The sequence below is a fragment of the Petromyzon marinus genome (genome assembly GCF_048934315.1).
Source record: "Petromyzon marinus isolate PM22_M1 ecotype Great Lakes invasive population chromosome 76 unlocalized genomic scaffold, UKy_Petmar_22M1.pri1.0 chr76_unloc.1, whole genome shotgun sequence".
In the NCBI taxonomy this organism is placed as follows: Eukaryota; Metazoa; Chordata; class Hyperoartia; order Petromyzontiformes; family Petromyzontidae; genus Petromyzon; species Petromyzon marinus.
The window spans coordinates 378,718-450,806 of NW_027422618.1; the positions used below are offsets into that span (position 1 = coordinate 378,718).

Sequence of the window (72,089 nt, forward strand, 5' to 3'; positions counted from 1 at the left end):
TGGGACACTAAGACACTGGGACACTGAGACACTGGGACACTGGGACACTGAGACACTGATACACTGGGCCACTGAGACACTGGTACATTGAGACACTGGGACACTGAGACACTGGGACAGTGGGACACTAAGACACTGGGACACTGAGACACTGGGACACTGGGACACTGAGACACTGATACACTGGGCCACTGAGACACTGGGACACTGAGACACTGAGACACTGAGACACTGATACATTGAGACACTGAGACACTGGGACACTGAGACACTGAGACACTGGCACACTGGGACACTGAGACACTGAGACACTGAGACACTGGGTCACTGAGACACTGAGACATTGGGACACTGAAACACTGGGACACTTTTACACTGAGACACTGAGACACTGGGACACTGAGACAATGAGACACTGAGACACTGGGACACTGAGACACTGAGACACTGGGACACTGAGACACTGAGGCACTGGGACACTGAGACACTGAGACACTGAGACACTGGGACACTGAGACACTGAGACACTGAGACACTGGGACACTGAGACACTGAGACACTGGGACACTGAGACACTGAGACACTGAGACACTGGGACACTGAGACAATGAGACACTGGGACAATGAGACAATGAGACACTGGGACAATGAGACACTGAGACACTGGGACACTGAGACACTGAGACACTGGGACAATGAGACACCGAGACACAGAGACACTGAGAATCTGAGACACCGAGTCTCAGATACACTGAGACTCTGGGACACTGAGACACTGAGACACTGGGACACTGGGACAATGGGACAATGAGACACTGGGACACTGAGACACTGGGAAACTGAGACACTGAGATATTGGGACACTGAGACAATGGGGCACCGAGACACTGAGACACGGGGACACTGGGACACTGGGACACTGAGACGCTGGGAAACTGAGACACTGAGACACTAGGACGCTGGGACACGCGACACTGAGACACTGAGACCCTGGGACACTGAGACACTGAGACACTGGGACACTGAGACACTGCGCACTGAGACACTGGGACACTGAGACACTGAGACACTGAGACACTGGGACACTGGGACATTGGGACACTGGGACACTGAGACACTGGGACACTGAGACACCGAGACACAGAGACACTGAGAATCTGAGACACCGAGTCTCAGAGACACTGAGACACTGGAACTCTGAGACAATGAGACACTGGGACACTGAGACACTGAGACACTGGGACACTGAGACACTGAGACACTGGGACACTGAGACACTGAGACACTGGGACACTGGGACACTGAGACACTGGGACACTGAGACACTGAGACACTGAGACACTGGGACACTGAGACACTGAGACACTGGGACACTAAGACACTGAGACACTGAGACACTGGGCCACAGGGACACTGAGACACTGAGACACTGAGACACTGAGACACTGGGACACTGAGACACTGAGACACTGAGACACTAGGACACTGAGACACTGAGACACTGGGGCACTGAGACACCGGGACACTGAGACACTGAGACACTGAGACACTGGGACACTGAGACACTGAGACACTGATACACTGAGACACTGAGACACTGGGACACTGAGACACTGAGACACTGGGACACTGGGACACTGAGACACTGAGACACTGAGACACTGGGACACTGAGACACTGAGACACTGGGACACTGAGACACTGGGACACTGAAACACTGGGACACTTTGACACTGAGACACTGAGACACTGGGACACTGAGACAATGAGACACTGAGACACTGGGACACTGAGACACTGGGACACTGAGACACTGAGGCACTGGGACACTGAGACACTGAGACACTGAGACACTGAGACACTGAGACACTGGGACACTGAGACACTGAGACACTGGGACACTGAGACACTGGGACAATGAGACACTGAGACACTGGGACACTGAGACACTGAGACACTGGGACAATGAGACAATGAGACACTGGGACAATGAGACACTGAGACACTGAGACACTGGGACACTGAGACACTGGGACAATGAGACACCGAGACACAGAGACACTGAGAATCTGAGACACTGAGTCTCAGATACACTGAGACTCTGGGACACTGAGACACTGAGACACTGGGACACTGGGACAATGGGACACTGAGACACTGGGACAATGAGACACTGGGAAACTGAGACACTGAGACACTGGGACACTGAGACACTGAGACACTGGGACACTGAGACATTGGGACACTGAGACACTGAGACACTGGGACACTGAGACACTGAGACACTGGGACACTGGGACACTGAGACACTGGGACACCGAGACACTGAGACACGGGGACACCGAGACACTGGGACACTGGGACACTGAGACACTGAGACACTAGGACACTGAGACACTGAGACACTGAGACACAGGGACACTGAGACACTGAGACACTGGGACACTGAGACACTGAGACACTGGGACACTGAGACACTGAGACACTGGGACACTGACACACTGAGACATTGAGACACTAGGACACTGAGACACTGAGACACTGATACACTGGAGCACTGAGACACCGGGACACTAATAAACTGAGACACCGAGACACTGGGGCACTGGGACACTGAGACACTGGGACACTGGGACACTGAGACACTGGGACACTGAGACACTGATACACTGGGACACTGAGACACTGAGACTCTGAGACACTGAGACACTGAGACAATGAGACACTGAGACACTGAGACACTGAGAAACTGGGACATTGAGACACTGGGACACTGGGACACTGAAACACTGGGACACTGGGACACTGAGACACTGGGACACTGAGACACTGGGACACTGAGACACGGAGACACTGGGACACTGAGACACTGGGACACTGGGACACTGGGACACTGATACACTGGGAAACTGAGACACTGAGACTCTGAGACACTGAGACACTGAGACAATGAGACACTGAGACACTGAGACACTGGGACACTGGGACACTGAGACACTGGGACACTGGGACACTAAGACACTGGGACACTGGGACACTGGGACACTGAGACACTGAGACAATGAGACACTGAGACACTGGGACACTGAGACACTGAGACTCTGAGACACTGAGACACTAAGACACTGGGACACGGAGACACTGGGACACTGAGACAATGAGACACTGAGACACTGGGACACTGAGACACTGAGACACTGGAACACTGAGACACTGGGACATTGGGACACTGAGACACTGGGACACTGGGACACTGGGACACTGAGACAATGGGACACTGAGACACTGGGACACTGAGACACTGAGACACTGAGACACTGGGACACTGAGACACTGGGACACTGAGACGCTAAGACACTGAGACACTGAGACACTGGGACACTGGGACACTGAGACATTGGGACACTGGGACAGTGAGACACTGGGACACTGAGACACCGAGACACAGAGACACTGAGAATCTGAGACACCGAGTCTCAGAGACACTGTGACACTGGAACTCTGAGACAATGAGACACTGGGACACTGAGACACTGAGACACTGAAACACTGAGACACTGAGGCACTGGGACACTGAGACACTGAGACACTGGGACACTGGGACACTGAGACACTGTGACACTGAGACACTGAGACACTGGGACACTAAGACACTGAGACACTGAGACACTGAGACATTGAGACACTGGGCCACAGGGACACTGAGACACTGAGACACTGAGACACTGGGACACTGAGACACTGAGACACTGGGACACTGGGACACTGAGCCACTAGGACACTGAGACACTGAGACACTGGGGCACTGAGACACCGGGACACTGAGACACTGGGACACTGAGACACTGAGACACTGGGACACTGAGACACTGAGACACTGAGACACTAGGACACTGAGACACTGAGACACTGGGGCACTGAGACACCGGGACACTGAGACACTGAGACACTGAGACACTGGGACACTGAGACACTGAGACACTGATACACTGAGACACTGAGACACTGGAACACTGAGACACTGAGACACTGGGACACTGGGACACTGAGACACTGAGACACTGGGACACTGAGACACTGAGACACTGGGACACTGAGACACTGGGACACTGAAACACTGGGACACTTTGACACTGAGACACTGAGACACTGGGACACTGAGACAATGAGACACTGAGACACTGGGACACTGAGACACTGAGACACTGGGACACTGAGACACTGAGGCACTGGGACACTGAGACACTGAGACACTGGGACACTGAGACAATGGGACACTGAGACACTGAGACACTGGGACACTGAGACACTGAGACACTGGGACACTGGGACACTGAGACACTGGGACACCGAGACACTGAGACACGGGGACACCGAGACACTGGGACACTGGGACACTGAGACACTGAGACACTAGGACACTGAGACACTGAGACACTGAGACACAGGGACACTGAGACACTGAGACACTGGGACACTGAGACACTGAGACACTGGGACACTGAGACACTGAGACACTGGGACACTGACACACTGAGACATTGAGACACTAGGACACTGAGACACTGAGACACTGATACACTGGAGCACTGAGACACCGGGACACTAATAAACTGAGACACCGAGACACTGGGGCACTGGGACACTGAGACACTGGGACACTGGGACACTGAGACACTGGGACACTGAGACACTGATACACTGGGACACTGAGACACTGAGACTCTGAGACACTGAGACACTGAGACAATGAGACACTGAGACACTGAGACACTGAGACACTGGGACATTGAGACACTGGGACACTGGGACACTGAAACACTGGGACACTGGGACACTGAGACACTGGGACACTGAGACACTGGGACACTGACACACGGAGACACTGGGACACTGAGACACTGGGACACTGGGACACTGGGACACTGATACACTGGGAAACTGAGACACTGAGACTCTGAGACACTGAGACACTGAGACAATGAGACACTGAGACACTGAGACACTGGGACACTGGGACACTGAGACACTGGGACACTGGGACACTGAGACACTGGGACACTGGGACACTGGGACACTGAGACACTGAGACAATGAGACACTGAGACACTGGGACACTGAGACACTGAGACTCTGAGACACTGAGACACTAAGACACTGGGACACGGAGACACTGGGACACTGAGACAATGAGACACTGAGACACTGGGACACTGAGACACTGAGACACTGAGACACTGGAACACTGAGACACTGGGACACTGGGACACTGAGACACTGGGACACTGGGACACTGGGACACTGGGACACTGAGACAATGGGACACTGAGACACTGGGACACTGAGACACTGAGACACTGAGACACTGGGACACTGAGACACTGGGACACTGAGACGCTAAGACACTGAGACACTGAGACACTGGGACACTGGGACACTGAGACATTGGGACACTGGGACAGTGAGACACTGGGACACTGAGACACCGAGACACAGAGACATTGAGAATCTGAGACACCGAGTCTCAGAGACACTGTGACACTGGAACTCTGAGACAATGAGACACTGGGACACTGAGACACTGAGACACTGAAACACTGAGACACTGAGACACTGGGACACTGAGACACTGAGACACTGGGACACTGGGACACTGAGACACTGTGACACTGAGACACTGAGACACTGGGACACTAAGACACTGAGACACTGAGACACTGAGACACTGAGACAATGAGACACTGAGACACTGAGACACTGGGACACTGGGACACTGAGACACTGGGACACTGGGACACTGAGACACTGGGACACTGGGACACTGGGACACTGAGACACTGAGACAATGAGACACTGAGACACTGGGACACTGAGACACTGAGACTCTGAGACACTGAGACACTAAGACACTGGGACACGGAGACACTGGGACACTGAGACAATGAGACACTGAGACACTGGGACACTGAGACACTGAGACACTGAGACACTGGAACACTGAGACACTGGGACACTGGGACACTGAGACACTGGGACACTGGGACACTGGGACACTGGGACACTGAGACAATGGGACACTGAGACACTGGGACACTGAGACACTGAGACACTGAGACACTGGGACACTGAGACACTGGGACACTGAGACGCTAAGACACTGAGACACTGAGACACTGGGACACTGGGACACTGAGACATTGGGACACTGGGACAGTGAGACACTGGGACACTGAGACACCGAGACACAGAGACATTGAGAATCTGAGACACCGAGTCTCAGAGACACTGTGACACTGGAACTCTGAGACAATGAGACACTGGGACACTGAGACACTGAGACACTGAAACACTGAGACACTGAGACACTGGGACACTGAGACACTGAGACACTGGGACACTGGGACACTGAGACACTGTGACACTGAGACACTGAGACACTGGGACACTAAGACACTGAGACACTGAGACACTGAGACATTGAGACACTGGGCCACAGGGACACTGAGACACTGAGACACTGAGACACTGGGACACTGATACACTGAGACACTGGGACACTGGGACACTGAGACACTAGGACACTGAGACACTGAGACACTGGGGCACTGAGACACCGGGACACTGAGACACTGGGACACTGAGACACTGAGACACTGGGACACTGAGACACTGAGACACTAAGACACTAGGACACTGAGACACTGAGACACTGGGGCACTGAGACACCGGGACACTGAGACACTGAGACACTGAGACACTGGGACACTGAGACACTGAGACACTGATACACTGAGACACTGAGACACTGGAACACTGAGACACTGAGACACTGGGACACTGGGACACTGAGACACTGAGACACAGGGCCACTGAGACACTGAGACACTGGGACACTGAGACACTGGGACACTGAAACACTGGGACACTTTGACACTGAGACACTGAGACACTGGGACACTGAGACAATGAGACACTGAGACACTGGGACACTGAGACACTGAGACACTGGGACACTGAGACACTGAGGCACTGGGACACTGAGACACTGAGACACTGGGACACTGAGACACTGGGACACTGAGACACTGGGCTACAGGGACACTGAGACACTGAGACACTGAGACACTGGGACACTGAGACACTGAGACACTGGGACACTGAAACACTGAGACACTGAGACACTAGGACACTGAGACACTGAGACACTGGGGCACTGAGACACCGGGACACTGAGACAATGAGACACTGACACACTGAGACACTGGGACACTGGGACAATGAGACACCGAGACACAGAGACACTGAGAATCTGAGACACCGAGTCTCAGATACACTGAGACTCTGGGACACTGAGACACTGAGACTCTGGGACACTGAGACACTGAGACACTGGGACAATGAGACACTGGGACACTGAGACACTGGGACACTGAGACACTGAGACACTGGGACACTGAGACAATGGGACACTGAGACACTGAGACACTGGGACACTGAGACACTGGGACACTGGGACACTGAGACACTGGGACACCGAGACACTGAGACACGGGGACACCGAGACACTGGGACACTGGGACACTGAGACACTGAGACACTGAGACACTGGGACACTGAGACACTGAGACACTGGGACACTGAGACACTGAGACACTGAGACACTAGGACACTGAGACACTGAGACACTGGGGCACTGAGACACCGGGACACTGAGACACTGGGACACTGAGACACTGAGACACTGGGACACTGAGACACTGAGACACTGAGACACTGAGACACTAGGACACTGAGACACTGAGACACTGGGGCACTGAGACACCGGGACACTGAGACACTGAGACACTGAAACACTGGGACACTGGGACACTGAGACACTGAGACACTGGGACACTGAGACACTGAGACACTGGGACACTGAGACACTGAGACACTGTGACACTGGGACACTGAGACACTGAGACACTGGGACACTGAGACACTGGGACACTGAAACACTGGGACACTTTGACACTGAGACACTGAGACACTGGGAGACTGAGACAATGAGACACTGAGACATTGGGACACTGCGACACTGAGACACTGGGACACTGAGACACTGAGGCACTGGGACACTGAAACACTGAGACACTGAGACACTGAGACACTGGGTCACTGAGACACTGAGACACTGGGACACTGAGACACTGAGACACTGAGACACTGGGACACTGAGACACCGAGACACAGAGACACTGAGAATATGAGACACCGAGTCTCAGAGACACTGAGACACTGGAACTCTGAGACAATGAGACACTGGGACACTGAGACACTGAGACACTGGGACACTGAGACACTGAGCACTGGGACACTGAGACACTGGGACACTGAGACAATGAGACACTGAGACACTGGGACACTGAGACACTGAGACTCTGAGACACTGAGACACTGAGACAATGAGACACTGAGACACTGAGACACTGGAACACTGGGACACTGGGACACTGGGACACTGAGACACTGGGACACTGTGACACACACCACACCACACACACACCACACCACACACACACCACACCACATACACCACACCACACACACACCACACCACACACACACACCACGCCAAACACACACCACACGCACACCACACCACACACACCACACCACACACACACACACCACACCACACACACACCACACCACACACACACCATACCACACACACACCACACCACACACACACCACACCACACACACACCACACCACACACACACCATACCACACACACACCACACACCACATCACACACCACACCACACACACACCACACCACACACACACCACACCACACACACCACACCACACACACACCACACCACACACACACCACACCACACACACACCACACCACACACACACCACACCACACACACCGCACACACACCACACCGCACACACACCACACCGCACACACACCACACCGCACACACACCACACCACACACACACCACACACACCACACCGCACACACACCACACCACACACACACCACACCGCACACACACCACACCACACACACACCACACCACACACACACCACACCACACACACACCACACCACACACACACCACACCACACACACACCACACCACACACACACCACACCACACACACACCATACCACACACACACCATACCACACACACACCATACCACACACACACCACACACACACCACACACCACACCACACCACACACACACCACACACCACACCACACCACACACACACCATACCACACACACACCACACACACCACACACCACACCACACCACACACACACCACACACCACACCACACCACACACACACCACACCACACACACACCACACCACACACACACCACACGCACACCACACACACACACACCATACCACACACACACACCATGCCACACACACCACACACACCACACCACACCACACGCACACCACACACACACACACCATACCACACACACACACCATGCCACACACACACCATACCACACACACACCATACCACACACACACACCATACCACACACACACACCATACCACACACACACACCATACCACACACACACACACCATACCACACACACACACCATACCACACACACACACCATACCACACACACACACCATACCACACACACACACCATACCACACACACACACACCATACCACACACACACACCATACCACACACACACAACATACCACACACACACCATACCACACACACACCATACCACACACACACACACCATACCATACCACACACACACACCATACCACACACACACACACCATACCACACACACACACACCATACCACACACACACACCATACCACACACACACACACCATACCATACCATACCACACACACACACCACACCACACACACACCATACCACACACACACACCATACCACACACACACACCATACCACACACACACCATACCACACACACACACCATACCACACACACACACCATACCACACACACCATACCACACACACCATACCACACACACCATACCACACACACCATACCACACACACACACACCATACCATACCACACACACACACACCATACCATACCACACACACACACACACACCATACCACACACACCATACCACACACACCATACCACACACACACACACCATACCATACCACACACACACACCATACCACACACACACACACACCATGCCACACACACACACACACACCATACCACACACACACCACACCACACACACACCACACCACACACACACCACACCACACACACACCACACCACACACACACCACACCACACACACACCACACCACACACACACCACACCACACACTCACCACACCACACACACACCACACTACACACCACACCACACACTCACCACACCACACACACACCACACTACACACCACACCATACACCACACCACACACACACCACACACACACACACCATACCATACCACACACACACACACCATACCACACACACACACCATACCACACACACCATACCACACACACACACCATACCACACACACACACAAAGACAAAGACAAAGATCCCCCATATAGCCTTAACAGACTGTAGGGGCAAGTGCTGTTAGCGAGCACCTATGAAGGCCGGAACGGTACACGAGGGGGTGGGTTGCCAGCACCACGCCCGACCGCCTTTGTCTCCCTAGTGGCAATGTTTACACACCGCACCAGGTACTAATTTGAGGCTGAGTTGACCTAGGGGAGGCCCGGGACCGGTTCAGATAATCGTCACTGGTGTTGGCCGTGAGCCGGATTCGAACCCGAGTCGCCAGGTTCATAGCGCAGCGCGCTAACCGCTACACTATCGCTCCCCACCAATACCACACACACACACACCATACCACACACACACACCATACCACACAAAGATAAACAAAGATCCCCCATATAGCCTTAACAGACTCTAGGGGCAAGTGCTGTTAGCGAGCACCTATGAAGGCCGGAACGGTACACGAGGGGGTGGGTGGCCAGCCCGCACTAGGTACTCATTTGAGGCTGAGTCGACCTAGGGGAGGCCCAGGACCGGTTCAGATAATCGTCACTGGTGTTGGCCGTGAGCGAGAATCGAACCCGGGTGGCCAGGTTCATAGCGCAGCGTAGCGCTAACCGCTACACTACCGCTCCCCCACACACTCACTATCACACACTAACACACACTCACTAACACACACTCACTAACACACAATCACTTACACACACTCACACACACTCACTATCACACACTAACACACACTCACTAACACACACTCACTAACACACACTCACTTACACATACTCACTAACACACACTCACTAACACACACTCACTAACACACACTCACTTACACACACTCACACACACTCACACACAACAACAACAACAACCGCCATTCGCCACTAAGTGGCGGTGACGTCACCACGACGCTTGTGCCAGGCTATGTGCACCCTGAGGCCACGTGAAGTGTCGAACGCCCGCTGGCAGGAGGTCACGGGGCAGACCCAGGTGCCACGGGTCGACTGACTGAGATGACTGGCTGATGCACCACCTGTGCCCCCTACTGTGCCAACCTGCTGTGCTTTAGCCACCCGGCGCTCCGCTCGCTGTTGTGAGCGTCGCTCCTCCGCCCTCCGTTGTTGTTGGAGGGCGACTGCCTCCAACTGCCCAGTAGCATCCTTCACGAGCCTCCTCCACAGAGGCCGATCTTGACACCGCTGGTACCAGTCATCGGCAAGTCCACTCAGCTCCACGTCCTCCTGTACCACATCACTCCATCTCTTCTCTAGCCCGTGCCGCGCCCGCTTAGCCCCCTCAATCCGGCCAAACAAAAGCTGTTTCGGCATGCGGTGGCTGGGCATGCGGGCTACATGACCCAGCCATCGCAGCCTTGCCTGCCGGAGGAGCTCACCGATGGGACCCTGCCCAGATCTTTCAAGGATTTGTGAGCTCCTCACACAATCCAGTCTGGTTAAACCCAGGATGGATCGTAGGCAGGCCAGCCTAAATGTTTCTAACCGGCGAAGATGTTCCATTAGGGGGGTCCACGTTTCGCAAGCGTAGAGAAGGGAGGGAATGACCGTGGCCGAGAAGACCTGAAGCTTAGTGCGGAGCGACAGACCAGGTAGCTTCCACACAGCATTACGCAACCGATGAAAAGATATTGCCGCTCGACTGATTCGGAGTGAGACCTCTGCTGTTAAACTGGAGCCAGTCGTAAGCACACTGCCCAGGTATGGGAAACTCTCCACTCTCTCCACAACTGCCCCATCACCGATTGGGAGTTGTGGGGGTGGAGTGTCCGATGGTACAAAATACCCAGGCAGGTGCTTAGTTTTGGTGGGGCTGATGGTAAGGCCCCACCTCTTAGTGGCACGCTCAGCAGCAGCGTCTCCAACTCCTCCTCTGACTGAGCAGCTATTACCAAGTCATCAGCATACATAACGTGGTTGAGCAATAGGGAGCCATCCCTTGACCGCACCCGGGCATCGATTAGCCTCCCATTATATCTGTACCATATGGAGATTCCCCCGGTACAGCTATTGAAGGCTTCACGAACTACGTGGTCAAAATAGATGTTAAATAATGTGGGAGCCAGAGGACATCCCTGTCGCACCCCAAGGTGTACAGGGAATGGCTCTGACTCCCGGCCACGTAGTTTTACCCGGGCCCGCTCACCATCATGAAGGTTCTTAATGATCGTGAGCAGAGGGTCAGGTACTCCAAAAGCACGAAGAACGACCCAGAGCCCAGGCCTACTGATGGTATCATAGGCCTCGACCAGGTCAATAAAGCAGAGATGTAGGTCTTGTTGGAATTCCCTACACCTCTGCTGTAGCAGACGGACAGAAAATATGGCATCTGTGCAGGACCGCCCTTTCCTGAAACCGCATTGGGGCTCCGCAAGCCTCTCCTCAGCGTGCCTGGCAAGGCGATGCTGAATAATCCTTGCCAGGACCTTTCCCGGCACACTGAGGAGTGAGATGCCCCTGTAGTTGTTACAGTCTGTGCGGTCCCCCTTCTTAAAAAGGGGGACCACCAGGGCATCCTTCCAATCCTGCGGAACCCGTCCAGTGGTCCAGACTGTTGTTATGATGTCATATAGGGCAGTCTGTGCACAAACGCCACCCTCCCTCAGCATTTCGCTTGGGAGATCATCTCTGCCCGCTGCCTTTCCTGGTCTTAGACTCCGGATCGCCTTCAATACTTCATCAGCAGCTGGCACCTCAGCCAGCCACTCACAGGGGGTGACTTCATCCAATATTTGAGGCACCGCAGCCTCAGCAGGGTCATCCTCACTTTGTGCCACGATGTTTTCCTGGCTGAGGGATTTTCCCTCCCCCAGGACCTCACAGAAATGCTCAGCAAATCTGCGAACCTGTTCCTGGGGGTCGGAAATTGGATCACCGTTTTTTCCCCTAATGATGGTAATAGGTGTGGCGCTGCAGGTTACTTTTTTGATGGAGTTAAATAGAGATTTGTGATCACGGGCCACTGAGGCAGACTCCATCTCCTCAGCAACCCGCGACCACCACCCATCCTTGCAGCGCCTCACGGCTCTCCGAACCTCCGAGCGAAGGCTGCGGTAAGCCTCCTCATTCTCTGACGTGGGATTCTGTAGCCGATGACAGTGGGCCTGTCGCTTTTTCTCAACCATCTTGAACAACTCCTCTGTCATCCAGGGTGTCTGGGGAGGTCTGGACCGCGTACCCAAAGCAGCCATTGCAGCTGCATGAGTCACAGTCCTAAACCTCGCCCATTTACCCTCGACATCAGGAGGAGTCGGGGACGATGCCAATCCCAGCCGCAAGCGATGATGAAATTCTCGCTTGCAACTTTCATCAGATAACTGAGACCAGGCCACTTTAGGTTGGAATGGGGTCCTGGGTGTACACCCACCACCGGAGTGGAAGAATGGCAGGCGCATCTTACAGATGACTAGTCGATGGTCAGAGGGCAGATCAGCTCCACGGTAGGTCCTGGTGTCAAGGACATGGGCTCGCATTCGCTGGTCCGTCACTATGTAGTCCAGCAGATGTTCTTGCTTGGACCCGGCATGCATCCATGATGTTGTGTGGATGCGCCGATGCCGGAACAGCGTGTTGGTAATTACAAGCCCATGGGCTGCACAAAAATCTAGCAGCCTCCTACCGTTGTTGTTGAGCTGATCTGGCCCATGCCCTCCAATCACTCCAGACCAGGTGCCAGTATCATGACCAACTCGGGCATTGAAGTCACCCAACATGATGACTCTATCCCGAGGGGCCACTTTAGCCAGCACCTGTGACAGGAGGTCATAGAAGGCATCTGACTCATCGGCTTTGCCTGCATCCCTCCACGGATGTTCATCTTCGGTGGGGGCATAAGTAACCACGACCACCATTCCTTGCCTCCGGTTGATGGGAAGGCGAGCCCAAAGTAGCCTGGGGCTTACAGCTTCCCACACCTCACCGCCACGCTCCCACGCCCCCTTCATTCTTTTGTTCAAAAGAAGACCCACACCCTGTTGTTTGGCAGTCTGCTGCCCCGAGTAGAGGACTGTCCACCCCTCATGGTGGCAGGAGCCAGAGCCGGTCCACCGGACCTCCTGAATGCCGCATAGATCCAGGCGGTACCGGTCCAGCTCCCGACAGAGGAGTGGCAGCCTCTCCTCTGCAGTGAGCGTTCGAACATTCCACGTGGCCAACCGTAGTGGCTTTTCGTTGTTTCTGGAGTAGCCCCGAGGGTAGGTATTCAATCTCCTGGCTCCGCCAATTGGGGTTTGGCCAGGAGACGTCATAGACGCCTGGCCCCCCGGGGCCTCCGGCACAAGCTTAGTTGTTACATATTTCAGTTTAATTCGTAGTTTCGTGGTAATTAATTGAAGGTGGAGGGGTTACCAGCCCCTCGCACCCGTCCAGAGCCCCCGTTTAGCCCCTGTGGTGGACACATATGCCATGAGGGGAGGAGCCAATCAAAATTGGATCTCCCCCCACAGCGCTGTCCACGACAGAGTTGCCCGTCCGGCACCGCAAGGAGGTAGGGGGTTGTTTTGCCGGACTCACACACACACACTCACACACACTCACTATCACACACTAACACACACTCACTATCACACACTCAATTACACACACTCACACACACTCACTAACACACAATCACTTACACACACTCCCACACACTCACTATCACACACTAACACACACTCACTAACACACACTCACTATCACACACTCAATTACACACACTCACACACACTCACTAACACACAATCACTTACACACACTCACACACACTCACTATCACACACTAACACACACTCACTAACACACACTCACTAACACACACTCAATTACACACACTCACACACACTCACTATCACACACTAACACACACTCACTTACACACACTCACTAACACACAATCTGTTACACACACTCACTATCACACACTAACACACACTCACTATCACACACTAACACACACTCACTAACACACACTCACTATCACACACTCAATTACACACACTCACACACACTCACTAACACACAATCACTTACACACACTCACACACACTCACTATCACACACTAACACACACTCACTAACACACACTCACACACACTCACTAACACACACTCACTTACACACACTCACACACACTCACACACACTCACACACACTCACTAACACACACTAACACACACTCACTTACACACACTAACACACACTCACACACACTCACACACACTCACTATCACACACTAACACACACTCACTAACACACACTCACTTACACACACTCACACACACTCACTATCACACACTAACACACACTCACACACACTCACTAACTCACACACACTAACACACACTAACACACACTCACTAACACACACTAACACACAATCACTTACACACACTCACACACACTCACTATCACACACTCACACACACTCACTTACACACACTCACTAACACACACTCACTATCACACACTTACACACACTCACTTACACACACTCACACACACTCACTTACACACACTCACACACACTCACTAACACACACTCACTTACACACACTAACACACACTCACTATCACACACTCACACACACTCACACACACTCACTTACACACACTCACACACACTCACTTACACACACTCACACACACTCACTTACACACACTAACACACACACACTTACACACACTCACTTACACACACTCACACACACTCACTTACACACACTCACACACACTCACTTACACACACTCACTATCACACACTAACACACACTCACACACACTCACTATCACTCACTATCACACTCACACACACTCACACACACTCACTATCACTCACTAACACACACTCACACACACACACTCACTATCACACACACTCACTTACACACACTCACACACACTCACTTACACACACTCACACACACTCACTATCACACACTTACACACACTCACTCACACACACTCACTTACACACACACACTCACTTACACACACTCACACACATACACACATACAAGGAGGGGGTGGGTGGCCAGCACCACGCCCGCCCGGCCGCCTTTGTCTCTCCCACAGTGCTGGCGATGTTGACCACCGCGCACGTGGCACCGGCGTGCCCATTTGAGGCTGAGTCGACCTAGGGGGGGCGAGGAGGCGGAGACCTCGCGCCTGACAAACCGGAAGTAGCGGCGGGGGATGGGGGCGGGGCGGTAATTGGGGGCGTGGCGATGGGCGGTGGCTGTTGGTGGAGGCGATGCTGTTGGGAAGGGGGCGGTTGGATGGGGTGGTGGGGCGGGGCTGTTGGGCGGGACGGGGGCGGTTGGCTGTGGCGGTGGGCGGGGCTGGGGGGCGGGACGGGGGCGGTTGGCTGGGGTGGTGGGCGGGGCCGGTGGGCGTGGCGAGCATTGCGCCGTCATCGACTTGGGGGCGGGGTTACGTGACGTCGTGGGAAGTGTCGTCAGAGCCCTGGTCACGTGCGCAGCAAACGGCCGCTTCTTGAGATTGCTCCCCGTCGTGGTCGTCGTGATCCGAGCGTTACCACTCAGACAGGTGGGAACGTGAGTCCGTGATGTGAGTCCGAGATGTGAGTCCGTGATGTGAGTCTGTGTTGTGAGTCTGTGTTGTGAGTCTGTGATGTGAGTCTGTGATGTGAGTCCGTGATGTGAGTCTGTGATGTGAGTCTGTGTTGTGAGTCTGTGATGTGAGTCTGTGATGTGAGTCTGTGTTGTGAGTCCGTGATGTGAGTCTGTGATGTGAGTCTGTGTTGTGAGTCTGTGATGTGAGTCTGTGTTGTGAGTCCGTGATGTGAGTCCGTGATGTGAGTCTGTGATGTGAGTCTGTGTTGTGAGTCCGTGATGTGAGTCCGTGATGTGAGTCTGTGATGTGAGTCCGTGATGTGAGTCTGTGATGTGAGTCCGTGATGTGAGTCTGTGATGTGAGTCTGTGTAGATGATGTGAGTCTGTGGTTGGTGATGTGAGTCTGTGTTGATGATGTGAGTCTGTGTTGTGAGTCTGTGTTGATGATGTGAATCTGTGTTGATGATGTGAGTCTGTGTTGATGATGTGAGTCTGTGTTGATGATGTGAGTTTGTGTTGTCAGTCTGTGATGTCAGTCTGTGTTGATGATGTGAGTCTGTGTTGTCAGTCTGTGATGTCAGTCTGTGTTGATGATGTGAGTCTGTGTAGTGAGTCCGTGTTGATGATGTGAGTCTGTGTTGATGATGTGAGTCTGTGATGTGAGTCCGTGTTGATGATGTGAGTCTGTGATGTGAGTCTGTGTTGATGATGTGAGTCTGTGTTGATGATGTGAGTCTGTGTTGATGATGTGAGTCTGTGGTGTGAGTACGTGTTGATGATGTGAGTCTGTGTTGATGATGTGAGTCTGTGATGTGAGTACGTGTTGATACACACGTACTCACATCTGGTGTTGTGAGTCTGTGTTGTGAGTCTGTGATGTGAGTCTGTGATGTGAGTCCGTGATGTGAGTCTGTGATGTGAGTCTGTGTTGTGAGTCTGTGATGTGAGTCTGTGATGTGAGTCTGTGTTGTGAGTCCGTGATGTGAGTCTGTGATGTGAGTCTGTGTTGTGAGTCTGTGATGTGAGTCTGTGTTGTGAGTCCGTGATGTGAGTCCGTGATGTGAGTCTGTGATGTGAGTCTGTGTTGTGAGTCCGTAATGTGAGTCCGTGATGTGAGTCTGTGATGTGAGTCCGTGATGTGAGTCTGTGATGTGAGTCCGTGATGTGAGTCTGTGATGTGAGTCTGTGTAGATGATGTGAGTCTGTGGTTGGTGATGTGAGTCTGTGTTGATGATGTGAGTCTGTGTTGTGAGTCTGTGTTGATGATGTGAATCTGTGTTGATGATGTGAGTCTGTGTTGATGATGTGAGTCTGTGTTGATGATGTGAGTCTGTGTTGTCAGTCTGTGATGTCAGTCTGTGTTGATGATGTGAGTCTGTGTTGTCAGTCTGTGATGTCAGTCTGTGTTGATGATGTGAGTCTGTGTAGTGAGTCCGTGTTGATGATGTGAGTCTGTGTTGATGATGTGAGTCTGTGATGTGAGTCCGTGTTGATGATGTGAGTCTGTGATGTGAGTCTGTGTTGATGATGTGAGTCTGTGTTGATGATGTGAGTCTGTGTTGATGATGTGAGTCTGTGGTGTGAGTACGTGTTGATGATGTGAGTCTGTGTTGATGATGTGAGTCTGTGATGTGAGTACGTGTTGATACACACGTACTCACATCTGGTGTTGTGAGTCTGTGTTGTGAGTCTGTGTTGTGAGTCTGTGTTGTGAGTCTGTGTTGTGAGTCTGTGTTTGGTGATGTGAGTCTGTGTTGTGAGTCTGTGTTGTGAGTCTGTGATTGGTGATGTGAGTCTGTGATGTGAGTCTGTGATGTGAGTCTGTGATGTGAGTCTGTGTTGTGAGTCTATGTAGATGATGTGAGTCTGTGTAGATGATGTGAGTCTGTGTTGTGATTCTGTGTTGTGAGTCTGTGTTGTGATTCTGTGTTGTGAGTCCGTGTTGATGATCTTGAGTCCGTGATGTGAGTCTGTGGTTGGTGATGTGAGTCTGTGTTGTGAGTCTGTGGTTGGTGATGTGAGTCTGTGTTGTGACTCTGTGTTGTGAGTCCGTGATGTGAGTCTGTGGTTGGTGTTGTGAGTCTGTGTTGTGAGTCTGTGTTGTGAGTCTGTGTTGTGAGTCTGTGTTGTGAGTCCGTGATGTGAGTCTGTGGTTGGTGATGTGAGTCTGTGTTGTGAGTCTGTGGTTGGTGATGTGAGTCTGTGTTGTGAGTCTGTGTTGTGAGTCGTGATGTGAGTCCGTGATGTGAGTCTGTGGTTGGTGATGTGAGTCTGTGTTGTGAGTCTGTGGTTGGTGATGTGAGTCTGTGTTGTGAGTCTGTGTTGTGAGTCCGTGATGTGAGTCCGTGATGTGAGTCCGTGGTTGGTGATGTGAGTCTGTGTTGTGAGTCTGTGTTGATGATGTGAGTCCGTGATGTGAGTCTGTGGTTGGTGATGTGAGTCTGTGTTGTGAGTCTGTGTTGATGATGTGAGTCCGTGATGTGAGTCTGTGTAGATGATGTGAGTCTGTGTTGTGAATCTGTGGTTGGTGATGTGAGTCTGTGTTGTGAGTCTGTGTAGATGATGTGAGTCCGTGATGTGAGTCTGTGATGTGAGTCTGTAGTTGGTGATGTGAGTCTGTGTTGTGAGTCTGTGATGTGAGTCTGTGTTGTGAGTCTGTGGTTGGTGATGTGAGTCTGTGTTGTCAGTCTGTGTAGATGATGTGAGTCTGTGTTGTGAGTCTGTGGTTGGTGATGTGAGTCTGTGTTGTGAGTCTGTGTTGTGAGTCTGTATTGTGAGTCTGTGGTTGGTGATGTGAGTCTGTGTTGTGAGTCTGTGTTGTGAGTCTGTGGTTGGTGATGTGAGTCTGTGGTTGGTGATGTGAGTCTGTGTTGTGAGTCTGTGGTTGGTGATGTGAGTCTGTGGTTGGTGATGTGACTCTGTGTTGTGAGTCTGTGTTGTGAGTCTGTGTTGTGAGTCTGTGTAGATGATGTGAGTCTGTGGTTGGTGATGTGACTCTGTGTTGTGAGTCTGTGTTGTGAGTCTGTGGTTGGTGATGTGAGTCTGTGTCGTGAGTCTGTGGTTGGTGATGTGAGTCTGTGTAGATGATGTGAGTCTGTGGTTGGTGATGTGAGTCTGTGTTGTGAGTCTGTGTTGATGATGTGAGTCTGTGTTGATGATGTGAGTCTGTGTTGATGATGTGAGTCTGTGTTGTGAGTCTGTGGTTGGTGATGTGAGTCTGTGTTGTGAATTCGTGTTGTGAGTCTGTTGTGAGTTTGTGTAGATGATGTGAGTCTGTGGTTGGTGATGTGAGTCTGTGTTGTGAGTCTGTGTTGTGAGTCTGTGTTGTGAGTCTGTGGTTGGTGATGTGAGTCTGTGTTGTGAGTCTGTGGTTGGTGATGTGAGTCTGTGTTGTGAGTCTGTGTTGTGAGTCTGTGTAGATGATGTGAGTCTGTGGTTGGTGATGTGAGTCTGTGTTGTGAGTCTGTGTTGTGAGTCTGTGGTTGGTGATGTGAGTCTGTGGTTGGTGATGTGAGTCTGTGTTGTGAGTCTGTGGTTGGTGATGTGAGTCTGTGGTTGGTGATGTGAGTCTGTGTTGTGAGTCTGTGTTGTGAGTCTGTGTTGTGAGTCTGTGTAGATGATGTGAGTCTGTGGTTGGTGATGTGACTCTGTGTTGTGAGTCTGTGTTGTGAGTCTGTGGTTGGTGATGTGAGTCTGTTTCGTGAGTCTGTGGTTGGCGATGTGAGTCTGTATAGATGATGTGAGTCTGTGGTTGGTCATGTGAGTCTGTGTTGTGAGTCTGTGTTGATGATGTGAGTCTGTGTTGATGATGTGAGTCTGTGTTGTGAGTCTGTGGTTGGTGATGTGAGTCTGTGTTGTGAGTCCGTGTTGTGAGTCTGTGTTGTGAGTCTGTGTAGATGATGTGAGTCTGTGTTGATGATGTGAATCTGTGTTGATGATGTTAGTCTGTGTTGTGAGTCTGTGTTGTGAGTTTGCGTAGATGATGTGAGTCTGTGGTTGGTGATGTGAGTCTGTGTTGTGAGTCTGTGTTGTGAGTCTGTGTTGTGAGTCCGTGTTGATGATGTGAATCTGTGATGTGAGTCTGTGTTGTGAATCTGTGATGTGAGTCTGTGTTGTCAGTCTGTGTTGTCAGTCTGTGTTGATGATGTGAGTCTGTGTTGTGAGTCTGTGTTGTGAGTCTGTGTTGATGATGTGAGTCTGTGTTGTGAGTCTGTGTTGTGAGTCCGTGTTGATGATGTGAGTCTGTGTTGTGAGTCTGTGTTGTGAGTCCGTGTTGATGATGTGAGTCTGTGTTGTGAGTCTGTGTTGATGATGTGAGTCTGTGTTGTGAGTCTGTGTTGTGAGTCCGTGTTGTGAGTCTGTGTTGATGTTGTGAGTCTGTGTTGATGATGTGAGTCTGTGTTGATGATGTGATTCTGTGTTGTCAGTCTGTGTTGATGATGTGAATCTGTGTTGATGATGTGAGTCTGTGTTGATGATGTGAGTCTGTGTTGATGATGTGAGTCTGTGTTGATGATGTGATTCTGTGTTGTCAGTCTGTGTTGATGATGTGAATCTGTGTTGATGATGTGAGTCTGTGTTGATGATGTGAGTCTGTGTTGATGATGTGAGTCTGTGTTGTCAGTCTGTGATGTCAGTCTGTGTTGATGATGTGAGTCTGTGTTGTCAGTCTGTGATGTCAGTCTGTGTTGATGATGTGAGTCTGTGTAGTGAGTCCGTGTTGATGATGTGAGTCTGTGTTGATGATGTGAGTCTGTGATGTGAGTCCGTGTTGATGATGTGAGTCTGTGATGTGAGTCTGTGTTGATGATGTGAGTCTGTGTTGATGATGTGAGTCTGTGTTGATGATGTGAGTCTGTGGTGTGAGTACGTGTTGATGATGTGAGTCTGTGTTGATGATGTGAGTCTGTGATGTGAGTACGTGTTGATGATGTGAGTCTGTGTTGATGATGTGAGTCTGTGTTGTCAGTCTGTAATGTCAGTCTGTGTTGATGATGTGAGTCTGTGTTGATGATGTGAGTCTGTGATGTGAGTCCGTGTTGATTGTGTTAGTCTGTGTTGATGATGTTAGTCTGTGTTGATGATGTGAGTCTGTGATTTGAGTCTGTGTTGATGATGTGAGTCTGTGTTGATGATGTGAGTCTGTGGTTGACGATGTGAGTCTGTGTTGATGTGAGTCTGTGTTGATGTGAGTCTGTGTAGATGATGTGAGTCTGTGTAGATGATGTGAGTCTTTGTTGATGATGTGAGTCTGTGTTGATGATGTGACTCTGTGCTGTGAGTCTGTGTTGATGATGTGAGTCTGTGTTGATGCACAGTCCGTGTTGTGAGTTTGTGTAGATGATGTGAGTCTGTGGTTGGTGATGTGAGTCTGTGTTGTCAGTCTGTGTTGTCAGTCTGTGTTGATTATGTGAGTCTGTGTTGTGAGTCTGTGTTGTGAGTCCGTGTTGATGATGTGAGTCTGTGTTGTGAGTCTGTGTTGTGAGTCCGTGTTGATGATGTGAGTCTGTGTTGTGAGTCTGTGTTGTGAGTCCGTGATGGTGATGTGAGTCTGTGTTGTGAGTCTGTGTTGTGAGTTCGTGTTGATGATGTGAGTCTGTGTTGTGAGTCTGTGTTGTGAGTCTGTGTTGATGATGTGAGTCTGTGTTGTGAGTCTGTGTTGTGAGTCCGTGTTGTGAATCTGTGTTGTGAGTCTGTGTTGATGTTGTGAGTCTGTGTTGATGATGTGAGTCTGTGTTGATGATGTGATTCTGTGTTGTCAGTCTGTGTTGATGATGTGAATCTGTGTTGATGATGTGAGTCTGTGTTGATGATGTGAGTCTGTGTTGATGATGTGAGTCTGTGTTGATGATGTGATTCTGTGTTGTCAGTCTGTGTTGACGATGTGAATCTGTGTTGATGATGTGAGTCTGTGTTGATGATGTGAGTCTGTGTTGATGATGTGATTCTGTGTTGTCAGTCTGTGTTGATGATGTGAATCTGTGTTGATGATGTGAGCCTGTGTTGTGAGTCTGTGTTGATGATGTGAGTCTGTGATGTGAGTCCGTGTTGATGATGTGAGTCTGTTTTGTCAGTCTGTGATGTCAGTCTGTGTTGATGATGTGAGTCTGTGTTGATGTGAGTCTGTGTTGATGTGAGTTTGTGTTGATGATGTGAGTCTGTGTTGATGTGTCTGTGTAGATGATGTGAGTCTTTGTTGATGATGTGAGTCTGTGTTGATGATGTGACTTTGTGTTGTGTGTCTGTGTAGATGGTGTGAGTCTGTGTTGATGATGTGAGTCCGTGTTGTCAGTCTGTGTTGATGAGGTGAGTTTGTGTTGTGGGTTTGTGTTGATGAGGTGAGTTTGTGTTATGGGTTTGTGGTGATGAGGTGAGTTTGTGTTGTGGGTTTGTGGTGACGAGGTGAGTTTGTGTTGTGGGTTTGTCGTGACGAGGTGAGTCTGTGTTGTGGGTTTGTGGTGACGAGGTGAGTTTGTGTTGTGGGTTTGTGGTGACGAGGTGAGTTTGTGTTGTGGGTTTGTGGTGACGAGGTGAGTTTGTGTTGTGGGTTTGTGGTGACGAGGTGAGTTTGTGTTGTGACCCTCTCCCCCCCCCCACCGCTCTCCACACAGAGACCCTGTGGATTACAGCGAGAGACGCCATGAACGCCGCACAACACAACGACGCTGCTCTGGGCATTCATGTCATGGGTGGGTGGGTCGGTGGGTGGGTGGGTCGGTGGGTGGGTGGGTCGGTGGGTGGGTGGGTTGGTGGGTGGGTCGGTGGGTGGGTGGGTGGGTCGGTGAGTGGGTGGGTCGGTGGGTGGGTCGGTGGGTGGGTGGGTGGGTTGGTGGGTTGGTGGGTTGGTTTGTTGGTGAGTGAATGAGTGAGTGGGTTTTGTTGGTGAGTAAGTGAGTGGGTGAGTGGTTGGATTTGTGGGTGAGTGAATGAGTGAGTAGGTGATTGGGTAGTTGGGTGAGTGGGTGTGTGGGTTTGTGGGTTTGGTGGGTGTGTTGGTGAGTTGGTGGGTGGCTGGGCTAGTTGGTGGGTGGGTGGGTGGGCTTGTGGCTGGGCTTGTGGGTGGGTGAATGTGCGAGTGGGTCGGTACGTGGGTGGGTTGGTAGGTGGGTGAATGGGCGAGTGGGTCGGTACGTGGGCGGGTCGGTAGGTGGGTGAATGGGCGAGTGGGCCGGTACGTGGGTGGGTTGGTAGGTGGGTGAATGGGCAAGTGGGTCGGTACGTGGGTGGGTTGGTAGGTGGGTGAATGGGCGAGTGGGTAAGTACGTGGGTGGGTTGGTAGGTGGGTGAATGGGCGAGTGGGTCGGTACGTGGTTGGGTTGGTAGGTGGGTGAATGGGCGAGTGGGTCGGTACGTGGGTGGGTTGGTAGGTGGGTGAATGGGCGAGTGGGCCGGTACGTGGGTGGGTTGGTAGGTGGGTGAATGGGCAAGTGGGTCGGTACGTGGGTGGGTTGGTAGGTGGGTGAATGGGCGAGTGGGTAAGTACGTGGGTGGGTTGGTAGGTGGGTGAATGGGCGAGTGGGTCGGTACGTGGTTGGGTTGGTAGGTGGGTGAATGGGCGAGTGGGTCGGTACGTGGGTGGGTTGGTAGGTGGGTGAATGGGCGAGTGGGTCGGTACGTGGGTGGGTTGGTAGGTGGGTGAATGGGCGAGTGGGTCGGTACGTGGGTGGGTTGGTAGGTGGGTGAATGGGCGAGTGGGTCGGTACGTGTGTGGGTTGGTAGGTGGGTGAATGGGCGAGTGGGTCGGTACGTGGGTGGGTAAGTGGGTCGGTGTCTGAGTCTTTCTGTCTCTCTGTCTCTCTACAGATCATCAGGTCCGCCACTGCTGCCTGAACAAGAAGGAAAAACCGAGATGCTTCATCCTGAAGCGCCCCCCAATCGGCACGGGCACCTTCACAAGCCAAAGGCTCAACCCCATGACCACCACCACCACCACCGCCACCGCCGCTGCCGCCGGCACCTCCAGGGAAGCCAATGTCATCATCAGCACTGCTGGTGCTCTGCAGGCCTCTGGGGTTTCTGATCCACGGTGAGACTCCCTCTGTGTGCTCATAGGGCTGGGGGTGTTGGGGACGAGATGTCGACTCCCTTTCCCGGTACGCAGGAGTTCATGGGCTCGATCCCGACCGCTGACGACGCCTGCCGCTGCTGCTGTATATTTGAAGTCTGCGTCTGTCTGTCTCTCTGCCCGTGGTCGTACCTACGTGGGTTCTCTCCGGGTCCCTCCGGGTTTTCACCTCCACATTTAGAATCGACATCACCACGCGGTTAGAGTGTTTGGCTGCGATACATTTCTTACGTGGGGATGATGATCACGATGATATCAGCCACTGCCTTGAGCCATCATTTGCGATGGCGACGCTGCTTCTGATCAAGAGCTACAAAAATCAGTGGAAGCCTTAGACCTGGTGAAATAAAAAAAAGAGTTTAGTTTTTGCATGGGTCTCTGTGGGTCTCTGCGGGTCTCTGTGGGTGTCTATGGTTCTACACGAGTCTCTGCATCTCTATGGGTCTCTGTGCAGGCCTTCTGAAAGAGGGCTACACAGTAGCTCAGTTGAAGCCTTAGACCTGGTGAAATAAAAAAAAGAGTTTAGTTTTTGCATGGGTCTCTTCGGGTGTGTCTACATTTCCACGCGATGATGATGATGACCACGGTGATATCAGCCACTTGATCGAGCTGCTATCTCTCGTGGTGGCCAGGTCGCTTCTTACACCCAGTAAAATAGAGTGATAGTTTTAGATTTTGTTTTTAAATCCGCCACCGTGCGTTGAGTCCGTTAGTCCACCCACGGGAGGATCTGGTGGTGGTGGTGGTGGCGGTGGCGGTGATGATGCAGAGCGACTACGGCCTCTGGCTATTGTAGCGAGAGGCTAAAGTGGTGGCGCCGTGCTGCTGTGGTGCTGCTGCTACCTCCACAGAGCTGATCCGGAGGAGATGCCCCCATCAACATCATCCTCCTCCTCCTCCTCATCATCCTCATCGTTCTCACCGCTCATCTACACCAATGTGGAGTGGACGGAGTTTGTGGGGGCGGAAGAGGTGGCGGTGAAGGAGGTGGAAGGGAAGGCAGAGTTGGGTACGGAGGAGGTGGAGAAGATGGAGGAGATGGAGGAGGAGGAGGTGGTGGTGGTGGAGCCGGAGCAGGTGGTGGTGGAGTTGGACGAGGAGGTGAAGGAGCTTGAAGAGAAGGTGGAGGAGGTGGACGCGGAGGAGGTGCAGCATCCGCAGATCAAGAAGAAGCAAGGGGCGTGCCTGGCGCAGGTGGCCAGCGCGCTCCGCTCGCTCCTCCGCCGCCTGCTGATTTGTGGTGGCCGGCCCATGGCGCATTAGCGGGGTCGTGGTGGTGGTGGTGGTGGTGGCGTCGGTGCCAGCTGCCACCACAAGCAGCACCACCCAGCCACCCACCCACCCACCCCATTATGTATCGCGTTGTAAATAATTTCATAGCTTTGTAAATAATTATTGTAAATATTGTCATGGCAAATACAGACAGCAGGAAGTGAAATGACGTTGCAGACTTTGTGGTGTTTGGTGCCTTCGATTGTCAGTGCTGTGTGGGGTCTGGGATCATAATGGCCGTGTCAGGGGTGCACCTCCTCCACAACCTCTTCCACCTGCCGCCTCCTCCTCAGACTCATTCACCCACCCACTGATTCACTCACCAACCCACTGATTCTCTCACATACCCACTGTTTCACTCACCCACCCACTGATTCAATCACCCACCCACTGATTCACTCACCCACCCACTGATTCACTCACCAACCCACTGATTCTCTCACCCACCCACTGTTTCACTCACCAACCCACTGATTCTCTCACCCACCCACTGATTCACTCACCAACCCACTGATTCTCTCACCCACCCACTGTTTCACTCACCCACCCACTGATTCAATCACCAACCCACTGATTCTCTCACCCACCCACTGTTTCACTCACCCACCCACTGATTCAATCACCCACCCACTGATTCAATCACCCACCCACTGATTCTCTCACCCACCCACTGTTTCACTCACCCACCCACTGATTCAATCACCCACCCACTGATTCAATCACCCACCCACTCATTCACTCACCCACCCACTGATTCACTCACGTACCCACCGATTCACTCACCCCCCCCCCCCCCACCGATGCACTCACCTACCCACTGATTCACTCACAAACCCACTGATTCTCTCACCCACCCCCTGATTCACTCACCCACCCACTGATTCAATCACCCACCCACTGATTCACTTACCCACCCACTGATTCACTCACCCACCCACTAATTCACTCATCCACCCACTGATTCACTCACCCACCCACCGATTCACTCACCCCCCCCACCGATGCACTCACTCACCCACTGATTCACTAACCAACCCACTGATTCTCTCACCCACCCACTGATTCACTCACCCACCCACTGATTCAATCACCCACCCACGGATTCACTCACCCACCCACTGATTCAATCACCCACCCACTGTTTCACTCACCCACCCACTGATTCAATCACCAACCCACTGATTCTCTCACCCACCCACTGTTTCACTCACCCACCCACTGATTCAATCACCCACCCACTGATTCAATCACCCACCCACTGATTCTCTCACCCACCCACTGTTTCACTCACTCACCCACTGATTCAATCACCCACCCACTGATTCAATCACCCACCCACTGATTCACTCACCCACCCACTGATTCACTCACGTACCCACCGATTCACTCACCCCCCCCCCCCACCGATGCACTCACCCACCCACTGATTCACTCACGAACCCACTGATTCTCTCACACACCCCCTGATTCACTCACCCACCCACTGATTCACTCACCCACCCACTGATTCACTCATCCACCCACTGATTCACTCACCCACCCACTGATTCACTCACCCACCCACTGATTCACTCACCCACCCACTGATTCAATCACCCACCCACTGTTTCACTCACCCACCCACTAATTCACTCATCCACCCACTGATTCACTCACGCACCCACTGATTCACTCACCCACCCACTGATTCACTCACCCACCCACTGATTCACTCACCCACACACTGATTCACTCACCCACCCACTGTTTCACTCACCCACCCACTGATTCACTCACCCACCCACTGATTCACTCACGTACCCACCGATTCACTCACTCCCCCCCCCCCCCCCCCACCGATGCACTCACCCACCCACTGATTCACTCACCAACCCACTGATTCTCTCACCCACCCACTGATTCACTCACCCACCCACTGATTCAATCACCCACCCACTGATTCACTTACCCACCCACTGATTCACTCACCAACCCACTGATTCTCTCACCCACCCACTGTTTCACTCACCCACCCACTAATTCTCTCATCCACCCACTGATTCACTCACCCACCCACTGATTCACTCACCCACCCACTGATTCACTCACCCACCCACTGATTCACTCACCAACCCACTGATTCACTTACACACCCACTGATTCACTCACCCACCCACTGATTCACTCACTAACCCACTGATTCACTCACCCAGCCACTGATTCACTCACCCACCCACTGATTCACCCACCAACCCACTGATTCACTCACCCAGCCACTGATTCACTCACCAACCCATTGATTCTCTCACCAACCCACTGATTCACTCACCCACCCACTGATTCACTCACCCACCCACTGATTCACTTACCCACCCACTGATTCACTCACCCACCCACTAATTCACTCATCCACCCACTGATTCACTCATCCACCCACTGATTCACTCACCCACCCACTGATTCACTCACCCACCCACTGATTCACTCACCCACCCACTGATTCACTCACCCACCCACTGATTCACTCACCAACCCACTGATTCACTCACCCACCCACTGATTCACTCACCCACCCACTGATTCACTCACAAACCCACTGATTCACTCACCCACCCACTGATTTACTCACCCAGCCACTGATTCACTCATCCACCCACTGATTCACTCACCCACCCACTGATTCACTCACCCACCCACTGATTGACTCACCAACCCACTGATTCAATCACCCACCCACTGATTCAATCACCCACCCACTGATTCACTCACCCACCCACTGATTCACTCACCAACCCACTGATTCACTTACACACCCACTGATTCACTCACCCACCCACTGATTCACTCACCAACCCACTGATTCACTCACCCAGCCACTGATTCACTCACCCACCCACTGATTCACTCACCAACCCACTGATTCACTCACCCAGCCACTGATTCACTCACCAACCCATTGATTCTCTCACCAACCCACTGATTCACTCACCCACCCACTGATTCACTCACCCACCCACTGATTCACTTACCCACCCACTGATTCACTCACCCACCCATTAATTCACTCATCCACCCACTGATTCACTCACCCACCCACTGATTCACTCACCCACCCACTGATTCACTCACCCACCCACTGATTCACTCACCCACCCACTGATTCACTCACCAACCCACTGATTCACTCACTCACCCACTGATTCACTCACCCACCCACTGATTCACTCACCAACCCACTGATTCACTCACCCACCCACTGATTCACTCACCCACCCACTGATTCACTCATCCACCCACTGATTCACTCACCCACCCACTGATTCACTCACCCACCCACTGATTCACTCACCCACCCACTGATTCAATCACCCACCCACTGATTCAATCACCCACCCACTGATTCACTCACCCACCCACTGATTCACTCACGTACCCACCGATTCACTCACCCCCCCCACTGATTCACTCACCCACCCACTGATTCACGTAACACCGATGCACTCACCCACCAACTGATTCACTCACCCACCCACTGATTCACTCACCAACCCACCGATCCAATCACCCACCCACTCATGAATTCGTAGCGACTGAACCGGAGACACTTCAAGAGTTGGAGGCGCCCTGTTTATTAACACCAACGGGTTAACACTTTCTAAATAATCCGTCTATAGTCGACTACGGTTGCCAGTCAGGACAGCTGGTAGGCTGCCTGTGTGGCGACGCCGAGATGGTGAAGACGGAGACGACGGTGAGGACTTAGCAGCACGACGCGGATCCCATTTCAAACGACAGCCCGGACCGAGGTCCTCTCTCGAGGGCCCCTCTTATACCGTCAGCGTGGCCTGGCCCCGCCCCCGGCCACGCCCCCTTTCTTCAACCTACCCGAGGGTTCCTGGTGTGTCCCTACACTGGGACACTGAGACACTGAGACACTGGGACACTGAGACACTGAGACACTGGGACACTGGGACACTGAGACAGTGAGACACTGAGACACTGAGACACTGGGACACTGAGACACTGAGACACTGAGAAACTGGGACACTGAGACACTGGGACACTGGGACACTGGGACACTGAGACACTGGGACACTGAGACACTGAGACACTGGGACACTGTACACTCAGACACTGAGACACTGTGACACTGAGACACTGAGACACTGGGACACTGAGACACTGAGACACTGGGACACTGAGACACTAAGACACTGGGACACTGAGACACTGAGACAATGAAACACTGAGACACTGGGACACTGAGACACTGAGACACTGAGACAAGGAGACACTGAGACACTGGGACACTGAGACACTGAGACACTGAGACACTGATACACTGGGACACTGGGACACTGAGACACTGAGACACTGGGACACTGGGACACTGAGACACTGAGACACTGAGACACTGGGACACTGAGACACAGGGACACTGAGACACTGAGACACTGGGACACTGAGACACTGAGACACTGAGTCACTGAGACACTGGGACACTGGGACACTAAGACACTGAGACACTGGGACACTGAGACACTGAGACACTGGGACACTGAGACACTGAGACACTGAGACACTGGAACACTGGGACACTGAGACACTGGGACACTGGGACACTGAGACACTGGGACACTGAGACACTGGGACACTGGGACACTGAGACACTGGGACACTGAGACACTGAGACACTGGGACACTGAGACACTGGGACACTGGGACACTGAGACACTGGGACACTGGGACACTGGGACACTGAGACACTGGGACACTGGGACACTGAGACACTGGGACACTGAGACACTGGGACACTGGGACACTGAGACACTGGGACACTGAGACACTGAGACACTGGGACACTGAGACACTGGGACACTGAGACCCTGGGACACTGAGACACTGGGACACTGGGACACTGAGACACTGAGACACTGGGACACTGAGACACTGAGACACTGAGACACTGAGACACTGGGACACTGAGACCCTGGGGCACTGAGACACTGGGACACTGAGACACTGGGACACTGAGACACTGAGACACTGAGACACTGGGACACTGAGACACTGAGACACTGGGACACTGGGACACTGAGACACTGAGACACTGAGACACTGGGACACTGGGACACTGAGACACTGAGACACTGAGACCCTGGGGCACTGAGACACTGGGACACTGAGACACTGAGACACTGGGACACTGAGACACTGAGACACTGGGACACTGAGACACTGAGACACTGAGACACTGGAACACTGAGACACTGAGACACTGAGACACTGGGACACTGTACACTCCGACACTGAGACACTGAGACACTGTGACACTGAGACACTGAGACACTGGGACACTGAGACACTGAGACACTGGGACACTGAGACACTGAGACACTGGGACACTGAGACACTGAGACAATGAAACACTGAGACACTGGGACACTGAGACACTGAGACACTGAGACAAGGAGACACTGAGACACTGAGACACTGAGACACTGATACACTGGGACACTGAGACACTGAGACACTGGGACATTGAGACACTGAAACAATGAGACACTGAGACACTGAGACACTGGGACACTGAGACACTGAGACACTGAGACACTGGGACACTGAGACACTGGGACACTGAGACACTGGGACACTGAGACATTGAGACACTGGGACACTGAGACACTGGGGCAGTGGGACACTGAGACACTGAGACACTGGGACACTGAGACACTGAGACACTGGGACACTGAGACACTGAGACAATGAGACACTGAGACACTGGGACAATGAGACACTGAGACACTGAGACAATGAGACACTGAGACACTGAGACACTGGGACACTGGGACACTGAGACACTGGGACACTGAGACACTGAGACTCTGGGACACTGGGACACTGAGACACTGAGACACTGGGACATTGAGACACTGAAACAATGAGACACTGAGACACTGGGACACTGAGACACTGAGACACTGGGACACTGGGACACTGAGACACTGGGACACTGAGACACTGGGACACTGGGACACTGAGACACTGGGACACTGAGACACTGAGACACTGGGACACTGAGAAACTGGGACACTGAGACCCTGGGACACTGAGACACTGGGACACTGGGACACTGAGACACTGAGACACTGGGACACTGGGACACTGAGACACTGAGACACTGAGACACTGAGACACTGGGACACTGAGACCCTGGGGCACTGAGACACTGGGACACTGAGACACTGGGACACTGAGACACTGAGACACTGAGACACTGGGACACTGAGACACTGAGACACTGGGACACTGGGACACTGAGACACTGAGACACTGAGACACTGGGACACTGGGACACTGAGACACTGAGACCCTGGGGCACTGAGACACTGGGACACTGAGACACTGAGACACTGGGACACTGAGACACTGAGACACTGAGACACTGAGACACTGGAACACTGAGACACTGAGACACTGAGACACTGGGACACTGTACACTCGGACACTGAGACACTGAGACACTGTGACACTGAGACACTGAGACACTGGGACACTGAGATACTGAGACACTGGGACACTGAGACACTGAGACACTGGGACACTGAGACACTGAGACAATGAAACACTGAGACACTGGGACACTGAGACACTGAGATACTGAGACAAGGAGAAACTGAGACACTGAGACACTGAGACACTGATACACTGGGACACTGAGACACTGAGACACTGGGACATTGAGACACTGAAACAATGAGACACTGAGACACTGAGACACTGGGACACTGAGACACTGAGACACTGAGACACTGGGACACTGAGACACTGGGACACTGAGACACTGGGACACTGAGACATTGAGACACTGGGACACTGAGACACTGGGGCAGTGGGACACTGAGACACTGGGACACTGAGACATTGGGACACTGAGACACTGAGACACTGAGACAAGGAGACACTGAGACACTGGGACACTGAGACACTGGGACACTGGGACACTGGGACACTGAGACCCTGGGACACTGAGACACTGAGACACTGAGACACTGGGACACTGAGACGCTGGGACAATGAGACACTGGGACACTGAGACCCTGGGACACTGAGACACTGAGACACTGGGACACTGAGACACTGAGACACTGAGTCACTGAGACACTGGGACACTGGGACACTAAGACTCTGAGACACTGGGACACTGAGACACTGAGACACTGAGACACTGGGACACTGAGATACTGAGACACTGAGACACTGGAACACTGGGACACTGAGACACTGGGACACTGGGACACTGAGACACTGAGACACTGGGACACTGAGACACTGAGACACTGATACACTGGGACACTGAGACACTGGGACACTGGGACACTGAGACACTGCACACTGAGACATTGGGACAATGAGACACTGAGACACTGAGAAACTGGGACACTGAGACACTGGGACACTGAGACACTGAGACACTGATACACTGAGACACTGGGACACTGAGACACTGAGACACTGGGACACTGAGACACTGAGACACTGAGACACTGGGACACTGGGACACTGAGACACTGAGACACTGAGACCCTGGGGCACTGAGACACTGGGACACTGAGACACTGGGACACTGAGACACTGAGACACTGAGACACTGAGACACTGTACACTCGGACACTGAGACACTGAGACACTGAGACACTGAGACACTGGGACATTGAGACACTGAAACAATGAGACACTGAGACACTGAGACACTGGGACACTGAGACACTGAGACACTGAGACACTGGGACACTGAGACACTGGGACACTGAGACACTGGGACACTGAGACATTGAGACACTGGGACACTGAGACACTGGGGCAGTCGGACACTGAGACACTGGGACACTGAGACATTGGGACACTGAGACACTGAGACACTGAGACAAGGAGACACTGAGACACTGGGACACTGAGACACTGGGACACTGGGACACTGAGACCCTGGGACACTGAGACACTGAGACACTGAGACACTGGGACACTGAGACGCTGGGACAATGAGACACTGGGACACTGAGACACTGGGACACTGAGACACTGAGACCCTGGGACACTGAGACACTGAGACACTGGGACACTGAGACACTGAGACACTGAGTCACTGAGACACTGGGACACTGGGACACTAAGACTCTGAGACACTGGGACACTGAGACACTGAGACACTGAGACACTGGGACACTGAGATACTGAGACACTGAGACACTGGAACACTGGGACACTGAGACACTGGGACACTGGGACACTGAGACACTGAGACACTGGGACACTGAGACACTGAGACACTGATACACTGGGACACTGAAACACTGGGACACTGGGACACTGAGACACTGCACACTGAGACATTGGGACAATGAGACACTGAGACACTGAGAAACTGGGACACTGAGACACTGGGACACTGAGATACTGGGACACTGGGACACTGAGACACTGGGACACTGAGACACTGAGACACTGAGACACTGGGACAATGAGACACTGGGACACTGAGACACTGGGACACTGAGACACTGAGACCCTGGGACACTGAGACACTGAGACACTGGGACACTGAGACACTGAGACACTGAGTCACTGAGACACTGGGACACTGGGACACTAAGACTCTGAGACACTGGGACACTGAGACACTGAGACACTGAGACACTGGGACACTGAGATACTGAGACACTGAGACACTGGAACACTGGGACACTGAGACACTGGGACACTGGGACACTGAGACACTGAGACACTGGGACACTGAGACACTGAGACACTGATACACTGGGACACTGAGACACTGGGACACTGGGACACTGAGACACTGCACACTGAGACATTGGGACAATGAGACACTGAGACACTGAGAAACTGGGACACTGAGACACTGGGACACTGAGACACTGAGACACTGATACACTGAGACACTGGGACACTGAGACACTGAGACACTGGGACACTGAGACACTGAGACACTGAGACACTGGGACACTGGGACACTGAGACACTGAGACACTGAGACCCTGGGGCACTGAGACACTGGGACACTGAGACACTGGGACACTGAGACACTGAGACACTGAGACACTGAGACACTGAGACACTGTACACTCGGACACTGAGACACTGAGACACTGAGACACTGAGACACTGGGACATTGAGACACTGAAACAATGAGACACTGAGACACTGAGACACTGGGACACTGAGACACTGAGACACTGAGACACTGGGACACTGAGACACTGGGACACTGAGACACTGGGACACTGAGACATTGAGACACTGGGACACTGAGACACTGGGGCAGTCGGACACTGAGACACTGGGACACTGAGACATTGGGACACTGAGACACTGAGACACTGAGACAAGGAGACACTGAGACACTGGGACACTGAGACACTGGGACACTGGGACACTGAGACCCTGGGACACTGAGACACTGAGACACTGAGACACTGGGACACTGAGACGCTGGGACAATGAGACACTGGGACACTGAGACACTGGGACACTGAGACACTGAGACCCTGGGACACTGAGACACTGAGACACTGGGACACTGAGACACTGAGACACTGAGACACTGAGACACTGGGACACTGAGACACTGGGACACTGGGACACTGAGACACTGGGACACTGGGACACTGGGACACTGAGACACTGGGACACTGGGACACTGAGACACTGGGACACTGAGACACTGGGACACTGGGACACTGAGACACTGGGACACTGAGACACTGAGACACTGGGACACTGAGACACTGGGACACTGAGACCCTGGGACACTGAGACACTGGGACACTGGGACACTGAGACACTGAGACACTGGGACACTGAGACACTGAGACACTGAGACACTGAGACACTGGGACACTGAGACCCTGGGGCACTGAGACACTGGGACACTGAGACACTGGGACACTGAGACACTGAGACACTGAGACACTGGGACACTGAGACACTGAGACACTGGGACACTGGGACACTGAGACACTGAGACACTGAGACACTGGGACACTGGGACACTGAGACACTGAGACACTGAGACCCTGGGGCACTGAGACACTGGGACACTGAGACACTGAGACACTGGGACACTGAGACACTGAGACACTGGGACACTGAGACACTGAGACACTGAGACACTGGAACACTGAGACACTGAGACACTGAGACACTGGGACACTGTACACTCCGACACTGAGACACTGAGACACTGTGACACTGAGACACTGAGACACTGGGACACTGAGACACTGAGACACTGGGACACTGAGACACTGAGACACTGGGACACTGAGACACTGAGACAATGAAACACTGAGACACTGGGACACTGAGACACTTAGACACTGAGACAAGGAGACACTGAGACACTGAGACACTGAGACACTGATACACTGGGACACTGAGACACTGAGACACTGGGACATTGAGACACTGAAACAATGAGACACTGAGACACTGAGACACTGGGACACTGAGACACTGAGACACTGAGACACTGAGACACTGGGACACTGAGACACTGGGACACTGAGACACTGGGACACTGAGACATTGAGACACTGGGACACTGAGACACTGGGGCAGTGGGACACTGAGACACTGAGACACTGGGACACTGAGACACTGAGACACTGGGACACTGAGACACTGAGACAATGAGACACTGAGACACTGGGACAATGAGACACTGAGACACTGAGACAATGAGACACTGAGACACTGAGACACTGGGACACTGGGACACTGAGACACTGGGACACTGAGACACTGAGACTCTGGGACACTGGGACACTGAGACACTGAGACACTGGGACATTGAGACACTGAAACAATGAGACACTGAGACACTGGGACACTGAGACACTGAGACACTGGGACACTGGGACACTGAGACACTGGGACACTGAGACACTGGGACACTGGGACACTGAGACACTGGGACACTGAGACACTGAGACACTGGGACACTGAGAAACTGGGACACTGAGACCCTGGGACACTGAGACACTGGGACACTGGGACACTGAGACACTGAGACACTGGGACACTGGGACACTGAGACACTGAGACACTGAGACACTGAGACACTGGGACACTGAGACCCTGGGGCACTGAGACACTGGGACACTGAGACACTGGGACACTGAGACACTGAGACACTGAGACACTGGGACACTGAGACACTGAGACACTGGGACACTGGGACACTGAGACACTGAGACACTGAGACACTGGGACACTGGGACACTGAGACACTGAGACCCTGGGGCACTGAGACACTGGGACACTGAGACACTGAGACACTGGGACACTGAGACACTGAGACACTGAGACACTGAGACACTGGAACACTGAGACACTGAGACACTGAGACACTGGGACACTGTACACTCGGACACTGAGACACTGAGACACTGTGACACTGAGACACTGAGACACTGGGACACTGAGATACTGAGACACTGGGACACTGAGACACTGAGACACTGGGACACTGAGACACTGAGACAATGAAACACTGAGACACTGGGACACTGAGACACTGAGATACTGAGACAAGGAGAAACTGAGACACTGAGACACTGAGACACTGATACACTGGGACACTGAGACACTGAGACACTGGGACATTGAGACACTGAAACAATGAGACACTGAGACACTGAGACACTGGGACACTGAGACACTGAGACACTGAGACACTGGGACACTGAGACACTGGGACACTGAGACACTGGGACACTGAGACATTGAGACACTGGGACACTGAGACACTGGGGCAGTGGGACACTGAGACACTGGGACACTGAGACATTGGGACACTGAGACACTGAGACACTGAGACAAGGAGACACTGAGACACTGGGACACTGAGACACTGGGACACTGGGACACTGGGACACTGAGACCCTGGGACACTGAGACACTGAGACACTGAGACACTGGGACACTGAGACGCTGGGACAATGAGACACTGGGACACTGAGACCCTGGGACACTGAGACACTGAGACACTGGGACACTGAGACACTGAGACACTGAGTCACTGAGACACTGGGACACTGGGACACTAAGACTCTGAGACACTGGGACACTGAGACACTGAGACACTGAGACACTGGGACACTGAGATACTGAGACACTGAGACACTGGAACACTGGGACACTGAGACACTGGGACACTGGGACACTGAGACACTGAGACACTGGGACACTGAGACACTGAGACACTGATACACTGGGACACTGAGACACTGGGACACTGGGACACTGAGTCACTGCACACTGAGACATTGGGACAATGAGACACTGAGACACTGAGAAACTGGGACACTGAGACACTGGGACACTGAGACACTGAGACACTGATACACTGAGACACTGGGACACTGAGACACTGAGACACTGGGACACTGAGACACTGAGACACTGAGACACTGGGACACTGGGACACTGAGACACTGAGACACTGAGACCCTGGGGCACTGAGACACTGGGACACTGAGACACTGGGACACTGAGACACTGAGACACTGAGACACTGAGACACTGTACACTCGGACACTGAGACACTGAGACACTGAGACACTGAGACACTGGGACATTGAGACACTGAAACAATGAGACACTGAGACACTGAGACACTGGGACACTGAGACACTGAGACACTGAGACACTGGGACACTGAGACACTGGGGCAGTCGGACACTGAGACACTGGGACACTGAGACATTGGGACACTGAGACACTGAGACACTGAGACAAGGAGACACTGAGACACTGGGACACTGAGACACTGGGACACTGGGACACTGAGACCCTGGGACACTGAGACACTGAGACACTGAGACACTGGGACACTGAGACGCTGGGACAATGAGACACTGGGACACTGAGACACTGGGACACTGAGACACTGAGACCCTGGGACACTGAGACACTGAGACACTGGGACACTGAGACACTGAGACACTGAGTCACTGAGACACTGGGACACTGGGACACTAAGACTCTGAGACACTGGGACACTGAGACACTGAGACACTGAGACACTGGGACACTGAGATACTGAGACACTGAGACACTGGAACACTGGGACACTGAGACACTGGGACACTGGGACACTGAGACACTGAGACACTGGGACACTGAGACACTGAGACACTGATACACTGGGACACTGAAACACTGGGACACTGGGACACTGAGACACTGCACACTGAGACATTGGGACAATGAGACACTGAGACACTGAGAAACTGGGACACTGAGACACTGGGACACTGAGATACTGGGACACTGGGACACTGAGACACTGGGACACTGAGACACTGAGACACTGAGACACTGGGACAATGAGACACTGGGACACTGAGACACTGGGACACTGAGACACTGAGACCCTGGGACACTGAGACACTGAGACACTGGGACACTGAGACACTGAGACACTGAGTCACTGAGACACTGGGACACTGGGACACTAAGACTCTGAGACACTGGGACACTGAGACACTGAGACACTGAGACACTGGGACACTGAGATACTGAGACACTGAGACACTGGAACACTGGGACACTGAGACACTGGGACACTGGGACACTGAGACACTGAGACACTGGGACACTGAGACACTGAGACACTGATACACTGGGACACTGAGACACTGGGACACTGAGACACTGAGACACTGGAACACTGAGACACTGAGACACTGGGACACTGTACACTCCGACACTGAGACACTGAGACACTGTGACACTGAGACACTGAGACACTGGGACACTGAGACACTGAGACACTGGGACACTGAGACACTGAGACACTGGGACACTGAGACACTGAGACAATGAAACACTGAGACACTGGGACACTGAGACACTTAGACACTGAGACAAGGAGACACTGAGACACTGAGACACTGAGACACTGATACACTGGGACACTGAGACACTGAGACACTGGGACATTGAGACACTGAAACAATGAGACACTGAGACACTGAGACACTGGGACACTGAGACACTGAGACACTGAGACACTGAGACACTGGGACACTGAGACACTGGGACACTGAGACACTGGGACACTGAGACATTGAGACACTGGGACACTGAGACACTGGGGCAGTGGGACACTGAGACACTGAGACACTGGGACACTGAGACACTGAGACACTGGGACACTGAGACACTGAGACAATGAGACACTGAGACACTGGGACAATGAGACACTGAGACACTGAGACAATGAGACACTGAGACACTGAGACACTGGGACACTGGGACACTGAGACACTGGGACACTGAGACACTGAGACACTGGGACACTGAGAAACTGGGACACTGAGACCCTGGGACACTGAGACACTGGGACACTGGGACACTGAGACACTGAGACACTGGGACACTGGGACACTGAGACACTGAGACACTGAGACACTGAGACACTGGGACACTGAGACCCTGGGGCACTGAGACACTGGGACACTGAGACACTGGGACACTGAGACACTGAGACACTGAGACACTGGGACACTGAGACACTGAGACACTGGGACACTGGGACACTGAGACACTGAGACACTGAGACACTGGGACACTGGGACACTGAGACACTGAGACCCTGGGGCACTGAGACACTGGGACACTGAGACACTGAGACACTGGGACACTGAGACACTGAGACACTGAGACACTGAGACACTGGAACACTGAGACACTGAGACACTGAGACACTGGGACACTGTACACTCGGACACTGAGACACTGAGACACTGTGACACTGAGACACTGAGACACTGGGACACTGAGATACTGAGACACTGGGACACTGAGACACTGAGACACTGGGACACTGAGACACTGAGACAATGAAACACTGAGACACTGGGACACTGAGACACTGAGATACTGAGACAAGGAGAAACTGAGACACTGAGACACTGAGACACTGATACACTGGGACACTGAGACACTGAGACACTGGGACATTGAGACACTGAAACAATGAGACACTGAGACACTGAGACACTGGGACACTGAGACACTGAGACACTGAGACACTGGGACACTGAGACACTGGGACACTGAGACACTGGGACACTGAGACATTGAGACACTGGGACACTGAGACACTGGGGCAGTGGGACACTGAGACACTGGGACACTGAGACATTGGGACACTGAGACACTGAGACACTGAGACAAGGAGACACTGAGACACTGGGACACTGAGACACTGGGACACTGGGACACTGGGACACTGAGACCCTGGGACACTGAGACACTGAGACACTGAGACACTGGGACACTGAGACGCTGGGACAATGAGACACTGGGACACTGAGACCCTGGGACACTGAGACACTGAGACACTGGGACACTGAGACACTGAGACACTGAGTCACTGAGACACTGGGACACTGGGACACTAAGACTCTGAGACACTGGGACACTGAGACACTGAGACACTGAGACACTGGGACACTGAGATACTGAGACACTGAGACACTGGAACACTGGGACACTGAGACACTGGGACACTGGGACACTGAGACACTGAGACACTGGGACACTGAGACACTGAGCCACTGATACACTGGGACACTGAGACACTGGGACACTGGGACACTGAGTCACTGCACACTGAGACATTGGGACAATGAGACACTGAGACACTGAGAAACTGGGACACTGAGACACTGGGACACTGAGACACTGAGACACTGATACACTGAGACACTGGGACACTGAGACACTGAGACACTGGGACACTGAGACACTGAGACACTGAGACACTGGGACACTGGGACACTGAGACACTGAGACACTGAGACCCTGGGGCACTGAGACACTGGGACACTGAGACACTGGGACACTGAGACACTGAGACACTGAGACACTGAGACACTGTACACTCGGACACTGAGACACTGAGACACTGAGACACTGAGACACTGGGACATTGAGACACTGAAACAATGAGACACTGAGACACTGAGACACTGGGACACTGAGACACTGAGACACTGAGACACTGGGACACTGAGACACTGGGACACTGAGACACTGGGACACTGAGACATTGAGACACTGGGACACTGAGACACTGGGGCAGTCGGACACTGAGACACTGGGACACTGAGACATTGGGACACTGAGACACTGAGACACTGAGACAAGGAGACACTGAGACACTGGGACACTGAGACACTGGGACACTGGGACACTGAGACCCTGGGACACTGAGACACTGAGACACTGAGACACTGGGACACTGAGACGCTGGGACAATGAGACACTGGGACACTGAGACACTGGGACACTGAGACACTGAGACCCTGGGACACTGAGACACTGAGACACTGGGACACTGAGACACTGAGACACTGAGTCACTGAGACACTGGGACACTGGGACACTAAGACTCTGAGACACTGGGACACTGAGACACTGAGACACTGAGACACTGGGACACTGAGATACTGAGACACTGAGACACTGGAACACTGGGACACTGAGACACTGGGACACTGGGACACTGAGACACTGAGACACTGGGACACTGAGACACTGAGACACTGATACACTGGGACACTGAAACACTGGGACACTGGGACACTGAGACACTGCACACTGAGACATTGGGACAATGAGACACTGAGACACTGAGAAACTGGGACACTGAGACACTGGGACACTGAGATACTGGGACACTGGGACACTGAGACACTGGGACACTGAGACACTGAGACACTGAGACACTGGGACAATGAGACACTGGGACACTGAGACACTGGGACACTGAGACACTGAGACCCTGGGACACTGAGACACTGAGACACTGGGACACTGAGACACTGAGACACTGAGTCACTGAGACACTGGGACACTGGGACACTAAGACTCTGAGACACTGGGACACTGAGACACTGAGACACTGAGACACTGGGACACTGAGATACTGAGACACTGAGACACTGGAACACTGGGACACTGAGACACTGGGACACTGGGACACTGAGACACTGAGACACTGGGACACTGAGACACTGAGACACTGATACACTGGGACACTGAGACACTGGGACACTGAGACACTGAGACACTGGAACACTGAGACACTGAGACACTGAGACACTGGGACACTGTACACTCCGACACTGAGACACTGAGACACTGTGACACTGAGACACTGAGACACTGGGACACTGAGACACTGAGACACTGGGACACTGAGACACTGAGACACTGGGACACTGAGACACTGAGACAATGAAACACTGAGACACTGGGACACTGAGACACTTAGACACTGAGACAAGGAGACACTGAGACACTGAGACACTGAGACACTGATACACTGGGACACTGAGACACTGAGACACTGGGACATTGAGACACTGAAACAATGAGACACTGAGACACTGAGACACTGGGACACTGAGACACTGAGACACTGAGACACTGAGACACTGGGACACTGAGACACTGGGACACTGAGACACTGGGACACTGAGACATTGAGACACTGGGACACTGAGACACTGGGGCAGTGGGACACTGAGACACTGAGACACTGGGACACTGAGACACTGAGACACTGGGACACTGAGACACTGAGACAATGAGACACTGAGACACTGGGACAATGAGACACTGAGACACTGAGACAATGAGACACTGAGACACTGAGACACTGGGACACTGGGACACTGAGACACTGGGACACTGAGACACTGAGACTCTGGGACACTGGGACACTGAGACACTGAGACACTGGGACATTGAGACACTGAAACAATGAGACACTGAGACACTGGGACACTGAGACACTGAGACACTGGGACACTGGGACACTGAGACACTGGGACACTGAGACACTGGGACACTGGGACACTGAGACACTGGGACACTGAGACACTGAGACACTGGGACACTGAGAAACTGGGACACTGAGACCCTGGGACACTGAGACACTGGGACACTGGGACACTGAGACACTGAGACACTGGGACACTGGGACACTGAGACACTGAGACACTGAGACACTGAGACACTGAGACACTGGGACACTGAGACCCTGGGGCACTGAGACACTGGGACACTGAGACACTGGGACACTGAGACACTGAGACACTGAGACACTGGGACACTGAGACACTGAGACACTGGGACACTGGGACACTGAGACACTGAGACACTGAGACACTGGGACACTGGGACACTGAGACACTGAGACCCTGGGGCACTGAGACACTGGGACACTGAGACACTGGGACACTGTACACTCGGACACTGAGACACTGAGACACTGTGACACTGAGACACTGAGACACTGGGACACTGTACACTCGGACACTGAGACACTGAGACACTGTGACACTGAGACACTGAGACACTGGGACACTGAGATACTGAGACACTGGGACACTGAGACACTGAGACACTGGGACACTGAGACACTGAGACAATGAAACACTGAGACACTGGGACACTGAGACACTGAGATACTGAGACAAGGAGAAACTGAGACACTGAGACACTGAGACACTGATACACTGGGACACTGAGACACTGAGACACTGGGACATTGAGACACTGAAACAATGAGACACTGAGACACTGAGACACTGGGACACTGAGACACTGAGACACTGAGACACTGGGACACTGAGACACTGGGACACTGAGACACTGGGACACTGAGACATTGAGACACTGGGACACTGAGACACTGGGGCAGTGGGACACTGAGACACTGGGACACTGAGACATTGGGACACTGAGACACTGAGACACTGAGACAAGGAGACACTGAGACACTGGGACACTGAGACACTGGGACACTGGGACACTGGGACACTGAGACCCTGGGACACTGAGACACTGAGACACTGAGACACTGGGACACTGAGACGCTGGGACAATGAGACACTGGGACACTGAGACCCTGGGACACTGAGACACTGAGACACTGGGACACTGAGACACTGAGACACTGAGTCACTGAGACACTGGGACACTGGGACACTAAGACTCTGAGACACTGGGACACTGAGACACTGAGACACTGAGACACTGGGACACTGAGATACTGAGACACTGAGACACTGGAACACTGGGACACTGAGACACTGGGACACTGGGACACTGAGACACTGAGACACTGGGACACTGAGACACTGAGACACTGATACACTGGGACACTGAGACACTGGGACACTGGGACACTGAGTCACTGCACACTGAGACATTGGGACAATGAGACACTGAGACACTGAGAAACTGGGACACTGAGACACTGGGACACTGAGACACTGAGACACTGATACACTGAGACACTGGGACACTGAGACACTGAGACACTGGGACACTGAGACACTGAGACACTGAGACACTGGGACACTGGGACACTGAGACACTGAGACACTGAGACCCTGGGGCACTGAGACACTGGGACACTGAGACACTGGGACACTGAGACACTGAGACACTGAGACACTGAGACACTGTACACTCGGACACTGAGACACTGAGACACTGAGACACTGAGACACTGGGACATTGAGACACTGAAACAATGAGACACTGAGACACTGAGACACTGGGACACTGAGACACTGAGACACTGAGACACTGGGACACTGAGACACTGGGACACTGAGACACTGGGACACTGAGACATTGAGACACTGGGACACTGAGACACTGGGGCAGTCGGACACTGAGACACTGGGACACTGAGACATTGGGACACTGAGACACTGAGACACTGAGACAAGGAGACACTGAGACACTGGGACACTGAGACACTGGGACACTGGGACACTGAGACCCTGGGACACTGAGACACTGAGACACTGAGACACTGGGACACTGAGACGCTGGGACAATGAGACACTGGGACACTGAGACACTGGGACACTGAGACACTGAGACCCTGGGACACTGAGACACTGAGACACTGGGACACTGAGACACTGAGACACTGAGTCACTGAGACACTGGGACACTGGGACACTAAGACTCTGAGACACTGGGACACTGAGACACTGAGACACTGAGACACTGGGACACTGAGATACTGAGACACTGAGACACTGGAACACTGGGACACTGAGACACTGGGACACTGGGACACTGAGACACTGAGACACTGGGACACTGAGACACTGAGACACTGATACACTGGGACACTGAAACACTGGGACACTGGGACACTGAGACACTGCACACTGAGACATTGGGACAATGAGACACTGAGACACTGAGAAACTGGGACACTGAGACACTGGGACACTGAGATACTGGGACACTGGGACACTGAGACACTGGGACACTGAGACACTGAGACACTGAGACACTGGGACAATGAGACACTGGGACACTGAGACACTGGGACACTGAGACACTGAGACCCTGGGACACTGAGACACTGAGACACTGGGACACTGAGACACTGAGACACTGAGTCACTGAGACACTGGGACACTGGGACACTAAGACTCTGAGACACTGGGACACTGAGACACTGAGACACTGAGACACTGGGACACTGAGATACTGAGACACTGAGACACTGGAACACTGGGACACTGAGACACTGGGACACTGGGACACTGAGACACTGAGACACTGGGACACTGAGACACTGAGACACTGATACACTGGGACACTGAGACACTGGGACACTGGGACACTGAGACACTGCACACTGAGACATTGGGACAATGAGACACTGAGACACTGAGAAACTGGGACACTGAGACACTGGGACACTGAGACACTGAGACACTGATACACTGAGACACTGGGACACTGAGACACTGAGACACTGGGACACTGAGACACTGAGACACTGAGACACTGGGACACTGGGACACTGAGACACTGAGACACTGAGACCCTGGGGCACTGAGACACTGGGACACTGAGACACTGGGACACTGAGACACTGAGACACTGAGACACTGAGACACTGAGACACTGTACACTCGGACACTGAGACACTGAGACACTGAGACACTGAGACACTGGGACATTGAGACACTGAAACAATGAGACACTGAGACACTGAGACACTGGGACACTGAGACACTGAGACACTGAGACACTGGGACACTGAGACACTGGGACACTGAGACACTGGGACACTGAGACATTGAGACACTGGGACACTGAGACACTGGGGCAGTCGGACACTGAGACACTGGGACACTGAGACATTGGGACACTGAGACACTGAGACACTGAGACAAGGAGACACTGAGACACTGGGACACTGAGACACTGGGACACTGGGACACTGAGACCCTGGGACACTGAGACACTGAGACACTGAGACACTGGGACACTGAGACGCTGGGACAATGAGACACTGGGACACTGAGACACTGGGACACTGAGACACTGAGACCCTGGGACACTGAGACACTGAGACACTGGGACACTGAGACACTGAGACACTGAGTCACTGAGACACTGGGACACTGGGACACTAAGACTCTGAGACACTGGGACACTGAGACACTGAGACACTGAGACACTGGGACACTGAGATACTGAGACACTGAGACACTGGAACACTGGGACACTGAGACACTGGGACACTGGGACACTGAGACACCGAGACACTGGGACACTGAGACACTGAGACACTGATACACTGGGACACTGAAACACTGGGACACTGGGACACTGAGACACTGCACACTGAGACATTGGGACAATGAGACACTGAGACACTGAGAAACTGGGACACTGAGACACTGGGACACTGAGATACTGGGACACTGGGACACTGAGACACTGGGACACTGAGACACTGAGACACTGAGACACTGGGACACTGAGACACTGAGACACTGGGACACTGAGACACTGAGACACTGGGACACTGAGACACTGGGACACTGAGACACTGAGATACTGGGACACTGAGACGCTGGGACACTGAGACACTGAGACACTGGGACACTGGGACACGCGACACTGAGACACTGAGACCCTGGGACACTGAGACACTGAGACACTGGGACACTGAGACACTGCGCACTGAGACACTGGGACACTGAGACACTGAGACACTGAGAAAATGGGACACTGAGACACTGAGACACTGGGACACTAAGACTCTGAGACACTGGGACACTAAGACACTGAGAGACTGAGACACAGGGCCACAGGGACACTGAGACACTGAGAAACTGAGACACTGGGACACTGAGACACTGAGACACTGAGACACCGAGACACAGAGACACTGAGAATCTGAGACACCGAGTCTCAGACACACTGAGACACTGGGACACTGAGACACTGAGACACTGGGACACTGGGACACTGAGATACTGGGACACTGAACCACTGAGACACTGGGACACTGAGACACTGAGACACTGGGACACTGAGACACTGGGACACTGAGACACTAAGACACTGAGAGACTGAGACACAGGGCCACAGGGACACTGAGACACTGAGACACTGAGACACTGAGACACTGGGACACTGAGACACTGGGACACTGAGACACTGGGACACTGAGACATTGAGACACTGGGACACTGAGACACTGGGAAAGTGGGACACTGAGACACTGGGACACTGAGACATTGGGACACTGAGACACTGAGACACTGAAACAAGGAGACACTGAGACACTGGGACACTGAGACACTGGGACACTGGGACACTGGGACACTGAGACCCTGGGACACTGAGACACTGAGACACTGAGACACTGGGACACTGAGACACTGGGACAATGAGACACTGGGACACTGAGACACTGGGACACTGAGACACTGAGACCCTGGGACACTGAGACACTGAGACACTGGGACACTGAGACACTGAGACACTGAGTCACTGAGACACTGGGACACTGGGACACTAAGACACTGAGACACTGAGACACTGAGACACTGGGACACTGAGATACTGAGACACTGAGACACTGGAACACTGGGACACTGAGACACTGGGACACTGGGACACTGAGACACTGAGACACTGGGACACTGAGACACTGAGACACTGGGACACTGGGACACTGAGACACTGCACACTGAGACATTGGGACAATGAGACACTGAGACACTGAGAAACTGGGACACTGAGACACTGGGACACTGAGATACTGGGACACTGGGACACTGAGACACTGAGACACCGAGACACAGAGACACTGAGAATCTGAGACACCGAGTCTCAGACACACTGAGACACTGGGACACTGAGACACTGAGACACTGGGACACTGGGACACTGAGATACTGGGACACTGAACCACTGAGACACTGGGACACTGAGACACTGAGACACTGGGACACTGAGACACTGGGACACTGAGACACTAAGACACTGAGAGACTGAGACACAGGGCCACAGGGACACTGAGACACTGAGACAATGAAACACTGAGACACTGGGACACTGAGACACTGAGACACTGAGACAAGGAGACACTGAGACACTGGGACACTGAGACACTGAGACACTGAGACACTGGGACACTGGGACACTGAGACACTGAGACACTGGGACATTGAGACACTGAAACAATGAGACACTGAGACACTGAGACACTGGGACACTGAGACACTGAGACACTGAGACACTGGGACACTGAGACACTGGGACACTGAGACACTGGGACACTGAGACATTGAGACACAGGGACACTGAGACACTGGGACAGTGGGACACTGAGACACTGGGACACAGACATTGGGACACTGAGACACTGAGACACTGAAACAAGGAGACACTGAGACACTGGGACACTGAGACACTGGGACACTGGGACACTGGGACACTGAGACCCTGGGACACTGAGACACTGAGACACTGAGACACTGGGATACTGAGACACTGGGACAATGAGACACTGGGACACTGAGACACTGGGACACTGAGACACTGAGACCCTGGGACACTGAGACACTGAGACACTGGGACACTGAGACACTGAGACACTGAGTCACTGAGACACTGGGACACTGGGACACTAAGACACTGAGACACTGAGACACTGAGACACTGGGACACTGAGATACTGAGACACTGAAACACTGGAACACTGGGACACTGAGACACTGGGACACTGGGACACTGAGACACTGAGACACTGGGACACTGAGACACTGAGACACTGGGACACTGGGACACTGCACACTGAGACATTGGGACAATGAGACACTGAGACACTGAGAAACTGGGACACTGAGACACTGGGACACTGAGATACTGGGACACTGGGACACTGAGACACTGGGACACTGAGACACTGAGACAATGGGACACTGAGACACTGAGACACTGAGACACTGGAACACTGAGACACTGGGACACTGAGACACTGAGACACTGGGACACTGAGACGCTGCGACACTGAGACACTGAGACCCTGGGACACTGGGACACGCGACACTGAGACACTGAGACCCTGGGACACTGAGACACTGAGACACTGGGACACTGAGACACTGAGACACTGGGGCACTGAGACACTGAGACACTGGGACACTGAGACACTGAGACACTGGGACACTAAGACACTGAGACACTGGGACACTGAGACACTGGGACACTGAGACACTGAGACACTGGGACACTAAGACACTGAGACACTGGGACACTAAGACACTGAGAGACTGAGACACAGGGCCACAGGGACACTGAGACACCGAGACACTGAGACACTGGGACACTGAGACACTGAGACACTAGGACACTGAGACACTGCGACACTGAGACACTGAGACACTGGGACACTGGGACACTGAGACACTGGGACACTGAACTACTGAGACACTGGGACACTGAGACACTGAGACACTGGGACACTGAGACACTGGGACCCTGAGATACTGAGACACTGGGACACTGAGACACTGAGACACTGGGACAGTGGGACACTGAGACACTGGGACACCGAGACACTGAGACACGGGGACACTGAGACACTGGGACACTGAGACACTGAGACACTGAGACACTGGGACACTGAGACACTGAGACACTGGGGCACTGACACACTGAGACACTGGGACACTGAGACACTGAGACACTGGGACACTAAGACACTGAGTCACTGGGACACTAAGACACTGAGAGACTGAGACACAGGGCCACAGGAACACTGAGACACTGAGACACTGAGACACTGGGACACTGAGACACTGAGACACTAGGACACTGAGACACTGGGACACTGAGACACTGAGACACTGGGACACTGGGACACTGAGACACTGGGACACTGAACTACTGAGACACTGGGACACTGAGACACTGAGACACTGGGACACTGAGACACTGGGACCCTGAGACACTGAGACACTGGGACACTGAGACACTGAGACACTGGGACACTGGGACACTGAGGCACTGGGACACCGAGGCACTGAGACACTGGGACACTAAGACACTGAGACACAGGGACTCTGAGACACTGAGACACTGAGACACTAGGACACTGAGACACTGAGACACTGAGACACTGGGGCACTGAGACACTGGGACACTGAGACACTGAGACACTGGGACACTGTACACTCGGACACTGAGACACTGAGACACTGAGACACTGGGACACTGAGACACTGAGACACTGGGACACTGAGACACTGAGACACTGGGACACTGAGACACTGAGACACTGGGACACTGAGACACTGAGACACTGAGACACTGGGACACTGAGACACTGAGACACTGAGACAATGAGACACTGAGACACTGAGACACTGGGACACTGAGACACTGAGACACTGGGACACTGAGACACTGAGACTCTGGGACACTGGGACACTGAGACACTGAGACACTGGGACACTGAGACACTGGGACACTGAGACACTAAGACACTGAGAGACTGAGACACAGGGCCACAGGGACACTGAGACAATGAAACACTGAGACACTGGGACACTGAGACACTGAGACACTGAGACAAGGAGACACTGAGACACTGGGACACTGAGACACTGAGACACTGAGACACTGATACACTGGGACACTGGGACACTGAGACACTGAAACAATGAGACACTGAGACACTGATACACTGAGACACTGGGACATTGAGACACTGAAACAATGAGACACTGAGACACTGAGACACTGGGACACTGAGACACTGAGACACTGAGACACTGGGACACTGAGACACTGGGACACTGAGACACTGGGACACTGAGACCCTGGGACACTGAGACACTGAGACACTGGGACACTGAGACACTGGGACAATGAGACACTGGGACACTGAGACACTGGGACACTGAGACACTGAGACCCTGGGACACTGAGACACTGAGACACTGGGACACTGAGACACTGAGACACTGAGACACTGGGACACTGAGATACTGAGACACTGAGACACTGGAACACTGGGACACTGAGACACTGGGACACTGGGACACTGAGACACTGAGACACTGGGACACTGAGACACTGAGACACTGAGAGACTGAGACACAGGGCCACAGGGACACTGAAACACTGAGACAATTAAACACTGAGACACTGGGACACTGAGACACTGAGACACTGAGACAAGGAGACACTGAGACACTGGGACACTGAGACACTGAGACACTGAGACACTGATACACTGGGACACTGGGACACTGAGACACTGAGACACTGGGACATTGAGACACTGAAACAATGAGACACTGAGACACTGAGACACTGGGACACTGAGACACTGAGACACTGAGACACTGGGACACTGAGACACTGGGACACTGAGACACTGGGACACTGAGACATTGAGACACTGGGACACTGAGACACTGGGAAAGTGGGACACTGAGACACTGGGACACTGAGACATTGGGACACTGAGACACTGAGACACTGAAACAAGGAGACACTGCGACACTGGGACACTGAGACACTGGGACACTGGGACACTGGGACACTGAGACCCTGGGACACTGAGACACTGAGACACTGAGACACTGGGACACTGAGACACTGGGACAATGAGACACTGGGACACTGAGACACTGGGACACTGAGACACTGAGACCCTGGGACACTGAGACACTGAGACACTGGGACACTGAGACACTGAGACACTGAGTCACTGAGACACTGGGACACTGGGACACTAAGACACTGAGACACTGAGACACTGAGACACTGGGACACTGAGATACTGAGACACTGAGACACTGGAACACTGGGACACTGAGACACTGGGACACTGGGACACTGAGACACTGAGACACTGGGACACTGAGACACTGAGACACTGGGACACTGGGACACTGAGACACTGCACACTGAGACATTGGGACAATGAGACACTGAGACACTGAGAAACTGGGACACTGAGACACTGGGACACTGAGATACTGGGACACTGGGACACTGAGACACTGAGACACCGAGACACAGAGACACTGAGAATCTGAGACACCGAGTCTCAGACACACTGAGACACTGGGACACTGAGACACTGAGACACTGGGACACTGGGACACTGAGATACTGGGACACTGAACCACTGAGACACTGGGACACTGAGACACTGAGACACTGGGACACTGAGACACTGGGACACTGAGACACTAAGACACTGAGAGACTGAGACACAGGGCCACAGGGACACTGAGACACTGAGACAATGAAACACTGAGACACTGGGACACTGAGACACTGAGACACTGAGACAAGGAGACACTGAGACACTGGGACACTGAGACACTGAGACACTGAGACACTGATACACTGGGACACTGGGACACTGAGACACTGAGACACTGGGACATTGAGACACTGAAACAATGAGACACTGAGACACTGAGACACTGGGACACTGAGACACTGAGACACTGAGACACTGGGACACTGAGACACTGGGACACTGAGACACTGGGACACTGAGACATTGAGACACTGGGACACTGAGACACTGGGACAGTGGGACACTGAGACACTGGGACACTGAGACATTGGGACACTGAGACACTGAGACACTGAAACAAGGAGACACTGAGACACTGGGACACTGAGACACTGGGACACTGGGACACTGGGACACTGAGACCCTGGGACACTGAGACACTGAGACACTGGGACACTGAGACACTGGGACAATGAGACACTGGGACACTGAGACACTGGGACACTGAGACACTGAGACCTTGGGACACTGAGACACTGAGACACTGGGACACTGAGACACTGAGACACTGAGTCACTGAGACACTGGGACACTGGGACACTAAGACACTGAGACACTGAGACACTGAGACACTGGGACACTGAGATACTGAGACACTGAGACACTGGAACACTGGGACACTGAGACACTGGGACACTGGGACACTGAGACACTGAGACACTGGGACACTGAGACACTGAGACACTGGGACACTGGGACACTGCACACTGAGACATTGGGACAATGAGACACTGAGACACTGAGAAACAGGGACACTGAGACACTGGGACACTGAGATACTGGGACACTGGGACACTGAGACACTGGGACACTGAGACACTGAGACAATGGGACACTGAGACACTGAGACACTGAGACACTGGAACACTGAGACACTGGGACACTGAGACACTGAGACACTGGGACACTGAGACGCTGGGACACTGAGACACTGAGACACTGGGACACTGGGACACGCGACACTGAGACACTGAGACCCTGGGACACTGAGACACTGAGACACTGGGACACTGAGACACTGAGACACTGGGGCACTGAGACACTGAGACACTGGGACACTGAGACACTGAGACACTGGGACACTAAGACACTGAGACACTGGGACACTGAGACACTGGGACACTGAGACACTGAGACACTGGGACACTAAGACACTGAGACACTGGGACACTAAGACACTGAGAGACTGAGACACAGGGCCACAGGGACACTGAGACACCGAGACACTGAGACGCTGGGACACTGAGACACTGAGACACTAAGACACTGAGACACTGCGACACTGAGACACTGAGACACTGGGACACTGGGACACTGAGACACTGGGACACTGAACTACTGAGACACTGGGACACTGAGACACTGAGACACTGGGACACTGAGACACTGGGACCCTGAGATACTGAGACACTGGGACACTGAGACACTGAGACACTGGGACAGTGGGACACTGAGACACTGGGACACCGAGACACTGAGACACGGGGACACTGAGACACTGGGACACTGAGACACTGAGACACTGGGACACTGAGACACTGAGACACTGGGGCACTGACACACTGAGACACTGGGACACTGAGACACTGAGACACTGGGACACTAAGACACTGAGTCACTGGGACACTAAGACACTGAGAGACTGAGACACAGGGCCACAGGAACACTGAGACACTGAGACACTGAGACACTGGGACATTGAGACACTGAGACACTAGGAAACTGAGACACTGGGACACTGAGACACTGAGACACTGGGACACTGGGACACTGAGACCCTGGGACACTGAACTACTGAGACACTGGGACACTGAGACACTGAGACACTGGGACACTGAGACACTGGGACCCTGAGACACTGAGACACTGGGACACTGAGACACTGGGACCCTGAGACACTGAGACACTGGGACACTGGGACACTGAGGCACTGGGACACCGAGGCACTGAGACACTGGGACACTAAGACACTGAGACACAGGGACTCTGAGACACTGAGACACTGAGACACTAGGACACTGAGACACTGAGACACTGAGACACTGGGGCACTGAGACACCGGGACACTGAGACACTGAGACACTGGGACACTGTACACTCGGACACTGAGACACTGAGACACTGAGACACTGGGACACTGAGACACTGAGACACTGGGACACTGAGACACTGAGACACTGGGACACTGAGACACTGAGACACTGGGACACTGAGACACTGAGACACTGAGACACTGGGACACTGAGACACTGAGACACTGAGACAATGAGACACTGAGACACTGAGACACTGGGACACTGAGACACTGAGACACTGGGACACTGAGACACTGAGACTCTGGGACACTGGGACACTGAGACACTGAGACACTGGGACACTGAGACACTGGGACACTGAGACACTAAGACACTGAGAGACTGAGACACAGGGCCACAGGGACACTGAGACAATGAAACACCTTGGACACTGGGACACTGAGACACTGAGACACTGAGACAAGGAGACACTGAGACACTGGGACACTGAGACACTGAGACACTGAGACACTGATACACTGGGACACTGGGACACTGAGACACTGAAACAATGAGACACTGAGACACTGATACACTGAGACACTGGGACATTGAGACACTGAAACAATGAGACACTGAGACACTGAGACACTGGGACACTGAGACACTGAGACACTGAGACACTGGGACACTGAGACACTGGGACACTGAGACACTGGGACACTGAGACACTGGTACATTGAGACACTGGGACACTGAGACACTGGGACAGTGGGACACTGAGACACTGGGACACTGAGACATTGGGACACTGAGACACTGAGACACTGAAACAAGGAGACACTGAGACACTGGGACACTGAGACACTGGGACACTGGGACACTGAGACCCTGGGACACTGAGACACTGAGACACTGGGACACTGAGACACTGGGACAATGAGACACTGGGACACTGAGACACTGGGACACTGAGACACTGAGACCCTGGGACACTGAGACACTGAGACACTGGGACACTGAGACACTGAGACACTGAGACACTGGGACACTGAGATACTGAGACACTGAGACACTGGAACACTGGGACACTGAGACACTGGGACACTGGGACACTGAGACACTGAGACACTGGGACACTGAGACACTGAGACACTGGGACACTGGGACACTGAGACACTGCACACTGAGACATTGGGACAATGAGACACTGAGACACTGAGAAACTGGGACACTGAGACACTGGGACACTGAGATACTGGGACACTGGGACACTGAGACACTGGGACACTGAGACACTGAGACAATGGGACACTGAGACACTGAGACACTGAGACACTGGAACACTGAGACACTGGGACACTGAGACACTGAGACACTGGGACACTGAGACGCTGGGACACTGAGACACTGAGACACTGGGACACTGGGACACGCGACACTGAGACACTGAGACCCTGGGACACTGAGACACTGAGACACTGTGACACTGAGACACTGGGACACTGAGACACTGAGACACTGGGGCACTGAGACACTGAGGCACTGGGACACTGAGACACTGAGACACTGGGACACTAAGACACTGAGACACTGGGACACTAAGACACTGAGATACTGAGACACAGGGCCACAGGGACACTGAGACACTGAGACACTGAGACACTGGGACACTGAGACACTGAGACACTAGGACACTGAGACACTGGGACACTGAGACACTGAGACACTGGGACACTGGGACACTGAGACACTGGGACACTGAACTACTGAGACACTGGGGCACTGAGACACCGGGACACTGAGACACTGAGACACGGGAACACTGAGACACTGAGACACTGGGACACTGTACACTCGGACACTGAGACACTGAGACACTGGGACACTGAGACACTGAGACACTGGGACACTGAGACACTGAGACACTGGGACACTGAGACACTGAGACACTGGGACACTGAGACACTGAGACAATGAGACACTGAGACACTGGGACACTGAGACACTGAGACACTGAGACAATGAGACACTGAGACACTGAGACACTGGGACACTGAGACACTGAGACACTGGGACACTGAGACACTGAGACTCTGGGACACTGGGACACTGAGACACTGAGACACTGGGACATTGAGACACTGAAACAATGAGACACTGAGACACTGGGACACTGAGACACTGAGACACTGGGACACTGAGACACTGGGACACTGAGACACTGAGACATTGAGACACTGATACACTGGGACACTGGGACACTGAGACACTGAGACACTGGGACATTGAGACACTGAAACAATGAGACACTGAGACACTGAGACACTGAGACACTGAGACACTGAGACACTGGGGCACTGAGACACTGGGACACTGAGACACTGGGACACCGAGACACTGAGACACTGGTACATTGAGACACTGGGACACTGAGACACTGGGACAGTGGGACACTGAGACACTGGGACACTGAGACATTGGGACACTGAGATACTGAAACAAGGAGACACTGAGACACTGGGACACTGAGACACTGGGACACTGGGACACTGGGACACTGAGACCCTGGGACACTGAGACACTGAGACACTGAGACACTGGGACACTGAGACACTGGAACAATGAGACACTGGGACACTGAGACACTGGGACACTGAGACACTGAGACACTGGGACACTGAGACACTGAGACACTGGGACACTCAGACACTGAGACACTGAGTCACTGAGACACTGGGACACTGGGACACTAAGACACTGAGACACTGGGACACTGAGACACTGAGACACTGAGACACTGGGACACTGAGATACTGAGACACTGAGACACTGGAACACTGGGACACTGAGACACTGGGACACTGGGACACTGAGACACTGAGACACTGGGACACTGAGACACTGAGACACTGGGACACTGAGACACTGAGACACTGAGACACTGAGTCACTGAGACACTGGGACACTGGGACACTAAGACACTGAGACACTGGGACACTGAGACACTGAGACACTGGGACACTGAGACACTGAGACACTGGGACACTGAGACACAGAGACAATGAGACACTGAGACACTGGGACAATGAGACACTGAGACACTGAGACAATGAGACACTGAGACACTGAGACACTGGGACACTGAGACACTGAGACACTGGGACACTGAGACACTGAGACTCTGGGACACTGGGACACTGAGACACTGAGACACTGGGACATTGAGACACTGAAACAATGAGACACTGAGACACTGGGACACTGAGACACTGAGACACTGGGACACTGAGACACTGGGACACTGAGACACTGAGACACTGGGACACTGAGACACTGGTACATTGAGACACTGGGACACTGAGACACTGGGACAGTGGGACACTAAGACACTGGGACACTGAGACACTGGGACACTGGGACACTGAGACACTGATACACTGGGACACTGAGACACTGGGACACTGAGACACTGAGACACTGAGACACTGATACACTGAGACACTGAGACACTGGGACACTGAGACACTGAGACACTGGGACACTGGGACACTGAGACACTCAGACACTGAGACACTGGGACACTGATACACTGAGACACTGAGACATTGGGACACTGAAACACTGGGACACTTTTACACTGAGACACTGAGACACTGGGACACTGAGATACTGAGACACTGAGACACTGGAACACTGGGACACTGAGACACTGGGACACTGGCACACTGAGACACTGAGACACTGGGACACTGAGACACTGAGACACTGAGACACTGGGACACTGGGACACTGAGACACTGCACACTGAGACATTGGGACAATGAGACACTGAGACACTGAGAAACTGGGAAACTGAGACACTGGGACACTGAGATACTGGGACACTGAGACACTGCGCACTGAGACACTGGGACACTGAGACACTGAGACACTGAGACACTTAGACACTGGGACACTGAGGCACTGAGAAACTGGGACACTGAGACACTGGGACACTAAGACTCTGAGACACTGGGACACTAGGACACTGAGACACTGAGACACTGAGACACCGAGACACAGAGACACTGAGAATCTGAGACACCGAGTCTCAGACACACTGAGACACTGGGACACTGAGACACTGAGACACTGGGACACTGGGACACTGAGACACTGGGACACTGAACCACTGAGACACTGGGACACTGAAACACTGAGACACTGTGACACTTGAGACCCTGGGCCACTGAGACACTAAGACACTGAGAGACTGAGACACAGGGCCACAGGGACACTGAGACACTGAGACAATGAAACACTGAGACACTGGGACACTGAGACACTGAGGCACTGAGACAAGGAGACACTGAGACACTGAGACACTGAGACTCTGGGACACTGGGAAACTGAGACACTGAGACACTGGGACATTGAGACACTGAAACAATGAGACACTGAGACACTGGGACACTGAGACACTGAGACACTGGGACACTGAGACACTGGGACACTGAGACACTGGGACACTGAACTACTGAGACACTGGGGCACTGAGACACCGGGACACTGAGATACTGAGACACGGGAACACTGAGACACTGAGACACTGGGACACTGTACACTCGGACACTGAGACACTGAGACACTGGGACACTGAGACACTGAGACACTGGGACACTGAGACACTGAGACACTGGGACACTGAGACACTGAGACACTGGGACACTGAGACACTGAGACAATGAGACACTGAGACACTGGGACACTGAGACACTGAGACACTGAGACAATGAGACACTGAGACACTGAGACACTGGGACACTGAGACACTGAGACACTGGGACACTGAGACACTGAGACTCTGGGACACTGGGACACTGAGACACTGAGACACTGGGACATTGAGACACTGAAACAATGAGACACTGAGACACTGGGACACTGAGACACTGAGACACTGGGACACTAAGACACTGGGACACTGAGACACTGAGACACTGGGACACTGAGACACTGGTACATTGAGACACTGGGACACTGAGACACTGGGACAGTGGGACACTAAGACACTGGGACACTGAGACACTGGGACACTGGGACACTGAGACACTGATACACTGGGACACTGAGACACTGGGACACTGAGACACTGAGACAATGAGACACTGATACACTGAGACACTGAGACACTGGGACACTGAGACACTGAGACACTGGGACACTGGGACACTGAGACACTGAGACACTGAGACACTGATACACTGAGACACTGGGACACTGAGACATTGGGACACTGAAACACTGGGACACTTTTACACTGAGACACTGAGACACTGGGACACTGAGACACTGGAACACTGGGACACTGAGACACTGGGACACTGGCACACTGAGACACTGAGACACTGGGACACTGACACACTGAGACACTGAGACACTGGGACACTGAGACACTGGGACACTGAGACACTGGGACACTGAACTACTGAGACACTGGGGCACTGAGACACCGGGACACTGAGACACTGAGACACGGGAACACTGAGACACTGAGACACTGGGACACTGTACACTCGGACACTGAGACACTGAGACACTGGGACACTGAGACACTGAGACACTGGGACACTGAGACACTGAGACACTGGGACACTGAGACACTGAGACACTGGGACACTGAGACACTGAGACAATGAGACACTGAGACACTGGGACACTGAGACACTGAGACACTGAGACACTGAGACACTGAGACACTGAGACACTGGGACACTGAGACACTGAGACACTGGGACACTGAGACACTGAGACTCTGGGACACTGGGACACTGAGACACTGAGACACTGGGACATTGAGACACTGAAACAATGAGACACTGAGACACTGGGACACTGAGACACTGAGACACTGGGACACTGAGACACTGGGACACTGAGACACTGAGACACTGGGACACTGAGACACTGGTACATTGAGACACTGGGACACTGAGACACTGGGACAGTGGGACACTAAGACACTGGGACACTGAGACACTGGGACACTGGGACACTGAGACACTGATACACTGGGACACTGAGACACTGGGACACTGAGACACTGAGACAATGAGACACTGATACACTGAGACACTGAGACACTGGGACACTGAGACACTGAGACACTGGGACACTGGGACACTGAGACACTGAGACACTGAGACACTGGGACACTGATACACTGAGACACTGGGACACTGAGACATTGGGACACTGAAACACTGGGACACTTTTACACTGAGACACTGAGACACTGGGACACTGAGACACTGGAACACTGGGACACTGAGACACTGGGACACTGGCACACTGAGACACTGAGACACTGGGACACTGACATACTGAGACACTGATACACTGGGACACTGAGACACTGAGACTCTGAGACACTGAGACACTGAGACACTGGGACACTGGGACACTGAGACACTGCACACTGAGACATTGGGACAATGAGACACTGAGACACTGAGAAACTGGGACACTGAGACACTGGGACACTGAGATACTGGGACACTGAGACACTGAGACACTGGGACACTGAGACACTGAGACACTGGGACACTGAGACACTGGGACACTGAGACACTGAGACACTGGGACACTGAAACGCTGGGACACTGAGACACTGAGACACTGGGACACTGGGACACGCGACACTGAGACACTGAGACCCTGGGACACTGAGACACTGAGACACTGGGACACTGAGACACTGCGCACTGAGACACTGGGACACTGAGACACTGAGACACTGAGACACTGAGACACTGGGACACTGAGGCACTGAGAAACTGGGACACTGAGACACTGGGACACTAAGACTCTGAGACCCTGGGACACTAGGACACTGAGACACTGAGACACTGAGACACCGAGACACAGAGACACTGAGAATCTGAGAGACTGAGACACAGGGCCACAGGGACACTGGGACACTGAGACACTGAAACACTGAGACACTGGGACACTGAGACACTGAGGCACTGAGACAAGGAGACACTGAGACACTGGGACACTGAGACACTGAGACATTGAGACACTGATACACTGGGACACTGGGACACTGAGACACTGAGACACTGGGACATTGAGACACTGAAACAATGAGACACTGAGACACTGAGACACTGGGATACTGAGACACTGAGACACTGAGACACTGGGACACTGAGACACTGGGACACTGAGACACTGAGACACTGGTACATTGAGACACTGAGACACTGGGACACTGAGACACTGGGACACTGGGACAGTGGGACACTGAGACACTGGGACACTGAGACATTGGGACACTGAGACACTGAAACAAGGAGACACTGAGACACTGGGACACTGAGACACTGGGACACTGGGACACTGGGACACTGAGACCCTGGGACACTGAGACACTGAGACACTGAGACACTGGGACACTGAGACACTGGGACAATGAAACACTGGGACACTGAGACACTGGGACACTGAGACACTGAGACACTGGGACACTGAGACACTGAGACACTGGGACACTCAGACACTGAGACACTGAGTCACTGAGACACTGGGACACTGGGACACTAAGACACTGAGACACTGGGACACTGAGACACTGAGACACTGAGACACTGGGACACTGAGATACTGAGACACTGAGACACTGGAACACTGGGACACTGAGACACTGGGACACTGGGACACTGAGACACTGAGACACTGGGACACTGAGACACTGAGACACTGGGACACTGAGACACTGAGACACTGAGTCACTGAGACACTGGGACACTGGGACACTAAGACACTGAGACACTGGGACACTGAGACACTGAGACACTGGGACACTGAGACACTGAGACACTGGGACACTGAGACACTGAGACACTGAGACACTGATACACTGAGACACTGAGACACTGGGACACTGAGACACTGAGACACTGGGACACTGGGACACTGAGACACTCAGACACTGAGACACTGGGACACTGATACACTGAGACACTGAGACATTGGGACACTGAAACACTGGGACACTTTTACACTGAGACACTGAGACACTGGGACACTGAGATACTGAGACACTGAGACACTGGAACACTGGGACACTGAGACACTGGGACACTGGCACACTGAGACACTAAGACACTGGGACACTGAGACACTGAGACACTGAGACACTGGGACACTGGGACACTGAGACACTGCACACTGAGACATTGGGACAATGAGACACTGAGACACTGAGAAACTGGGAAACTGAGACACTGGGACACTGAGATACTGGGACACTGAGACACTGCGCACTGAGACACTGGGACACTGAGACACTGAGACACTGAGACACTTAGACACTGGGACACTGAGGCACTGAGAAACTGGGACCCTGAGACACTGGGACACTAAGACTCTGAGACACTGGGACACTAGGACACTGAGACACTGAGACACTGAGACACCGAGACACAGAGACACTGAGAATCTGAGACACCGAGTCTCAGACACACTGAGACACTGGGACACTGAGACACTGAGACACTGGGACACTGAAACACTGAGACACTGTGACACTTGAGACACTGGGCCACTGAGACACTAAGACACTGAGAGACTGAGACACAGGGCCACAGGGACACTGAGACACTGAGACAATGAAACACTGAGACACTGGGACACTGAGACACTGAGGCACTGAGACAAGGAGACACTGAGACACTGAGACACTGAGACTCTGGGACACTGGGAAACTGAGACACTGAGACACTGGGACATTGAGACACTGAAACAATGAGACACTGAGACACTGGGACACTGAGACACTGAGACACTGGGACACTGAGACACTGGGACACTGAGACACTGGGACACTGAACTACTGAGACACTGGGGCACTGAGACACCGGGACACTGAGACACTGAGACACGGGAACACTGAGACACTGAGACACTGGGACACTGTACACTCGGACACTGAGACACTGAGACACTGGGACACTGAGACACTGAGACACTGGGACACTGAGACACTGAGACACTGGGACACTGAGACACTGAGACACTGGGACACTGAGACACTGAGACAATGAGACACTGAGACACTGGGACACTGAGACACTGAGACACTGAGACAATGAGACACTGAGACACTGAGACACTGGGACACTGAGACACTGAGACACTGGGACACTGAGACACTGAGACTCTGGGACACTGGGACACTGAGACACTGAGACACTGGGACATTGAGACACTGAAACAATGAGACACTGAGACACTGGGACACTGAGACACTGAGACACTGGGACACTGAGACACTGGGACACTGAGACACTGAGACACTGGGACACTGAGACACTGGTACATTGAGACACTGGGACACTGAGACACTGGGACAGTGGGTCACTAAGACACTGGGACACTGAGACACTGGGACACTGGGACACTGAGACACTGATACACTGGGACACTGAGACACTGGGACACTGAGACACTGAGACAATGAGACACTGATACACTGAGACACTGAGACTCTGGGACACTGAGACACTGAGACACTGGGACACTGGGACACTGAGACACTGAGACACTAAGACACTGATACACTGAGACACTGGGACACTGAGACATTGGGACACTGAAACACTGGGACACTTTTACACTGAGACACTGAGACACTGGGACACTGAGACACTGGAACACTGGGACACTGAGACACTGGGACACTGGCACACTGAGACACTGAGACACTGGGACACTGACACACTGAGACACTGAGACACTGGGACACTGAGACACTGGGACACTGAGACACTGGGACACTGAACTACTGAGACACTGGGGCACTGAGACACCGGGACACTGAGACACTGAGACACGGGAACACTGAGACACTGAGACACTGGGACACTGTACACTCGGACACTGAGACACTGAGACACTGGGACACTGAGACACTGAGACACTGGGACACTGAGACACTGAGACACTGGGACACTGAGACACTGAGACACTGGGACACTGAGACACTGAGACAATGAGACACTGAGACACTGGGACACTGAGACACTGAGACACTGAGACAATGAGACACTGAGACACTGAGACACTGAGACATTGGGACACTGAGACACTGAGACACTGGGACACTGAGACACTGAGACTCTGGGACACTGGGACACTGAGACACTGAGACACTGGGACATTGAGACACTGAAACAATGAGACACTGAGACACTGGGACACTGAGACACTGAGACACTGGGACACTGAGACACTGGGACACTGAGACACTGAGACACTGGGACACTGAGACACTGGTACATTGAGACACTGGGACACTGAGACACTGGGACAGTGGGACACTAAGACACTGGGACACTGAGACACTGGGACACTGGGACACTGAGACACTGATACACTGGGACACTGAGACACTGGGACACTGAGACACTGAGACAATGAGACACTGATACACTGAGACACTGAGACACTGGGACACTGAGACACTGAGACACTGGGACACTGGGACACTGAGACACTGAGACACTGTGACACTTGAGACACTGGGCCACTGAGACACTAAGACACTGAGAGACTGAGACACAGGGCCACAGGGACACTGAGACACTGAGACAATGAAACACTGAGACACTGGGACACTGAGACACTGAGGCACTGAGACAAGGAGACACTGAGACACTGAGACACTGAGACTCTGGGACACTGGGAAACTGAGACACTGAGACACTGGGACATTGAGACACTGAAACAATGAGACACTGAGACACTGGGACACTGAGACACTGAGACACTGGGACACTGAGACACTGGGACACTGAGACACTGGGACACTGAGATACTGAGACACTGAGACACTGGAACACTGGGACACTGAGACACTGGGACACTGGGACACTGAGACACTGAGACACTGGGACACTGAGACACTGAGACACTGGGACACTGAGACACTGAGACACTGAGTCACTGAGACACTGGGACACTGGGACACTAAGACACTGAGACACTGGGACACTGAGACACTGAGACACTGGGACACTGAGACACTGAGACACTGGGACACTGAGACACTGAGACACTGAGACACTGATACACTGAGACACTGAGACACTGGGACACTGAGACACTGAGACACTGGGACACTGGGACACTGAGACACTCAGACACTGAGACACTGGGACACTGATACACTGAGACACTGAGACATTGGGACACTGAAACACTGGGACACTTTTACACTGAGACACTGAGACACTGGGACACTGAGATACTGAGACACTGAGACACTGGAACACTGGGACACTGAGACACTGGGACACTGGCACACTGAGACACTAAGACACTGGGACACTGAGACACTGAGACACTGAGACACTGGGACACTGGGACACTGAGACACTGCACACTGAGACATTGGGACAATGAGACACTGAGACACTGAGAAACTGGGAAACTGAGACACTGGGACACTGAGATACTGGGACACTGAGACACTGCGCACTGAGACACTGGGACACTGAGACACTGAGACACTGAGACACTTAGACACTGGGACACTGAGGCACTGAGAAACTGGGACCCTGAGACACTGGGACACTAAGACTCTGAGACACTGGGACACTAGGACACTGAGACACTGAGACACTGAGACACCGAGACACAGAGACACTGAGAATCTGAGACACCGAGTCTCAGACACACTGAGACACTGGGACACTGAGACACTGAGACACTGGGACACTGAAACACTGAGACACTGTGACACTTGAGACACTGGGCCACTGAGACACTAAGACACTGAGAGACTGAGACACAGGGCCACAGGGACACTGAGACACTGAGACAATGAAACACTGAGACACTGGGACACTGAGACACTGAGGCACTGAGACAAGGAGACACTGAGACACTGAGACACTGAGACTCTGGGACACTGGGAAACTGAGACACTGAGACACTGGGACATTGAGACACTGAAACAATGAGACACTGAGACACTGGGACACTGAGACACTGAGACACTGGGACACTGAGACACTGGGACACTGAGACACTGGGACACTGAACTACTGAGACACTGGGGCACTGAGACACCGGGACACTGAGACACTGAGACACGGGAACACTGAGACACTGAGACACTGGGACACTGTACACTCGGACACTGAGACACTGAGACACTGGGACACTGAGACACTGAGACACTGGGACACTGAGACACTGAGACACTGGGACACTGAGACACTGAGACACTGGGACACTGAGACACTGAGACAATGAGACACTGAGACACTGGGACACTGAGACACTGAGACACTGAGACAATGAGACACTGAGACACTGAGACACTGGGACACTGAGACACTGAGACACTGGGACACTGAGACACTGAGACTCTGGGACACTGGGACACTGAGACACTGAGACACTGGGACATTGAGACACTGAAACAATGAGACACTGAGACACTGGGACACTGAGACACTGAGACACTGGGACACTGAGACACTGGGACACTGAGACACTGAGACACTGGGACACTGAGACACTGGTACATTGAGACACTGGGACACTGAGACACTGGGACAGTGGGACACTAAGACACTGGGACACTGAGACACTGGGACACTGGGACACTGAGACACTGATACACTGGGACACTGAGACACTGGGACACTGAGACACTGAGACAATGAGACACTGATACACTGAGACACTGAGACTCTGGGACACTGAGACACTGAGACACTGGGACACTGGGACACTGAGACACTGAGACACTAAGACACTGATACACTGAGACACTGGGACACTGAGACATTGGGACACTGAAACACTGGGACACTTTTACACTGAGACACTGAGACACTGGGACACTGAGACACTGGAACACTGGGACACTGAGACACTGGGACACTGGCACACTGAGACACTGAGACACTGGGACACTGACACACTGAGACACTGAGACACTGGGACACTGAGACACTGGGACACTGAGACACTGGGACACTGAACTACTGAGACACTGGGGCACTGAGACACCGGGACACTGAGACACTGAGACACGGGAACACTGAGACACTGAGACACTGGGACACTGTACACTCGGACACTGAGACACTGAGACACTGGGACACTGAGACACTGAGACACTGGGACACTGAGACACTGAGACACTGGGACACTGAGACACTGAGACACTGGGACACTGAGACACTGAGACAATGAGACACTGAGACACTGGGACACTGAGACACTGAGACACTGAGACAATGAGACACTGAGACACTGAGACACTGAGACATTGGGACACTGAGACACTGAGACACTGGGACACTGAGACACTGAGACTCTGGGACACTGGGACACTGAGACACTGAGACACTGGGACATTGAGACACTGAAACAATGAGACACTGAGACACTGGGACACTGAGACACTGAGACACTGGGACACTGAGACACTGGGACACTGAGACACTGAGACACTGGGACACTGAGACACTGGTACATTGAGACACTGGGACACTGAGACACTGGGACAGTGGGACACTAAGACACTGGGACACTGAGACACTGGGACACTGGGACACTGAGACACTGATACACTGGGACACTGAGACACTGGGACACTGAGACACTGAGACAATGAGACACTGATACACTGAGACACTGAGACACTGGGACACTGAGACACTGAGACACTGGGACACTGGGACACTGAGACACTGAGACACTGTGACACTTGAGACACTGGGCCACTGAGACACTAAGACACTGAGAGACTGAGACACAGGGCCACAGGGACACTGAGACACTGAGACAATGAAACACTGAGACACTGGGACACTGAGACACTGAGGCACTGAGACAAGGAGACACTGAGACACTGAGACACTGAGACTCTGGGACACTGGGAAACTGAGACACTGAGACACTGGGACATTGAGACACTGAAACAATGAGACACTGAGACACTGGGACACTGAGACACTGAGACACTGGGACACTGAGACACTGGGACACTGAGACACTGGGACACTGAACTACTGAGACACTGGGGCACTGAGACACCGGGACACTGAGACACTGAGACACGGGAACACTGAGACACTGAGACACTGGGACACTGTACACTCGGACACTGAGACACTGAGACACTGGGACACTGAGACACTGAGACACTGGGACACTGAGACACTGAGACACTGGGACACTGAGACACTGAGACACTGGGACACTGAGACACTGAGACAATGAGACACTGAGACACTGGGACACTGAGACACTGAGACACTGAGACAATGAGACACTGAGACACTGAGACACTGGGACACTGAGACACTGAGACACTGGGACACTGAGACACTGAGACTCTGGGACACTGGGACACTGAGACACTGAGACACTGGGACATTGAGACACTGAAACAATGAGACACTGAGACACTGGGACACTGAGACACTGAGACACTGGGACACTGAGACACTGGGACACTGAGACACTGAGACACTGGGACACTGAGACACTGGTACATTGAGACACTGGGACACTGAGACACTGGGACAGTGGGACACTAAGACACTGGGACACTGAGACACTGGGACACTGGGACACTGAGACACTGATACACTGGGACACTGAGACACTGGGACACTGAGACACTGAGACAATGAGACACTGATACACTGAGACACTGAGACTCTGGGACACTGAGACACTGAGACACTGGGACACTGGGACACTGAGACACTGAGACACTAAGACACTGATACACTGAGACACTGGGACACTGAGACATTGGGACACTGAAACACTGGGACACTTTTACACTGAGACACTGAGACACTGGGACACTGAGACACTGGAACACTGGGACACTGAGACACTGGGACACTGGCACACTGAGACACTGAGACACTGGGACACTGACACACTGAGACACTGAGACACTGGGACACTGAGACACTGGGACACTGAGACACTGGGACACTGAACTACTGAGACACTGGGGCACTGAGACACCGGGACACTGAGACACTGAGACACGGGAACACTGAGACACTGAGACACTGGGACACTGTACACTCGGACACTGAGACACTGAGACACTGGGACACTGAGACACTGAGACACTGGGACACTGAGACACTGAGACACTGGGACACTGAGACACTGAGACACTGGGACACTGAGACACTGAGACAATGAGACACTGAGACACTGGGACACTGAGACACTGAGACACTGAGACAATGAGACACTGAGACACTGAGACACTGAGACATTGGGACACTGAGACACTGAGACACTGGGACACTGAGACACTGAGACTCTGGGACACTGGGACACTGAGACACTGAGACACTGGGACATTGAGACACTGAAACAATGAGACACTGAGACACTGGGACACTGAGACACTGAGACACTGGGACACTGAGACACTGGGACACTGAGACACTGAGACACTGGGACACTGAGACACTGGTACATTGAGACACTGGGACACTGAGACACTGGGACAGTGGGACACTAAGACACTGGGACACTGAGACACTGGGACACTGGGACACTGAGACACTGATACACTGGGACACTGAGACACTGGGACACTGAGACACTGAGACAATGAGACACTGATACACTGAGACACTGAGACACTGGGACACTGAGACACTGAGACACTGGGACACTGGGACACTGAGACACTGAGACACTGAGACACTGGGACACTGATACACTGAGACACTGGGACACTGAGACATTGGGACACTGAAACACTGGGAC

The 72,089-nt window shown here is 52.8% G+C and overlaps 1 protein-coding gene across 1 annotated transcript; it reads left to right on the top strand.

Annotated features, from left to right (window-relative positions):
* The first annotated feature begins 17,025 nt into the window (after nt 1-17,025).
* LOC142908185 (uncharacterized) lies at nt 17,026-26,674 on the top strand. The gene is made up of 4 exons (XM_076058505.1): nt 17,026-17,145; nt 23,784-23,861; nt 24,976-25,198; nt 26,089-26,674. Exons 2-4 carry the CDS (start codon nt 23,813-23,815, stop codon nt 26,498-26,500), a joined length of 684 nt encoding a protein of 227 aa, XP_075914620.1. The 5' UTR covers nt 17,026-17,145; nt 23,784-23,812; the 3' UTR covers nt 26,501-26,674.
* The last annotated feature ends 45,415 nt before the right edge of the window (nt 26,675-72,089 follow it).

Bases quoted from the DNA above. Each gene is read 5' to 3' on its own strand.
- LOC142908185 (XM_076058505.1), top strand. From the start codon at position 23,813: ATGAACGCCGCACAACACAACGACGCTGCTCTGGGCATTCATGTCATG. The intron at 23,862-24,975 runs GTGGGTGGGTCG...GTCTCTCTACAG, and splicing joins TCTGGGCATTCATGTCATGG to ATCATCAGGTCCGCCACTGC. The intron at 25,199-26,088 runs GTGAGACTCCCT...CTACCTCCACAG, and splicing joins TCTGGGGTTTCTGATCCACG to AGCTGATCCGGAGGAGATGC.